At 46.3% G+C, this 72,089-nt stretch overlaps 1 protein-coding gene and 1 long non-coding RNA gene across 2 annotated transcripts; both read right to left on the minus strand.

Moving 5' to 3' along the window:
• Positions 1-6,212: 6,212 nt before the first annotated feature.
• On the minus strand, positions 6,213-7,917 carry LOC144139133 (uncharacterized). Its single transcript, XR_013316066.1, has 3 exons — positions 7,844-7,917; positions 7,284-7,370; positions 6,213-6,623 (listed from the first exon to the last, which is right to left on the minus strand). It is a non-coding gene; the product is annotated as an uncharacterized LOC144139133 (long non-coding RNA).
• A 3,617-nt stretch (positions 7,918-11,534) lies between these two features.
• On the minus strand, positions 11,535-58,364 carry LOC144138011 (fatty acid synthase-like). The gene is made up of 24 exons (XM_077670047.1): positions 58,227-58,364; positions 53,507-53,833; positions 51,935-52,135; positions 49,583-49,705; positions 48,641-48,874; positions 47,783-48,084; positions 47,000-47,386; positions 45,960-46,149; positions 45,513-45,742; positions 44,292-44,495; positions 37,041-37,298; positions 35,177-35,393; positions 34,612-34,869; positions 33,223-33,396; positions 31,469-32,693; positions 27,508-27,662; positions 26,947-27,156; positions 23,306-23,635; positions 21,934-22,053; positions 21,009-21,364; positions 18,995-19,348; positions 17,443-17,686; positions 15,599-15,835; positions 11,535-14,555 (listed from the first exon to the last, which is right to left on the minus strand). Exons 1-24 carry the CDS (start codon positions 58,357-58,359, stop codon positions 14,311-14,313), a joined length of 6,714 nt encoding a protein of 2,237 aa, XP_077526173.1. The 5' UTR covers positions 58,360-58,364; the 3' UTR covers positions 11,535-14,310.
• Between the last annotated feature and the right edge of the window lie 13,725 nt (positions 58,365-72,089).

Genomic DNA, 72,089 nt, shown 5'->3' on the forward strand with positions numbered 1-72,089 from the left:
AATTGTTTACAAATTATCTGTACAACGTATGGGGCTCACACTTGGCTCAAAAATCCCCCGTTATGTGTTCTACTACCTGAATGCATTTGATTGCCACCTTCACAAAGCTTTTCGGGGTCCCTTTAAGAGTACCGCGGAGGCTGGTGCACAACCCGCGTTCGCGAGCTCAAACTTCAGCAATAATATTTTCCGTGACGACACATACACGACCGACAAAAGCATGGGTTAGGCGTACCCCGTAGGCCGGTGCGCAACCCATGTTCGTGAGCTCAAACTTAAAGGAGCCATGAAGAGAAAATGCAAGTTGGTTTTATTCGAAAGATTTCGTGTTTTATAGTGTCCCCAGCGCTTGTCCGGATACAAACGGTGCTTTATTCACTGAGAAATTAAACAATTTAGGTTAAAATTTTGATTTTCCCCCTCAAACATGCGTTTTCGTGGTCCCAAATGACATCACAGGAACCGACCGCTTTGCAGCCTAGAGTACCTTCATTCACGCATCCGCCGTACAGGGTAGAGACACGTATACGCTGGCGCCGCCATTTTCGGTTGCTCGCTCGCCGCCGAAGCAAGTCATTGTGTCAAAACCGCGCTAAAATTATCGCCGCAACGCGGTTTACTGAAGAGTTTGAATCATAATAGAAAGTTTTAGCATAGCGTGCTCCGTCCGCTAACGCTACGGCGGCGGGTAGCGGGGCGCGACTGGGGAGAGCAAATTCGTCACGGTGGGGTGGATTAGTTCCGCGCGGCCTGCCTTCGCCATGCCCGCTCTTTCCCTCCGCTGAGGGGCAACCTCCTCGCACTCCCCGCGCGCGCATGCGCAGTCCGGTCCCGCTAACCTTAGCGTAGCGTACGGGAGCCGCTATGCTAAAACTCTCTATTGTCTGTTTCGCGTTGCTAGGTCTCGTAGGAAACGAAAAGAATAACGCGTTGAGCCCGTTGGCCCAATTGCGGCGGCACGGGACCGTTCAAAGGTTGTCTCCACCCTGTACAGCGGTGTTGGTTTGTTCCCGCGTTTCTTTACGTTCCGTAACCTAGATGGCGCCACCATACCGTGGCAAGCGTTTGGTTTGTTTTTGCCCGCATTTAAACCTGGCTTGTTTTTGTTCTGGGAGAAAATATTCGTTCCCTGAAACAGTGCTCGCTCGACAAATGGGGTCACGTAAGACACCGTGTCTTGCGTCAATCGGCCAGTGTCGTCTGAGAGTGCTGTGCAGCTAAACCAAGCATGCTGTGCGCAGTACGAACAGCAGAACGCATCAGTACTTCTATGTTTACATGTGCTTTCGTAACTTCCACTGTTTGTTTCATCATTCTTATTGCTTTGTAAAGAACGCGCCCTAAATTTAAGCGCAAATCGCTCGTTCGTCTAGTTTGTAAGCTACCTAATTTGCGTCTGCTTCTGCCAGCCTCCGCCAATCATAGAGCTTAGCTCATGTGACATCATAGGTTCTGTTGCAGGAAATGAGCTGGTGGGTCGCATGACCATTCCCGTTTTTCCTAATTATGTAGCTTATTTGAGCGAAGTTTACGTTAAAAGTGGTGTCAGTATGATTCTAACGAGACAATCTTTTGAATGAACCAAACTTGTGTTTTCTCTTCATGGCTCCTTTAAGCAAGTCTTTTTCCGTGACGACATATACGACGACGAAGGCCTTGTCACCCGTCACACGAAGTTCATGCGGCAGGTCGTCGACAGTCACGCCCGCCTTCAACTTGAAAACGACCGGCAGAAGCATGGGTTAAGCGTACCCCGGAGGCTGGTGTACAACCCACGTTCGTGAGCTCAAACTTAAGCAATATTTTTTTTTCCCGACGACACAAACTCCACCTATAGCCTGCATTTTTTCATGTTCGTTTTTATCATTGCTGGTTGCAGCTGTTGCTAAGCATGTAAACCAGCACACACTATTCCCTGGCCTCCTGGACTTCATATTTGCTTTTGAAACTTGCGTATAAAACTCAGAAATGTCACTGCCTTATCAGCAAAAGAGTTGTACATAGTAGCATAGCATGGCGTAGTTGTGTGCTTTTGAAAATGCGGGATTTGGGTTTGAACCCCGGCACTAAGTACAGACATGCGTAACAATGCGCACGCACATACTAAAGTTCGGAAATTGGTTCGGTACTGCAGGAGGCATTTCGTGTCTAACAGATAGTGCGAGAATTAAACTATGTTGCTCTCAAAAGGCTTCTCAGGGGGAATAGTGTGAGCGACTCTCGGCTCCCTTGTAGGCGAGCTGATACTACACAACCGGGCTGGTCAAGGGCTGACTTGAGGTGGCCCATGAGTCAAGCCTTGTGTGTGTCTCTCTTGTTTGTTGGTTGTCAGTTTGTGTGCTGTAGCAGTATGGGTTACCAGCTACCCGTAATCCTTACTCTTTCCAGCCACCGATGTGAAATGTTTGCATAGAGCCTGAGACCTGAAGGGCCACGTGGTGTGGAGTATTGCAGCCCTATCACTGCAGTGTGGACTACAGCAGTGCACGGGCCGCAATTTCTAGGCCCGGCCCGACCCGGCCCGAGAAAGACACGTCCCAGGCCCGGCCCGGGCCGGGCCCGAGAAATTTATAAAAAATTGAGCCCGAGCCCTACGAATTTTTTTTTTAAATCTGAGCCGAGCCCGACAAACTTCTAAAATATGAGCCCGAGCCCAGCCCGAGCCCCCCAGAGTGTTGTTAAATATCATCCCTAGTCCGACAGGATATTAACATGAACTTGAAGTTTGCCGTTAACCTAAAAAGCGAAAGCACAAAGCGAATACTACTACATTAGATTTAAATTTCCTTTAAACTTGGATCGAACTTTGTACAACTTATCCTCACTTAGAAGCTGTATTTTCGGTAGTCGTGTAACTTCATTTGCCACTTCATTTGCCAGTCTTAAAATCAAGGCACACCCGAGGATACCCTAAATGATTCCGAGTAAGTGGATTTTTTAATATTGCAATCCTTCAACAGATATTGCACCTTTAGTTCTTCCATTCCTTGCTGAAATTTGATCAGACGATGCGTCCGGTTTCACTATTTGATTTTTGTTTTTCCCTCTAGTTACGTTGGCAGCACGATTTTATCTGCGCTTCTGTTCTTGCCCGAATTCTTGCCCGAAAAAATCATGGGCTCTGCCAGAGTCCTTCAATGCTTTACTGGTCACGAAACTGCTCCGTAACTCAATGGGAGAGCTTCATATGCTGCGTTTGGCCGCCGCGCGGTGGCGCCACCCTCTCACTGAGGTCACTCCTCGGGCGGCGTTGCGCTGGCTCGAACGGCGGAGCCGCGACGAGTTGTGTTTGTTTTGTGCGGGAAAAAAAAATGTAACGTGCATATCGCGCTCTTGTGATGCGACTTAAGTAGTGCTACGACGATGTCGAACATGAGTTGCGTCCCGGGGTGTCGTTCCTTGTACAACGATACCACAGAAAATGTTTGCTTGTTCTTTTGACCGAGCGACGGGCAGCTGTGTGGCAAATGGAGGGGCGCCATTCAGGCAAGCAACGGGAGATTTCAGCTTCGATTATAAGTGTGCGACAGTGTGTGGAAATGCACTGTGTGTGAGAATGGAAAAAGAAATGTACCCTTTTGAGAGCATCGTGGACCTAGAATTGTACAAGGCTAACTTAAAGCCGGATTTGTGTCATATCAGTCAGGTTGTAGCGGTGCTTCATTGCCTGTTTGCGAACTTGTATTACCTTGCGCTCAGGCTCGCGTGTAAAAAAGCTTTGGGACGTCCTTGTGGTTTTACTTTTCATATTTCCGCGAATTATCCCTTAGGGTTCGTTTTGTTTGTTTTGTAACCGCGCGTGGCCGATTCCGGTTTCTTATCTGCCGTTTCAACCAGAGCGCCCTATTGCTCTTTTTGTCGTACGTCCCGTCGGGCAATATTGTTTGATATCTTGTCGCTAACTTGATTTTTTGTTTCTCCGACAATGTACTCGATCCCATTTCCATGGATCTGAAATTAATAACGTTCCAAGAGTAATGCATGCATAGCAAACTCCGTGCAACTCACTTTATCGACGTTCATATCTGTTCACGTCACACTGCGGACTGCTTCTTCGACGTTTGTGTTTCATTCTAGTCTTTTGTAGTGCAGGGGATCGCTAGTTCGCTGCGTTCAGAAAAGCTTTGCGTCGTTCTTGGCTACGTGGCAATATTCTGTTGCCTCCGTGTGCTGCACATCGAAGCGCGAAAAAAATAAATTTTTGTACGCTGGACCACGCTCTTTTGTTTCCCTTCGTAACATTGAAATGTTTTGTTGCGTGTGACAAAATCATTTTCATTGTTCTTTTTTCGCTTTCTGTTTTTGCAAGGATTGCAAAGCGTGGAAGCGGAAGGACACACGGTGCAACATATACAGGGTGTTTCAGTGAACACTTTCAAAAATTCCTGAAGGTAGGCTTTTCAAGAAAAATAGGAATTCTCTTAAGGAACAAGCTATCAGGTTCGCCGGACGTCAGCAGTTATGAGAAACATTCGAATTACATAGTTACTTAACTAAAACTCTGTAATGAACTTTTTAATTAGCGAAGTTTCGTGGTTATTGCCAATGGCGAGTTTGTAGCCACGGAGACGACGATAACGGACCAGTTTTTAAAGCAAAAAAAAATGCACTTTGTAGAGCCCTGCAGCCCGCAAAAATCAAGTTTTTTTCCCCATGAAACCGAAACGCAGCGCACATGGTGCGCCAGAAGTCTAGTGCAAACGCAACATCCGCTGATGACACGTTGCAGTGACTGCTCTGGTGATTCCCCACGCTAGGGAATCAGCTGATATCAACTCCATCGCCTCTTGTATTTTTTCAATGATCAACGCTCACCTTATACCACGGCTAGCGTTATCTTTTGTTTCGTTGGTAGGCGCAAGAAAGAGGCTAAGCTGGGTAACCCTTAATAGAGGTATACATTTTCGAATTTTTGTAACCTATAATTTATAAGGTACAAATGTAACCTATATCTTCGTAATCTTTATATACGTATACACGTAAGGGTTACGCAGTTATGGGTTACTTTGCAGCTTTCAGCATGTATACCTTTATATAAGTTACATCTACCGCCGTCCAAGGCCACACAAATTGGAAGGTGTGATGTTGCGCGCCAGGCGCGCTTTCGCCGGCGCCGCTGTGCGACACCCCCAAGGCGCCTTTCCCGCGTTATAAACAAACATTGCGTTAGTGGAAGATATGTGCGATCATGCTGTCCATTGCGCCGTCTAAACTTTTGCGTCGGGTGTCTTTTCTTCGTCTCTTGAATAAACTGCCGGCCACACGGCTGGGGCTAAAAGAGAAATTACTTTTATAATTCCTAAAACAGCAGTGCCAAAAAGCTTGAAAATGTTCTCTTAATATATATGCATTGCATTACCTGTTCGATAATCGTTACCCAGGTTGTCACCCAAAAATCTTCGTGAGTATTGGCAACGCTTAAGTCCTATAAACAGGCATAACTAAATTTGATGTTTGCATCAGCTTTGTGCCGTTTAAGAAACCGGTATCAAACATGCATGATAGGTCTTTTGCTAAATTGAGCTTTAGTTAAACAACATTAGGCTTTAGTGAAACAAAGCTTGAGTGGAAAGATGCACTTGATAGCATACTTCAAAAGGACGCCAAAGTTATGATAACATAGCCTTAAGCCAAAAATTCTTGTCTGACAACCTAGGCCATGATTATCAAAAGAGAATTGCAGTACATGCACACATATTTGCGCATTTAACAGGAGCACATTTCCAGAAGTTTCGCATCGGTAGTTTTGAACATTCACATTTATTATTACGAAACACCTGTGGGCTATTTATTAAAAAGCAAAGCTGCTAACCACTATCGTTCCTTAACGAGTATTGGACGAGTGCGAATTCCTGGGCGAATTTGTGTTTCCTATATTGCATTAGACTTCCATGTAAAATTCGGTTTATTCATATATCCTTATTAAACCTATTTAATAAATGTTGCGTGAACAGCTTCACAAACATGGCCAAATATAGAAATTCTTTACCTCAATATTTGGACGGATGTATGCAAAGCATTCCGAATTGTTTGGATACTGCCATTGAACAATTTCAGACGAATTCGAGTTTGAGCTACATTTATAAGATGGTTCTCAGGGGTGCACTTTCCCAGTACAGTGTTGTTGTCATGGTTCCCCACAGAAAAAACGCAGAATGTGGGAAAGTAGAAAGAACATCTATTACAAATTCACTCTTTCATACAAAGCAGTGTTTATGGCTATGTTCCCTACATTCTCCGTTTCACTCAGTCTAATATTACACTTGGAATTCACTCGCCTTTACGAATCCATCTTTACACTTCCCTCTTAGGTTCCTCTTTACAGTTCCACCTGAGTTGTGATTCCCACGCCAAGTTATCGTTTTTTATGCAGCACTAACAAGTTTCTAGGCCGATTGCAATCTGTCTTTTGGACAAACTTTAAATGGTATCTATAATTTCCTGCACGAAAAAAGGCGCTTGGAAAAATTCAGAGATAAGCTTCGCAATTTGCGTAGTACACAAGCAGGCACAAAATCAGGGCACGCTGAAGATTTCCCGCGGTCATTTTGTTCCCTGCTGCCGCAGATGGGGGTATATATGTGAGGGACCGTCACTTGGATTTCCCCACCTTGAAGAGCCATCTACAGAAAATTTCAGAAAAAGAACAAAATCCAGTGCAACCGTAAGCCCCTCACACCAAACCACAGGCATGTGAAGTACGAAAAATATATTGCACGAAAATGAAGACGGAGACCAGAGAATGAAATGAAAGGCCACACCAGAGGAGTGATTTACGGCCTTTCCTAATAATTTCACATCATTTCAGTAATCGTTACACAGAACAATTTGGCCGCATTGTTCAGAACAACGCGAAGCCACTATAGTCATACCGGCCAACCTTCCCGAATTTTAATCGTGCCGTGTTCCAGTTTATCTCGCGAAATGTTTCTGCATGCTCACCCAGAACAGGCAGAAACTTTGGGCTACGAGATAAACTGACATACATTTGCAAAAGAGAAAACAAAAACGTTTCCGCGCCTTCATGTGGAATCACTAGTACACGCAACAGAGCGAACGTCGCACTAAACCCAGGAAACGTGCTTTCATGATGCTGACGCCACCTGCGTCACATTTTTGGCTGTACTTAAACATCCTCCTCCCCCCCCCCCCCCCCCCTTGTACTGGCAGTTTCATTTTGAACAAGGATCCCACGTGGAAGCCGAAACGTTTTTCATTTAAGTAAAGTGTTCTTATCGGTGGTTTCTTCCTCGGCTATCAGTAAAAAGGAATCGCCAAATTACATTTTTTCTTCGTCCAGATGTGTTGTGGGAGAGGGTACATCTAGAACTTGCACCGATCTTCAAGTGGCATTCCCAGGAGGTCTGTACCTGTAATGACTCGAAGGGTTATTTGGGTTAAAATGTAATAGGCTTTAGAGCTGGCTAGTTGGTATACATTCATAATGAAAGAACACTTCAAACTTGACAAGACGAAAAAAAGAACACAGCACAAGCACTCACTAACAACTGGAGATTTCTTACAAAGCTATTTTAGAAAAAAGAGTTGTTCTTGTTGGCTCTGCAAAACCACGCATCTTATAGAATAGCTAGAGTTGCTGAAAAACTACAAAGCTCCATGCTGAGGAAATCGTTATGTGAATTCATAACGTTCGTGTAGTAACGAACTGATAGAAAGAGTCACTAAACATGAGGCAAAATAAGATACGAAATATAACATCATAACACTTGAAGAAAGGCCTCGCATTTTTACAAGTGAATAATACTTTTGTCTGTGCAGGCCCGGGTGCCATCTTTACAAAGAATATTTGAATGAATGTGTTTTAGTTATTGCATTTTCATACCGTTGTTTCCGCTGAAATCAGACATAATTTCAACTTGTGTCATACGCAGGGGAGTCCTGGTTGTCAGCTCAAGGAACACTGCCTGCAATAAAAAACAGTAGTGCTGATAAGTCATAGCATAGGTAGCCAGATGCAACCACACTTTTTGAACAGCCAGGATCCGATGGGGGTGCAGAACCCATTTTTACACCTGCACCTGTCTCTGTGTAATTCGTCACAATTTCTGTATCATCAAAAAACAACAATCAAGCAGCCTGCATGCTGGCTCATACATACCACCATTCTGTAAAGTCGCTTTACCGCACTACACTAGGATCACGCGAGACAATCATTTGCCCTGCAATACCACGCGAATAAATAAACGACTGATTTGTGCGAATGGGAATAATAAACCACTTAACATGGTGGAAATGGCCCGCTGTCTCAAAATGTCTAACACCAAATTTACCCACTCAAGGAAAAGAATGAAAAAAATGAGGAGTGTTGTACATACGAAAACGTTTTATTGTGCCGTAAGGCAAACTTTCACAAAAACGAGGCTTGTGCTGGACAAAAGTGAGTTTAGAAATTTCGGGCAGCATTAAGTGGACTACTTTTCTGTAGCACACACCTTGTGTTTATCCGGATATATTACTACAAGACCAATAAACTAGACCCCATTCTGAATATATGCAGCGAGAAAAATTAACATTTCCCGACGGCTGAAACAAAATGATAATACCCAGAGAATAGCGCGATAATATGACTTTAATGGGAAAAAAATCAATTATTCAAACAGAGCTACCTGACAATTACATGGGCCAATAATTCGTCAAGTGCGCCCGATGCAGCGAACAGCGTAAACAAAACGCTCAACACATGACGAAGGCGCGCAAACAGAGCAGAAAGCAGGTCACGGGCGCCGTTATCTGTGCTTTCCCGATCGTCCGCTCTAGTCTGACGCAACGAACGCAAGCCTGTGAGTTCATTCAATTGCCGTCGCGGACAACAGAAAACGTCCAGCGAAGCAACCTGTCAGGTAACGAAAATCCCTCTATATGCTGCAATTTCAAATTTAAAAGTCCCCAGCGAAAAGATACATCCAATGAAAGCACGGAAACCGTTAAGGGAATATACTCACCGAGTTCGCTTTCACTGGCGCCGGGGCATTGGTTCAACATGCGAACTTGATGCTGGTCGTAGAAGAACGGGCCGTGAAGCGCTGCCAGTCACAAATGGGCTCGCCGCAGCCTCCGCGACTCACGCCGACAAATGAGTCTTGTAACAGCAATCCTCGCTTCATCGTATCACAGCGGTTAAAAGGCTCGAGTGGCGCGAAAACGCGGCCACCGGGCCTGCCGCCATTTCTCTATATCCCGTCATGCAACGGAGAAATCAACGGCCGCCGGGAGAGAAGGCGCGACGAGCATCTCTTAGAGGTTACAGGGCGTTTTATAGGTTACAACGTAGAGGTTACATGTCAGATTTTGTTGATGTAACCTATAAATCATTATTGTAACCTATAAATCGCTTTTAACCTCACGCTTGTAACCCTTAGAACGAACTGGGATAAAGAAAACATCAAAATGAATCCATTGTAACCTTTATTTTATAGGTTACTTCCGTTTAGAAGTTACATTATGGGTTACCAGGATTAGAGTGTAGCCATTGCCCACAACACGGTCGCCCGTTTCGGGAGTCCTAGTGCGCGTTGGCGACAGTTTTGCTTTTCTTTTTTTATTGTCTCAACCGTATCTGACGCGGCTACCAGACGTGCAAGATGTGAAACGTCACCATCCGTTCCTTTTATTTCGTTAGGTTTATTTGCTGTTCGTTTATAATCGCTGTGTGTTAGAAAGCGCATCAGACAAAGGAAAGGTTTGTTTGCTGGGCGAGGAGGGCTTTCGCGGCTGTGGCTGCTTGCTGAGGCTTCCTAAGCTAGGGAAAATTGCACTTACATTTCGAATTGGCCGCCACAGTCATTGAAACACGTCACCAGCCGACGTTGCGTTCGCTCAAGACTTTTAGCGCTCCTTCAGCGCCGAGTTTCGTTTTTGAGCGGAAAACAACGGCAGGTTTCCTGACGCTACAGGGCTTTAAACTCCGACTTTTTCGTTGTTTTAAAAACTGATATGAAATCGCCTTCTCTGGGGCCACAAAATCACCATTGACAACAACCACCAAACTCCGCGAATTAAGAAGTTTATTAGTAGAGTTTAATTACCCACCTAACTAATGTGCACACCCTTGATACTATCTGGCGTCCGCCGCAGCTAGCAATCTCCTTCTGAAGAGGGTTTCTTTTTTTCTCGAAGAGCCTATTTTTAAGAGTTTTTGAAAGTGTTCGCTGAAACACCCTGGATCTCTTCGTGTTTTGATCCTTCGCGTTTCTGTAGCGTTTTTAGATGTTTTCAAGTATGTACACACTCATCGAAACGACAATACTATTGGGCTATCTCTTTTAGCGTTCTGTGCATTCCAGAGCAATCAACGGATTCATTAAGCGTAGTCTGAACGACGCGTACTTGGTTTCTTTCAGTTTTTTTATTGTATTATCGATAGGCCCGCAGCAGTCCGTGACTACACAGCTACCGTATGTGTGGTATTTACAACTTTGCTTTAAGAAAAGAAGCAATATAGATTTAAAATCCGTAAACACGATGGCGCAGCGCTTGTGCCAGAGCACACAGAAGCCGTTGCCGTTCGCGGCCGAAGTTTAAGGTAACTTACTTCGAAAAATAAAACCCCATTGAAGGCAGGTGATTAATAAAATAACCGAACTATTCGTCGCTAACTACTACGAAAAAAAAACGCAGTTAATCAGCGCGCAGACACCAAAAGCAGCGAGCGTTTGCACGCCAAGAGCTGGCCAATACGCCGCACGCGCGGCGGCTGGATGACCTTCGTGCGGAGGTGGCGCCTGTAGCGGCGCGCGCGGTCCCTATATGAACCGAGAGCCGAAGTTTCGTGACCAGTAAAGCATTGAAGGACTCTGGCTCTGCTTAGAAAATTGGTTCTTCAAACTCTGCACACACTGCGAAATCCAGGTGACGTTTGTTCTGTTTGTTTCAGTTTGAAAAGAAGAGAGAAAATACCATCGTGTTTAGCTGTGGCTGGAGTGCCCTCGTTTTCTGGCCCGCTCTCTTCCACTAAGCTAGCTAGCTGGACCCAGACGTTTCTTTTATTGATGTGAAGGTTTTCTAAGTGCAATCGTCCTTTTATCATATCTTTTAACGGCGCGGTAGTGAATTAGCACTCCTTTTTTTGTTTTCACTTTACCTGAAATATCAACAAGAAAACTTTCTGTTGCCAACAATTTAGAATTTGCAGCACAGTACAGCCGGGCCTCAGAAACTGCCCTGGCCGGATCGGACCGGCACGGCCCAAACAAATTTTGCTTCAAGCCCGAGCCCGGACCGGGCCCGAGAAAATGCGTGCTACCCGGCCCGAGCCCAGCCCGCGGGCCAAGCCGGGCTCGGGCTTTTGGGCCGGCCCGGGCCCGTGCACTGCATTAGTGTGGACATCTATCCTCATGCGCAGTAGGATGAGTAAAGTACGGGAATTTCCCTTCCACAGTGTTACTAGTCGGGTAGAGCCTGTGGCTCGCTTCGTATCTGCTGGCACTGTGAAAATACCAGTGAAAACCTGGTGGCGCTATTCCGATTTCGAGCCAGCGCACACGCTGAGAAACAAACCAATAAGACAAGCAGAATATGTTAAAACTGGGGAATGTTTATTGCGAACAATAAAAAAAGTCAAGCCTCTCCACTCTATGAAGGTGGCGATCAAACGATATGCGGCCTTCCCATTATTACGACAGAAGATGCGCGAAATTTAAAACTGAGAACGACAATCTGCCTTGACGACGGGACCACCGCCCTGTGGAGCCGGAGGAAAGGACACACAAGCGGTTGGAACGCCAACAAATAGAGGGCGGTGCGATAGTAGACATGACCGACGCTGGCCTCGCAGCGGCAAATGTTTCGGGAACCTTTATTATCTAGCTGAAACTCAACTGATCTCGAAAATCGTGCCTATTCATAACTGATCTACTGAAAATGCATATATTCTAGTAATGAGATGTATAAGCTTTTGTGTAAAATCAAACGATTCTGCATCAAATTTGGGACCAGAGCTTTTACACCCGCAGTACAAAAGTGCTCGGAACCATAAACAGCTTTGCTGTGAAAGACATTGGATGAATCGTAGCATGAATTGTAATAAACAAATGCATACTCACACAAACTAATGGCAATACAAAATGGGTGATATGTGCACGGAAGGCGAAGATCGACCCATGTGTTTGTGCTGTCATGACCGCCTTCATCGCTTCGCCAACCATGGCTCGTGTCCTTCGTCCTGTCGTCATGTCACAATATATATATTGCCTGCATGCTCCACGCTCTCCTGGACGTTCTCGTGCTCATTCAACGTGCCGGCGATTAGGCTGTTTTCTTTTTTTGTATTAAGTAGGGTGAAGCGTGCGAAGGATTTCTTCCTCTTTCAGACGAAGCACGAATTAGTCCTCCATAATGTAAGAGCGTAACAACAAAAACAAAGAAAAGCTGGAACAAAGACGATGCTATGGAACTGCCTGGTTTGTGGGAGTCTACCCGGTTACTTCAAGCCATAAATTCATCAACTTTTCATGTGGAGCTCAGGAGCTCGCGGATGACATCATTGTGGGACAACTGGAATGCACGGGCCGTCCTTGCGCAACCGCCTGTACGCTATCGGATTGCAAGTCTCACACTGATCAGCGCAAAAAAAAAAAAAAAAAGACAGCCAATTTCGCCCTGCGACGCTAATTGGCCAGTGCAGCTGAGCAGCATACATTTTTTTTTTGCTCTTTGGTTACTGCAGGTTCATGCGCACGACTACTTCTGTATTGTTGGTTGGCTCGATCTCTCTAACACGAACCACGCGAATCATTCTCTCTGTGGTTCTGAAATTTCACGTTCATATCTCCCCCAACAGGGGCACTACAGTCGCAATGAACCGGGTAAATCTTACTGTCGTGAACCTCTCAACCCCGCCCATGGACATACCTGCACGCTAGAGACATTACTGAGATGACGTCTTCATCCTCATCCAAGTCCTGGACATACGTGCGTTCACACATGCTGTCCTTTGCGTATACCGCGCGCGTGAGAGAGCGAAAACTTTATTTGTGAGAAAGTGGCTTGAGGAGAGTTGGTAGTAGCCGTAGGCTTGTGCCTTCCGGCGACTTATATTCCGCCTCTGGACCAGGAGGGCATGTAGGTGTGGGTCGGGGCTGCGACCCGAGGCCTCCCACATCTTCTCAAAGCGGATTTCGGAGACAGGGTCCTGGACGCATGCCCAAATGATGTGGGCCAGGTTGGCATGGGTGCCGCATAAGGGTCAAGCCTAGGTTGGGTAAAGGCTGGGGTCAAGGGCGCAGCCAAGGGGTAATTCAGTGTCAGAATATCCCTCCCCCGAAATTTTCGAAGTGGTGCATCCCCCCTCCTTGCGGCATTTTTTCTTCCCACGCTTTTTACACACTTCATCTAAAAATTCCCGCTTCCCCCACTTGACCTAGCATCTTCCTGATGCAATAAAGGTTATCTCCTCCTCCTCATTTAAAAATTTAAATGTAAGAACGAGAACAAGACGAGAAAACGAAAGTAAGATATAGTTTGGGCGCATACATTATTAGAATTCTTTTTACGCATGGGGTATAACACCCCCCGAGAGGGAATAAAACGATTTTGATGCCAACTGGAGTTCCTAGGCGTCGGTCAGAAGCCCCTGGTCTTGGCAGCGTTTTCGGCCAGTTGGACTGCCCAGTGTCGATACTGCTGGCTACGTCACTGGCGGGGGTGGATATGGGTCATGGTGGCCGGGTAGGGGAATATTCCCGTGTGGAGTTTACGCCAGATGTGAGATTGTTGGATTTATCCACTTGAGGATAGATCCGGCGGGAGGAGAAGTAATGGGTGGTGATATCGTCAAATCCGATCATGTGATACAGCGCAGACGGGGCTTTGCAGTAAAGGATACTGCGAGGGCGCTCTCTCGCGAGTCCCCGCGCTTGCCATGTACGATCTCAGTGTAACCATCGACTTGAAACAGTGCATCTATCCACGTTTCCGAGTCACAACACGGGTATTTCTCTACAACGGCATAGAGTGTCAAAGGTACACTATGAAGCTGTCAAAATATGATGACAGATGATACGCAACCCTGAAAAATGACGTGTTTTCACCATGCAGCGATAACGCCCATCCATCACCTTGACGCGCCGTACGCTGCAGCTGTCGAAACCCTGGTGATGAACGACGATGCACAGCTAAAAACAATTAACTGGGAGTTTGTGCTCACGTACACGAAAATACCATGTAACCATAGCCACATACCGCTTAGCCGTAAACACAAACAAGAAAACGCCCGCCAGCCTGCAGGAATCATCGCATTAAGTTCATAGCAAGCAAAGCTACGGACATATGAGAAAGGCGGTCGTGGTTGAATCACGCAAACCGATGTGAGACCACAGTGCTCTCGGCTGCGGCCTCGTCTCGAGACGACGTAGCCTGTGCGGTGGTTTCGCTGATCTCTCGAAGCCGATTGACGGTGAGCTGCCGGACCTCTTGCATGGACAGGACGCGGTCGTGGTCCCTCTCCACGACCTCTTTGACCTTGACACTCATGAGCGAGTCCATGCCCAGCTCGCCGAGGCTCATGTCCGGCTTCAGGCGTGACGGGTCTTTCACACCTGCATGGTTGAATGATCATGATTCGGTACGGTCGAAATGCGGATCGAAACCATCGACATCACGGCGCAATAATCTTACACAATGGCGAAAACCTGTCGTGGGACTGGCCCACTTGCGAGCTACTCCAATGGAAGTACACTTAACCACCAGGAAAATTTATTGTTTGTTCCAAACAATGCCTTCTCCGTCCTTACCTAGTTATCTATTTTTTTCTCGTTCCCGCTAACGGCAACAGGCTTCCTCTATTATCAGACCTTTTTTTTTGCGGGATGATGCGTACGTCCTTGGGCATTTCTTTTTACCAAGGAACACTCAAATGTAGCAGGCTTTTAGGATTGTCCGCTGACTCTTCAGGACCGGTAAAGGGCGCGGTGGCCTCACCGGATACTCTACATAACACACGACCAGCTTGCTACACTTCTTCGTCTCACCTTGAACCGAATGTTTTAGAATAACATTTCTTTTCTGATCCACGCACCTAGGTAGTAAATATATTAATGCGGAATCTTTCAATTAGGCTAGGACCAGGCGCCCAATGATGTTCATATTGACTCTCCCTGCAGGGAGTGTATTCCACGGGATAGCAACCTAAATTACTGGAACTTCATATAAACTTTATGGTTAGACTCAAAGTTATCCACAAGAAAATCGAAAAACGGTGAATGAGGTGAGCCTTTACCAAACTTCAATAAAACACGGAGAATGGTGAACCAAGATTTGTAACTTCCGATTTTCTTCATTCTTAACGTCAAGTAACTCGACCAGGATCATACCACTGTGCTGTACTTTGAGGTGACCTCTTGAGTATAACATTTCATTCAACAGCTTGATCAGAAATTATTAGGTATTGCCAGAAGAGGGGGAACTGACTGTCATAGAAGAGTGTGTCGACCACCAACTCGTTGCGACCATACAATCAACCACTGAACCAAATTGTTCTGGTAAAATCATGCCTTAGCATCGCTTATGTTTTCATTTGCGAGAAGGAACTGCTGTGGTTATAATGTTTTATGAAGCGTGCAGCGATGGAGTCGGAACTCACCGAGAATGCTCATGATGGATAGGACAAGGTCGTGCTTGTCCTTTCTTTCGGCTTTCGAGGTCAGGTCCGCCTTGACGAAGCTTGACACGACCGGGTGGCTTTGCTTCAAGAACCGGTCGATGACCTCCAAGCAGGATCTCATCTGCTGCGGCGCAGTGCCTCCGACCACGACGTCTGCGCCCATGGTGTCGTGGAGCACGCCGGCGTCACCGATGGCGCCCCACTGGATGGCGAGACCTGTAACGCGAGACGGGAACGGCATCTTGAATTGGCTACGGAGACTATTTTTTAGAAGGTGTTATTAGTTTGTTAGTTTGGTGTCTCAGCGAAGGAAAAATTCCCATTCTTTTTCACGGTTTCTTTGAGGGGTTTGCGCAAGGATACAAATTTGTTTTTGAGCCATGTCTATTCCAAGAAGACCTTGCCGGCGAAACTGTCTGACGCCTTCGCAGCCTTAGCGTGATTAAACCTAACGAGGAATCAAGTTCGGCTATGACGTTGGGCAGTCGGCAGGTATGCGAATGCGCAGGAAATCAGCGTGTCGTTGTGTACGTGCGCTGTGCCGTCGAATCTGGGCGGGGCGCCCCATTAGGACCACGACCAAAGGAGTTTCGATATTGTTTACGACCTGCTGTATTTCTTGGGTGGCACGGCCGCTACAACGTAAGCAAAATTCATTGTGAATCTACCAAAAGGTTTCCGGTTTTGCCTTAAGGGTACTGACCACCGATTTTTGGGGAGTATGTGCTCTCTATCCCAAAGGCAAGGGCATCACTTAAAACACCCTTAACTGAAATGGCTTCCTGATAGGGCCATAGAACCTTTGAAAGCGGAATTTTGTAGATCTACTATCCTTACGTAGGCTGCCAAAGAGCGGCGTCCATGAAGGTGAGCCGTGCAGCGACATGCTTTAAAGTACGTCAGATGAAAAGAGGCATTATTTAAAAACTTGTCTTCTGGTAGGACGATAACAAAACGCAGTTTTTCCAATTCCTTTAACGGTTTTTGAGTCGCGCATTGAAACCGATGGAGCTGTCTGCATAAGGTAGTGTCACGTTTAGACACCACGTGGCGCCACCGGTCAGACTTCAGAAAGTTTTGAGCAAGATTCAATATATTTTCCCAAAATTATTTATAAATTCTCTGCGGTTTCCTCACCATGTGAGACGCTGGCTGTTGTATGAACTTAAGGGAATGCCCTCCACAAAAATTGGTTGGCTGTCCCGTAAAGCCTTCCTGAAAATCACTTCCAGCAAGTACTGGATTTGTGCAATCAGATATGCGTGAAAGGACGACTTTCGGGTGTGTGTGTTTAGTTAATCTAAGCTTGTACAGGGCTTTGTACCGATAGATAGAAGCATTTCACATTAAAAGGTCTGGAGATAGATGTGTTAGTTCGCCGTCAATTTTCATAACAGACAAAGACTATGTTTCTCGGTGCAACTCGTTGCGATCGTAGCGGTTCCTTGATATGTTATGGTGCTGCTGTTTTAATCCTGTATCCTTAGATTGTCGCGTGTACACCGGTATTTAACCCCTGTAAAAAGTGACCTCCATGGTTTTATCTTGGGCGAGATGAACGCACCACGTGAGATGTTGAAAGTATACATTTCTGTTCCTTTTCAATATACAAATAGTTGCGAGTTAGCGCCGTGTCGTTTCTGTTTTCTACTTTTGTCCCTGTTGTGTGAGCGCTTCCACCTTCAAGATGAACAGCTGCCAACTAGCTTTATTGTCCGTTCTACTTTGTACCGGAACCATTCCTTTTATTTTTGCAACACCTATTGTTTAGGAATCCAAAATGCGGTATACGCCCAATAGCAAAAAGTAAAAAAAAATCTCACCCGGCAGTCCATCTGCAACTCGACGCTCGCAGATGCGTTCCATGACGGAGTTTGCGTAGCCGTAATTGGTCTGTCCTATGTTGCCTCTCCCGGAAGCCCAAGACGAGAAGACAACGAAGTGGTCTAGGTCAGTGCACAGATCCCGAGACAGTCCGTCTAGGTTTTGGGTGGTTTGAACCTTGGGCCGGCACACAGTCTCGTACTGTTCAGGCGTTTGGTTTTCGATAAGCGCATCACGAAGCACCTGGGGACAGAATAAAAAGGACACCTGCCGTGGTGGCTCAGTGGCTAAGGCGTTGTGCTGCTGAGCACGAGGACGCGGGCTCGATTCCCGGCTGCGGTGGCCGCTTTTCTGATGGAGGCGAAAAGCAAAAACGCCCTTGTGTACGAGATTTCGGCGCACGTTAAAGATCCCCAGGTGGTCAAAATCAATCCGGACCCCTCCACTACGGCGCGCCTCACCGCCTGCGTTGCGTCGGTGCGTTAAAACCATACAACCAACCAATCAATCAATCAATCAATCAATCAATCAATCAATCAATCAATCAATCAATCAATCAATCAATCAATCAATCAATCAATCAATCAATCAATCAATCAACGAATAAAAAGGACGCGCATCGGACACCAGCAGTTGAATTTTCTGTCGTACTATAGAGCTGTATGTAAAAGTAGTATATTTCTCTGAGCCTGATTGTTGTTAATAATTTGTTAATATTTTGTTGATTATTGTTCATATTAGCTCTGTTATTGTCTTTGTTATATACCTTTGTTATTGTTAATAAGGTTTATAACGAACCTATATAATCAAAATTTGCTGAAACCAATATAAGAAATTGCTATTTCCAAAAGCTGTTTGCCAGCATTCGCGTCCAGATATGCCGCCTAGAATTTACTTCGAAAATGTTACTGACGTCCGAATACAAGGTAATCACATTCAGAATGAGATCTGGAAAGCAAGCCTTTACAGTTCCCACAGCGAAATTCTGGAGGACACTTAAAAACTTTGCTTTTGAACGTGGAGCGCCATGCCGGTATCGGGTCTTCGCATTGCATGAAAAATTTCCCAGCACTGAAAACTTCTTGCTCCCGCTGACACGCCATCGGTTCGGGCAGCGCCTTACAAATCTCGACGGTTTCTGTGGGTTCCGGAATGTGGCTCTACGGGATTTTTGTTCATGGTCAATGCCGATGACTCCAGCTTTTGTACGACACGGGTCCTTTAACGCTACTCGTTGAAACCACAAGTGAGATTCGAAATGTCTGAAAGCATTGTCAAACCAAGGTACCTCTGTCCGCGGGGATTTATACACCACCCCAACACCTTCCCAAAACGATTCCGACACCCCCAAAAAAGATTCCACAACCACGAGTACCCTGCCCAGGGATACATACCCCCCACAACACCCAACACCCCCTCAGGAGGATTTCTATACGCCCCAAAATCTAAATTCTGGATAAACCCCTGCTGGTGCGCATCTACGTCGTACATCTAATAAACTAGAGAGTGGTGAAAGGGCCATTGACTCCCAACAAAAACAGTGGAACTAACCACAGCGAGGTTGAAGATGCCTCCTACTGGTCCGATGGCTGCGGCTTCGTCGATGATCACTCGAGCGCCATCCACCGTCGAGGCGTCCGTTCTACTGACGAGCACCTTCACTCCATCCTGTTGCCACCGGTGCAAGCACAGCCGCTGATATCCCGTCCGCACCCCGGATCGGGCGGTGAGAAGAAGCTTGCGGCATCCGCGGGACACCATCCACTCGGCGAGTTCCAGACCAAACCCACCGAGGCCACCAGCGATGACGTACGACTTGTGGCCGTGGAAGTACGTGCGAGCCACGGCCTCCACGAGGAGAGGCGATGATAGGGCTTCTTCGCACCGATTCTCTTCCGGCCTCACCTGAATTTTAATAGTCAATCATTGAAACTAAAGAACGTCACAACTGGTTGTTGTTTGGATAGCCTATGACAGGAAGACAGTGCTCACTCGTCCTGGGCGGTTCCTCTCTTTGTCCTGCGTTTTTCTGCGCTTTTAGTCACTATGTCTCCATACCAACTTCCCACATGTCGGTGCTCCTAAGGTTCACTCGCTGTTTACACACATGAGTGTTTCCACGAAGGTGTAATTCGTTATAAAATCTGACAGAAAAAAAGTGTGAAAAGTGGCTACTCCCTTTTTTGGAACACCAAGCCATGGTGCTGTCTGTCGCTGTTACAAAATCGGGGGCTTAGGTTAACGATAGTGTGGCGCTTCGAGCTGTTATGACTGGCTGCAACTTTACTTTCTTCCAGCTGGTTTGTGGCACCTATTCACGATGACCACATAGACGACGTACGAGTGTTTTATACTACGTTTTGTTTCAGGTAGGAATGTTTTATTTTACACAAGCCGTAACTGCCTTCTATAGTTCATATCACAAGCTAGCTGCAGCACTGTGGAGGCTACATTGTTGTCCCCCTCAGGGCGCCTACCTCACCACGAAGGAAGCGACAAAAGGCGCCGGGGCCGTGCTGTGCCACTTGCCGAGAGGGGAGAAGGGAGTGTCCTTTCAGGACCCCCTTCACGGCGGATTAGGCGCCCTCAGTGGGCGCACTATTGATAACAATGTAGCCTCCACAGTGCTGCAGCTAGCTTGTGATATGAACTATAGATATCAGTTTACGATTGCGTGCGTTTAAAAGTTTTGGTCGATCAAGATGTCATTTTAAGTGCATGGAATCAACAACTGAAAATTTTCGGGGTAACCTTGAAGGAAAATAAATGCTTCACAGAACAAGCGCATTAAGGCGAATCTTGCATCTAGAAAGCCTCTTCAGTATTAAAAATTTCTCTGCCTCCCGGCCTCTCTCTCGGTCTCTGTTTCTTCGCATGTGCCCAAAATGTCTTCTAGAGGGTCAAGCAGCAATATAGGACTGACGTTGCGCTACTGAATCTCGGTGTCCCTCAAGATGTTTCCCAAAAAGTATATGCACGTGTGCAAAGTATATACAAAGTATACACATATATTCATGCACTGAAACATAAAAGGCTACAGGACCTGCCAGAACTAATACCACGGAGGTTGAAGTTCTACCGCAACGGGGATTCGATGTATAAACCCTTTAAAATCGCTGGAAAGATTGCCCTTTTAAAAAAATAACCCTTGTTCGTATCACGCAAGCAGACTCGCAGACTAAGCATTATGCGTCCAGTGCCCTGCCATTTGATATACTACTGCTGTAGCCATCGTTTTCTATGGTATATATATATATATATATATATATATATATATATATATATATATATATATATATGAAAAGAAAACTTCGCAAAAGGCAGAAACCACGATTGTTGCCAACGTTTCAGAAATGCCGGCAGTCTACAACGCCAATGAAGGCATGGGGGAATGGTTACGATTTTTTTACTACGGTTAGTGAGGTTGACTTTTTAAAATTTACTTAAGAAAGAAAGGAAGACAAATACGCGCCCAGAGTGGTGACCGAACCCACGCCTTCCGATTTGATTTCGGATGCCTTACCGATTCGGCCGAATTGGTAAGGTGAAATTCATGGCCCCTCACCTCGAGCACCACTTTGCCCACTTGTTTTCCAGACACCATGAAACAGAAGGCCTCCTCGGCTTTTTCCCGAGTGAACCTAGTGACGTCCAGTTGGCGGACGAGACCGGATGCGATGCCCTCGCGGACGAGTTGCGCCACGCGTTGCTTGTCAGCTACGGCGGACATGTTGTGGCCGAAGAGTGAGTCGAGCTTGATGCCACTGAAGTTGGCGTTCTTGAGTAGTACCGACGTCCCGAGAGGAGACTCGCTGGATACGCCGAAGTTTCCGATCTCCAAGAAGCGGCCGTGCATCGCCAGGCAGCGAACGCTGGCTTGGAACATCTCTTCGGCCAGAGAGTTCAGCACGAGGTCTACGCCTGTCGCGCAACAGAGGAAGAGCGACAACTGTAAGTTGGTATGCGAAGTGCCAGAGGCGGCCCTCGACATCCCACAGCGGTAGCCGCAAAGCAGCGCTGGTGTTCGTTTCTTCTCCTCGTGTCTGTGTTGTTTTGGAACGTATACATGAGATGTCCTTATTCAAACTCCAAACATTGCGTGTTTTGATTGCGTGACCTGAAACGGCTGGATACCTAACAAGCGACACATAACTGGGAAGGCTCAATCGGGTTGTTTGCGAGGCGGAGAAAAAAACAAATGTCAGAACACCTTGCGCCAAAGTAAAATAACATTCTGGCTGGCTTTTTAGTTCTTGGACTAATGGTTCCAAAATACGGAGGCTTTGACAAGGACCGTAGAAACAGAACGCGCTACGCGCGTCGTTCTTGTTTGTTTGCGCTTTCACTTTGTTCGTAATGTTTGTGAAGTTTTCGAGACACTTTGTAGAAGTAGTAGATGAGAAGACAGGATTTTCGCTACAGGCGCTTGCTGTCTCAGTTGTTAACAAAAGCAAATAAATAGAAGCAACAATGATAAGACGATTGCTCACCTTTCCCGTTAGTTTCACGCAGAATGTGCTCTTCGAATGAAAGGTCCCGGGAGTTCGCGAAGTGGCGATCCTGGAGCTGCGGGAAGCATCGCTTGAGAAACTTCTGCTCCTCTCTAGAACCTTTAGGACAAAAAAAAACAAAAACAAAAGAAAAACAAGTTCAAAACCTAACAACAGACGCCGGCGCGTTGTCTCCGGGCAATATTCTCTCAAAAGTTTCAGCGTCTCTCCTGGCCATTGTAAAGCGGGTGTCGTCCTGATGGCAGTGCGGTTCCTCTGACCCACTGCTGCCTTCACCTCGCCAAGCGCGAGATCCGTACAACTCTGGGAATACTTTTCGGAACGGGGTTCCAAAACGGATGTGGTGTTTGGTAGTAAAAATATTCCCCGCACTTTATATGAAAAGTAACTCTGGCATCCTCTTATTGCAGAGAAGAAACAAAATAGATGGAGTCCATTTGCTAAACAATGTCAGCGTTTTCGGGCATTTAGTTTTTGAAGACGATACTCTTCTTGGGCTAATTAAACCCTGAAATTTTGGTCTGTCTGTCTGTCTGTCTGTTTGTCTGTCTGTCTGTCTGTCTGTCTGTCTGTCTGTCTGTCTGTCTGTCTGTCTGTCTGTCTGTCTGTCTGTCTGTGACTCGATTGAGCCACCCGGCCAGAGTGAAACGAAGTCTGCGCAATTGTCATATACTCACAGCCAAATCTAAACGTCTAAGTCCGGTTTATATGTTCATACTTTTCAACATTGTTGAACAAGAACAAGACAATACAAAAAAGATATTTACAGTGTTCCTTTATAAAAAAATCAGAGATGCTTGATCTTTGCGAAATGAAATACTACATCCACTGCAGAAAAAAAAATCGCACTGTCGCCTGCTGTCGCCCGCGTCACTTTAGCTTCTCGCGGCATTTTAAGAAATCGAGCCGGGACAGTTACGAAAGGTACCACAAGATAGGTTCTATGTTCTGCTTGGAACGCACGTGGACTAGGGCAACGCGGTTCTATAAACGTTGAAGTAGGGCGCCTCGATTCACGTGCGTCTCCTCAGCACGGCAGCAGGCACCCGACTTAGAAGCGTGAAACGCGGTAAATTTGAATTGACTTGAGCACACCTTTAGCCTCTTTACCTTGAGAAGAGCGCGACGTGAGAGGAACAACATGAGAGATGACCGGGAAAGCGAAGGGAGGCATTTACTCGGCAAATATCGACAAAGGCTATCGTCTTTTGTCGACATTTACAACGAAAGGAGCAGATACGCGGCCAATCTTTTTTTCTGTTGCAGCCATAAGTTGCGCTAAGTGAGCGCGGAGATCAGGCAAACGGCGTGTAAAACGGCCGTGGCTTTACAAGAAGTAAGCAGTGCTCACCGACTGTGGTGAAGACTGTACAGCTCATTGAGAGGGCGATGGAAATGGCGGCTTGTCCGACGTCCCCGCTGCCCGAGTGGACGAGCAGCGTTTCTCCCGGCCGCATGTTGCCTCGCACAATGAGCGCGTAATAGGCGGTCGAGTAGGCTACGGGGACCGTCGAGGCCTCCTCCAGGCTCCAGGAGTCGGGAACCTCCCACAGAAATTCAGGGTCGGCGGCCACAGCCGTCGCCATGCCCTGAGCGGCCACCATACCCATTACTCGGCGTCCCAGGGGGTCGCGGCCCGAGAACTCCACGCCGAGGAGGCCGTTAGACAGAGGAAGGTCTCCTGCACCGTTTGTTGCATTGCGCTGGTTATAACACAAGACGTACCAAAAAAGGACTATACACTTGACGTAAAAACTTCGCGCTGACAACTATTTATTAAAATTGAATGGCAATATGCATATACAAGAAAGCAAACAAATTACAATAAAAAAAAACTCGCACATCAGGGGTATGCAGGAAGAGACGTTTCCGTACACACGAATAGTGATGACAACAATGGCCAGCCATAATGACGAGTCAATGTTATAACAGCAGAGCTGTTTGAGATTTCAGTTCCGCCGTCGAGCGTTACCAGAAAACCCAGCACCGCCGAGGGCACGTGGGGTGCACGTCGAGAGGAATACGCGCTGTCGTTCACGTTTGCACGTGGCCTTGCGCCACGTGAGCAGCTCGCAGAAAATACAAAGAAAGAATACCGAGTGCACGTGAACGTGCTCCTCGTGGCCTCGGGACCTAGGTTCTGGGGACAATAAAGTTTGTTCTCTGTCTCGTGAGGAGCTCCCGGAGTCGGCCAGCTCGACCTTAGAGAACACTCTGCCTAGTGTTCGTGGCGTGATCACTTGCGTGCTGTGCTCCTCCCCAGTTCACGTGCGTTCGCGACTGAAGTGGGGAGCACAGACGCCGAGTTCGCAAAGCCGGTTGTGGCGGGTTCTAGCGCGCGCAGTCCACTCAGGGGGCGATGGAAAAGCCTGCGGACAAAATGATCCGGGCCTGCCAGTCATGGAGAACTTTCAGCAGCAAGTTCGGAAATCCACGTAAGGTGCAACAGCCTGGTCTCCGACGAAGGGAGAGGGACCGCCAGCTCAGCACTGTTTCTACATCTTTGCACCACTCGTGCAAGCTGTGCCAATTTTTTTGTAATGGGGTGTTATCATTCTGGCGTGGCTGACAAGTAAAAAATCTCAGAGTTTTGCGTTGATATAAATTTTAGCATTTTACGTCCCTTAATACTTCCGTACTGTATGTTTGGTGTTGCATATATTCGTGCCGTGACCAAACAAGTGCCGAAAACTTCTGTCTTGCACCCTTGACTGTCTTTGTTGATTTCTGTGTGTTTTTTCTTCGCTGATAAAGCTTCGAAGCCATATTTCTGGCATCGTCTGGTGAGCGTAAGCACAAAAAAAATGCTCATATGGGTACCACAAGGGCATATCCTTAAAAACGTTTCTGCGGGGTTGTGCTTCATCTTTGGTAAGGTTTGATTCCGACGTCTTGCAGCCGCCTGCTGGAAAACATCGGCACATCGATCACAAATCGTTTGGAATGCTGCATGTACGGCTATGCCATTATTAAAGGAGTACTGACACTACATTTCTCGCTTTCAGTTTTTATGCTGTAAAGAATACCTATTGGCCCAGTAATAACGAAAATCGAACGGAAAGCCGTCAGCCGCCAACATATAATTAATTATAGCACGTTTATTGCAACCAGTTTCAAATTCGGTCGTCGAGCGGGAAAATGGCCGTTCGAAGGCCATCCTGCAAGCGGGCCAGTCTTACGTCACGGTCTGACCCGTCACGTCAGGGACGTTCGCCGCATCGTCTGCTACGTGCACATGGTCCGCACTCGCCCGCGCAGTCGGCATGTCGTCTGAATCGTTAGACTCGGATGAGTCGCTGCCACCAGACAGACCGACAGACAGAACAACTTTATTTGGCCAGGCGATTAGGCCGGCGATGTCTTAGCCGTCGTCCGTTTTTTAATATCACTGCGGCTCGAACCGGCGCAGACCGTGATAGCAACAGCTTGTCGCCACTCTTCTAATCAATCTGATCGCGTAAAAGAAGTTCCACATGTGAGAAAATAGATGGTAGTGAGGTGAAAAATTGCGCTAGGGGTTGTTATCAGCGCTGAATTTAGAAGCGGCGTTCAGATATTTGCCGCGATGGTAACCCTACGCTGACCGGAAGCGGAGGTTCGGCGCTCCGACCCGGCACTGCCGGAACCGCGGTGCGGCGAGCGGCCGAAAGATGACCCCACCTGCGCGCTAGAATCAAAACAGGCCACGGCAGATGTCTTGGTCACCGATCGCTGAAACGGCAATTATCGCCAAAATAAAGCTACATATGCGAAAAAGGGGATGATAGTGTGGTGAAAAGTCGTGTAAGGGATGGTAATTCGCAGTTGTACAGATACCAGCGATCAAATATTCGCCACGATACTAAGCCCAACACCCAACACCCAAGCTGACCCGAGCAACGCCGAGCCAGCTGGCTTGGGTGACAGTTCTTGCGGCCGCCGCCGCGCACGAACTCAGTCCACGTTTAGCACTGCATGTCGTCGCGTGGAAAATAATGCATCTTGGCGTCGTCGTCGATTTGCTCGGACAGGCTTCCACAAGCAGTACTTCGCATTCCGCGAGCTTGCCATAGCACAACTTGGGCGAGCTCGGCGACGCGCACCACCGCGTCGCCGCGGAGCGAGTCGACATCGCGCACCGCGCAGTTTTCGGCACCAGTGCAAGGGAACACCATGCGCTGGCCACGAACTGAAGAGCAAAGACGTCGAACATGCAAAGTGCGCAAAGTTTACAAGCATTGCTCACACAGGTACACCCACGTCTCCTGCCCAAACGAATACCACTGACAGCAGCAGCGCAGGATATCGTTTCCGGCCCCGAAAACGCGTCTATATGACGTCACCCTGAACCGGCCAGACATGCCGGCCGATGTTGCGTCACGCCGAAAGCGATTTCGCTAGTCCAGCCGATTTGTGGAAGCTCACGGCCAGGACAATCAAAACCGATTTTAGATGTGATTCCGGCCTCGGATCGCTGCAAAAATTTCTGTGAGGCATCTGTACAAACTACTGAAGCCAATTATATCATTTTTTAGGCGTCAAAATTTGGTGTCAGTACTCCTTTAAGCGCTGCATTTTACTTTCGTTGTCCTTGATATACTGGCCTTTTTAACTATATTTTTTATGTATTTTGAGATACTTCCTAGTAGCGCGGTAGCATGGGCCTCAAGGGCGGGACTTTTTTGTGCTGTTTAATCCTAAATAGTTGGTTGAATAAAAAACCGCTTTCGTCAACTCGGCCCCGCCTCGATTTAGCTACCCACGCTTTAATACATCGTTGGTGGTTTACGGACTTCAGTATTTTTTAAATGTAGGCATTTTCTGTTCCACAGCGGACGCAAGAAAAACACTGATTTCGCTTCTATTGTAAGAAATTAGGTTATCGTGAAGTCCATCTGAAAGCTCTTGGGGAAGATAATCCTGAAGCGGCCACAGAGCAGTTTTGGCCAGGAACTCACGAGTAAACGTTTTTCCAGCATTTAAGAAAGTTTTTTTCTGGAACACTATACTCACGGGGCAAAGCATACTGAGGAGGTTTTTCTGTTGCAAGCATGACGTCGCGGAAGTTCAGAGCAGCGTAGTATACTGTGCAGAGGACCTCTTTAGCTCCACAGGAAGGTGGATTGTAGGCCAGCGGGGATTCGTACCACTGCAAGCTCGACAGGTCACCGTGTGTGCGTTGGTTGAGGAAGGCGAACTGTGTGGCCGTCTTGTGGTCGCCACCTGAAGGGAATAAGGTAAAACTACTGATGAAATCAACGTCCATAGAGGCCCGAAAAATTAACTTTCACGTGTGAGTGATTACGCCCTCGATTTAAAGATTTGCGTTAGTATTGTATATCAGAATCTATAAATATATGATTAAGGGACCAAGCTCTGCACAATGCAAGGCCTTTCACCACGTACAGGCGGCCGCAAAATAAATCCGACCAAGTGAGCGGCGCACAAACTACTGCCGCTACACCTTCCCGCCTAGCGCCTGCTGTTGAGATATCTGAACGCGCAAGTGTATCCTTCGCGAGTCAATGCGAGTCCATTCGCTGTGATCCACCATGAACGAAAATGAGTACTCACGTAATCCATCCGTGTCATGCCTGTAGGAGCCCCACTTTCCGTGACGGTAGATGTTCATCACGAGGTCTTGCTTCAGCAGCTCCATGTATAACGGGTTGCTGGGGCTGAAGGCTGCAACCGGAGTCTTTTCCTTCATACTCGCGTCGACGATGCACCTGCAACAACAAAGCAGCGAAAAAATGAAACATAAAATGTTTTTGAAATAAATAAAAAGGCATCCACCTGACCCCTGTCAAGGGGCGAACAAGGCTGTATTTGTGAGTGCTTTGCTGTGGGGAAATCGGCATAAGAGATCGTCCCCTCTACTCAATGCAAAGGAAAGCTTGAACACGCGAGAGGGACAATATGAATACATAATGGATGATTGCAAGGCTATAAATGGACAATGGTTACCGTGGTCTACAGGACAGAAGAGAACTGGGAGTGGGATTTCTAGTCAATAAAAGCATAGCTGGCAACATAGACGAATACTATAGCATTAACGAACGGGCAGCAGGTCTTGTAATTAGGCTCGATAAGAGGTACAAGCTCAAGGTGGTACAGGGCTACGCGCCCACATCCAGCTACGACGACCAAGTAGTGGAACGCTTCTATGAAGATTTGGAATCGGCAATGGCTAAAGTAAAAACACAGTATACCGTAGTTATGGGGGACTTCAATGCTAAAGTAGGCAAGAATCAGGCTGGAGACAAGGCAGTTGGGCATTTTAAGGCATTTTAAGACAAGGCATTTTAACAGTACCAGTAAGAAGGAGGTAACAGTAAGCCGGAAAGCGGAACAATTCAGGATCGCGCTGGAGAATTAATATTTACCTCTAACAGAGGTAGCAGAGTTTACGACCCAGGAAGCCAGCGACAACCTTACACGCATCATCACGGAGTGTGCAATAGAAGTCGGGGGCACTATGGCTAGACAGGATACTGGTAAACTTTCACAGGAGACGAAAGATCTAATCAGGAAACGGCAAACCATGAGAATCTCTACCGCAGCTGACAGAATAGAACTAGCCGAGCTCTCGAAGTTAATCAATAAGCGTAAGACAGCTGACATACGAAAGTATAATATGCAGTGGATCGAATACGCTGTAAAGAACGGAGGTAGCCTGAAAGCAGTGAAGAGACGTCTTGGCGTGGGGAAAAATCAGATGTATGCACTTAAGGATAAGCAAGGCAATGTCATCACAAATAGGGATAAAATAGTCACAGTGGCCGAGGAGTTCGATAGGGATCTGTACAGTAGCCGGGACATACAGGATAATGCCGAACGAGACAGCAGTTCAGAGGAGATAGACATCCCACCAGTAACGACCGAAGAAGTAAGAAAGGCTTTGAAAGAAATGAAAGGGGGCAAAGCACCTGGTGAGGATCAGATAACAGCAGACCTCTTGAAGGATGGCGGAGAAATTGTACTTGAAAAACTGGCAAACCTGTATACGCAATGCCTAATGACCGCAATGGTACCGGAATCGTGGAAGAACGCGAACATCATCCTAATCCATAAGAAAGGCGACATGAAGGACTTGAAAAATTACAGGCCGATCAGCTTACTGTCAGTCGTCTACAAGGTATTTACCAAGGCAATCGCTAACCGAATCTCTGCAACCTTAGATTTCAGTCAACCTAAAGAACAAGCAGGGTTCCGTAAAGGTTATTCAACAATGGACCATATTCACACGATCAATCAAGTGATAGAGAAGTGCGCTGAGTATACTGAACCCCTATATATAGCCTTCATAGATTATGAGAAAGCAATAGACTCGGTCGAAACCCTAACAGTCATTCAGGCATTACGGAACCAAGGGGTAGATGAGCATTATGTAAGAATACTAGAGGATATCTACAGTGGGTCTACAGCTACCATCATCCTCTATAGGGAGAGCAGTAAAATACCTATATGGAAGGGTGTCAAGACAAGGAGACACAATCTCTCCAATGTTATTCACAGCATGCTTACAAGAAGTATTCAGAACGTTGGATTGGGAACAGGTGGGAGTAAGGGTTAATAGAGAATACCTCAGTAACCTCACATTTGCTGATGACGTTGCCTTGCTAAGTAACTCGGGGGACGAATTGCAAAGCATGCTTTCCGCACTGGGCGAACAGAGTAGAACCGTGGGCCTGAAAATTAATATGCAGAAAACTAAAGTAATGATCAATAACCTCGGGACAGCACAGCAGTTTGAGATAGGTGGCGAGGCAGTGGAAGTGGTAAGCGAATATATCTACTTAGGCCAAGTTGTGACCCCAGATCCCAACCATGAGGCAGAGATAATTAGAAGGATCAGAATGGGGTGGGGTGCATATGGCAGACATTCTCAGATAATGAATAGCAGCCTACTATTGTCGCTGAAGAAGAAAGTGTATGACAGCTGCATCTTACCGGTACTCACCTACGGGGCAGAAACTTGGAGGCTCACTAAGAGGGTTCAACTTAAATTGAGAACGACTCAGCGGGCAATGGAGCGGAAAATGATAGGTGTAACATTAAGGGACAAGAAGAGAGCAGAGTGGGTCAGAGAGCAAACTGGTGTTAAAGACATATTAGCAGAAATTAAGAAGAAGAAATGGACGTGGGTAGGGCATGTAATGCGAAGGCAAGATAACCGCTGGTCATTAAGGGTAACAGAGTGGATCCCTAGAGAAGGCAAGCGTTGCAGGGGGCGGCAGAAAGTTAGATGGGCAGATGAGATCAAGAAGTTTGCGGGGATAAATTGGTCACAGTTGGCACAGGACCGAGGTAATTGGAGAATAATGGGAGAGGCATTTGCCCTGCAGTGGGCGTAGATAGGCTCGTGATGAAGATGATGATGATGATGAAATGGACAATAAATGGGTTGCTAGTAAACACTTTAACCTCATTGCACCTGGGATAACAAAATGTGGGGAAAGCTGTGAGGTAACCCCACAAATCAGGAAGGTGGCTGTCACGTGTAATTGAGAAATCAGTTTGGCTTAAATGGTTGATATGACTCAAAAACTACTCAAAGGACGCCGCGCAGCGGGCACCTTTGCGAAGTGTTCACGGCACTCCTGCGACCAACTACGCACTGTCCGCAGTGGTAGCATCGACGAACGCCTTCCGTGCGCCCCGGTCGCTGCCAGGATGATTAAAGTGACTTAGCGTGTTTTTTTTTGTGTGAACTCGACCGTGCTGTGTCACTGTTCTCATCCTGAGAGAGGACAATAGACTTTAATCCTGCTGAATATAAAGAAAGCTAAAGCTGGCTATACCAGTAAAATGGACACAGGAGAGAACAAACAAGAAAAACGTAGAAAATCGCTGCAGAAATCTCCGATTGTATCAATCAATGTATGAGTAAATTTTGTTGGGCGTAGCAATTGAGGACATCTGCAAATCGTATGACCAGCTTCATCACTGCGAGAACTTTTATATCTTCAAACAAAAAACATATGGCTCATGGCAATGTATAGCTAAAAGTAAACTAGAATTTCACTGGTATAGGGAAGTAGAAAGAGGAAAACGTCCCAGCAGAGTGGGCTGACCCTCACAAACCTTGTTTTCTTAAACCAGACAAAAACACCCTGACTGAACTCCAAAGAATAACACACTGGGAGGTAAGAACAAATATATAATAGTACGAGAATGACGAACAAGAAAGAAATACGCAACTGTCTGAAAAGTTCTTGCGTTAACGCTTAGAGCAGTGTACTGAAAAGACAATGTATGTCCCACAAATTTGTACACACAAAGTTTAGCTTCCTGAATTCCAAAACAAGATTATTTTTCGTCGAGAATTTTTGAAGCATGCAACTAAGTGAAGTTAAACGTGGTTTTTCTGTTTCTCGTATGAAAGGTGCCACCATTTTTAATCACCACGGGCGCTTCAAAGCAGGGTTGCACTTTTTCAAATGATTGAGGAAAATTCTGGTTGAGGCATCACTGGTACTCTGCATTAAGCTGTTCTTTGGAGAGGAAATCGGTACTGCAATCAGAAGCATACCTGACACGTCTTCCAACAGCCTCATGTCGCAGACAGTTGGTGAGACCCACGACGCCACTGATGTGAACATCGTCAGCGAGAAGCCAAATGTTTTTTCCGAACGGCCTGCTTTCGTACTCGAAGGCCTTCCGCTTGAGTGACTCGACCCAGTCGAACTGAGCGCTGTTCACTCTGATCACCTGTTGCTTCGTTGCGTCGACGACGTCTAAACACTTGCGGAACAACAACAGCATTGAGACACTGTTGGACTTGAGTCCGACCAGAGAGAAGCCGTGAGTTTGGAATGCCGACTCTGCTGCCTCACGGCTATAAACTCGGAGTGGCAGCTCGCCTATGGTCGACAGGACCACTTCGGGCGGAGTAAGGCTGGTACGCGCTGCAAGAAGTATAAACGCCTGTTTCTTGCACTTCGATGACAACGTTTCCGCAAGGATGTCGAGGCTAAACGAAGACTCAGTTTTTCCACAAGTGACTATCAAGTCGCACTCAGACATTTCCACTCCGGAGAAAGCGTTCGAATCCCAGCTGACTACCTTAGCACTTTCAGGAAGTTCCTTCTGCAAGAGGCTGTCAGAAGAGGGCTGCGCCACTGTGTACTCAATCTTGAGCATGGCATTCGAAAGAGACAATAAGCGAGTTATCCAAGGAGCCAGCAGCGTGTTACCTCCTTCAAAATCGAGCTCCAGGACTCGGATCTTCTTTATGCTGGTGTTCTCTACAACTACGTCTAGCAGATGCTTCAAGGGATCTTCCTCGAAGAGGGCAGTGTTAAGTAAGTCCCTGTCAAGGTCGGCTTTGTGGGCTACAATAGCTGATTTCACAGAGTCTAACACTGATGAAGTTGAACGTGGGGCCTGATTTTGGATGGACGTGAGGACCCGGAGGAGTCCGTTGTTTTTGGCAGGGCTCTCAATGTAACGTTCGAGCACCTGCTCGGATGCTTCGGAGAAGCCATTCATGACGTCCGAAATTTGGGACTTGTTCTTGCCGCATGACTCCAGCACGTAGCGGGCGACGCGGCTGCACACCTGGACGTATTCCTGCACCTTGGCTTCCCGCTTTTGTGCGGTACGTTGGTTGTCGATGTAGGGAACAAATTGGCACCTTTCGAGGACAGGAGTTTGTTGCACGGGTAGTCGTGGCGCAATGGCGCACTCGACGCCTCGCATTGTGACGCCTCCGGCGCGCAGTCTTCCGAGGCAGCTTTCGTAGCTGATATTGACACCTGGAAAAGTTGAACACAGAAAAAAGATAATAGATGGAATTGAGCGGTACGTCGTTATTCTAACGCACGCCTCAATGGGAAACATTTTTGTGCCCACCTTTGTGTGTTGAGTAGGTCACAATTAAGAAGAATGCTGAAAGTACGTTTATTTTTAAATGAAAGAAAGTGGAGAAAATCATGCTCCCCGGGGACCCGAGCCCACGACCTTCGAAATACCGGTCAGGCTCCATACCAACTACGCTGCCAGGGAGGCTGTGTTTGTGTCCTGTTATGTATTTATGTGTATGTAATCGTTTCCTACACTTGGGGGCGGCAGCCAGCGCCGCTCCGAGAAGTAGGTTTGAAGAGGACCTTCTTTTTGACACCCGGCCATTACTCTAGCACCTATGTTTCACTGCTAGCTGCATTCCATATTTACAGCGTGAAATAAAGCTTGCAGTAAAACATAGTTCATTGACACATAAAATTTCGTTTTATTACCGGGTGTTTAACTGACAGTAGGAAGTAGGAACAGAAGAGAGATACTCACCCGTGCCCCCGAGCTTCTCCAGTATCTGAGCGTGAATCTGTGGTTCTACGTGGCATGATTGAATCCTGACAAGTGATCTTAGAGCCCGACGTGTGTGGGCGAGGATACGGAATTGAATCATGCCATCCATGAAGTTCAGCCAGCTGTTTTCCCACTTGAGCGTGCCTAGTCGGTCTAAAAAAAACAAAATCACAAAAAATGAAGGGCCATTCCACTTGTTCAAGTTAATGGCAAGATAAACAGCGGGGTATCCCAGAGCGCTAAAGAACGGTACACCTATTTATTTTCACCATCTGGTAACTGTAGTTACATTATCTTTGTGATTACTATCATATACAGTTTGTTTCTTTTAAGGCTTTACAACAACCTTACAACCTTTGGTAGACCCTTGGGCAAAGTAAATCTCTATACGACGGTCATAAGTAGTCGGGTGATTTGGATATGTGCGACACTTTGAACCAAACTCTCCGAGCAGAAATCGAGCGAACCGTTCGATGTCTGTTTTAGTAATGTCTACAGCGATTATCACAAGAGCAATGTTATGGCGGCTAACCCAACCAAAGTGACTGTACATGAACTTCTCAATGTCAGACTTTTGGGGGGGCGTGGAGATATATACACAGCGAAACTCACAACTACGCTTTTTGTTTGTGTGGTACATTCATTTTCAGATTTGTCATTGTCCTCTTGCGAGACACGGGTGTATTGTTTTTTGAGAAGGTGAAGTGTTTACATGATCCATGTGCAGTTGTTGGTTTATGTGGATCAGTATTCCACTCCATTCCAAACTAGGCGCCCGTAGGTGCAAAGTGTACCCTATCACTTGTTTTATGTCGAGCAGGTGGTGCGATTCCTCTCCCCGCAGTCACAGCCGAGTGAGTAAACCGTTGGACTATCGGGTACGAACTCACGCTTGTATCCGAGGTGGTAAGACGACTGACTTTAACTCCGTTGTTCTATCAGATACAGGTTCGAATCGTGCCGGTGATTTCTTTTCTTTGTACTGTTATACAGAGTTTTGCGAAACGCCCGAACCAACGAATTGCTAAAAAGCTTCGCTGTTAAAACGTGTTTTTACATCTAGGGAAGGAAAAGGCCATCATAACTGTTTCAGGGAAACAACCTAAATCCCCATAAACTGTTCGGCTGTCAATTTTGCGCTGGGGGATATATAATTAGCTCATATTTTAACTAAAATGAAGCTGAAATAAGCGGCAGGATAGCAGCATGTATAATGCCACTGTCTAATTTGTTGGCGTGGCTTTGCATCCTTCGTTGCCAAGAAATGTAAATGAGCGAATGTCGCACTGTGCCCTGCGGAATTTGAAATTCAGCGAGCAAGTAATTTTGCAAAGGAAAAGGGTCGAGAATGCAAGCCAGCGAACTTACTCTCGACGTCAGCCCCGAGAATTGCCTGGAAGGGTCCGGAGTAATCGTAGCCACGCAGCCTAAACTCCTTGTAGATGTCCTCGGCGTTTAGCTCAAATGCGGACGTTTGGTCAATAGCGGCGCACAGCGGCTTCATGTCGTAGAGCTTGTCGCATTCCCCGAGAGGGCGTATGCGGCCGCTCGCCACCAAAATACCGGATTGGCATACTTCGAAGTCTCCCGAGGCGCCGAGGATGTTGACAAGGAAACGTACGGAACCTGCGTGTATGCAGTTTCGAGACCCGGCATCATTTTAACTGCAAATATTAGAGTCGATGTTTCTTCACGGTTTTTGATGGTTGCCAGCCACCAGAATTAAGAAAATGAGCAGCAGTGGTGTTTTGATGAGTTTGCAAAACTCCAGAAAGGGTCTAAGGTGTCAAGCAAGACTTTTGTTGGCGGTCATTAGGGGGGGGGGGAACATCTCACATGCTCTATGCGAATTGTCACGTAGAAGATTGCTAGCTGCTGCAGAATCGAGAGAGGTGTCATGAACAGCGAATAAGCGTTTCGAATAACAGCTTACCGCTCAAAGGTAGCACGGTAGCCCGGTGTATAGCCACGTTCTCGAAGACCACGGGTACCTGGTCGAAGGGCTTCCCGCAGCGTTTTGCCAGCGATTTCCAGGCTAGCAGCATATAGCCAGTATCAGGAAACAGTACGCGACCGTCTACCTTGTGGCCGGACAAGTAGGCGTATTCGTCGCTGGCTTCCAGGTCGACTTCTACGATGTCCTCGGACATCTGCGGATGCGAGGTAATTGTAACAAATTTATAGTTACTGCAGAGCAAATATTCAACACTTTGTGGGCTCACTGTGTTAGTGATTTAGTCATATGAAAGCACGCCCACAAGTCGTGAGGCATGGAGAGGCCACTATTTGCCACTTAGTTTTGTTACATACATTCCTCGACTAGAGCTCTGCAGGTAACAAAGTTTTGGTACCTAGTAATCAATCAGAAGTCGTTGAGTAGATTTTGTTGTCCTTGTCATCGCATTAATTGTCGTCCTGTCCGGCTTCCTGTGTTTTGTGCGCTGCTATTTGTGAAATCTTTGGTGTAGTTTCGCACTGTTATTTTTGAAAGCGGGAGGTTGCATTGTGTGCAATACCACGTGGTGCGATAGTTGTACTAATTTTCATCAAAGTGAATGGTACGAAAGGTTGTTTACTGGACGGCAAATTTTGACGCCGACACACACAGAAAACTGTAGCACACTCTGAAACCTATTTCTGCACTGTTCGTATTGATGAGGAGACTTTGCTTTACGCGGAACATTACGTTTCGTACATAATTTTACTGAGTTCCTGAACGGTGTATCATTCTAGTGAAACTTCCAAGAGGCATTGCTGTGGTATGTGTACTGTGCTCCGTTTGGAGCACAGTAAAATAGAGTGCCACGCGGGTGCTTGACCGAGTAGGATAAAACTGCATGGAATCGAAATGGTGTCAACAAAATACCGGCACTGGCGGACATCAAAACGAGGGGAAAGCAGCCAATGCCGCTGCTAAAGGTATACCTGAACTGCAACTGACACGGGGTTCTAGGGGTTTACGGGACACATCGTTTTGTCCTCTTCAGGCGCCAAAGCAAGGGGTGAGCATCGATGGAAGCCTTATATTCCTGAGAGAGAGGGAATAAGTGCTCATGCATTCACATTAAGGATATACCAGGGGATCTTTCGATAATGTTTATTCTGCATCAGTGCCGCCATTTACGACTATTTCAGTACGTAATTCTTATACATTACCAACGGCTGCTATCCTGTTCTATCGGTCCTAGTTCAGTGTATAGGAGTTGCCCCATTAATCCTTTGTGATTATATTATCAGCTTCATATTTTCGGACAAAATATCTGAGGGAGGTCGCAGCCCCTATTAAGTGGCTGGCCGGTGTCTCACTTCAGAACAGCCGCCTGTGGGTTAGCAAATATACATACATACATACATACATACATACATACATACATACATACATACATACATACATACATACATACATACATAAGTACATACGTTGATTGTTGGCAGGGTTTAACGCGCCGACGCAACGCAGGCGATGAGGCGCGCCGTAGTGGAGGGCTCCGGATTAATTTTGACCACCTGGGGATCTTTAATGTGCGCCGAAATGCCGAAAACACGGCGTTTTTGCTTTTCGCCTCCATTAGAACGCCGCGGCCGGGAATCCAACCGCGATTTCGTGCTCAGCAGCGCAACGCCTTAGCCACTGAGCCACCGCGGCGGGTCATATGTGCATACGTACACACACATACATACATACATACATACATACATACATACATACATACATACATACATACATACATACATACATACATACATACATACATACATACATACATACATACATACAAACAAAGGTCGAATTTCACCTTTGCAGTGGTGGAGAAGTCATCCCATTTGACGACTGGCCAGCTCTGGGTGTGATCCCAGCTGACGAGGTGTGCTATGCTGGGCGTCCCACGCGGCACAGGCCATGGCACCGGCGGGTAGAGGGGACTCAGATCGAGCTGAACGCCCAGAGTGTGTAGTGTGCCCAGAGTGTTCAGAAAGATGGCAGGGTTGTCGCCGTGGCGCTTCATGGCACCCAGGCATGTTGCACTGGGACCCAGGGCACGGCGCAAGATGGCCTGCAAACAACGCGCAGATACCGAGGAAGGGCGACAGTGTCCTGTGGTAACGACTCACATGATTTGGTCTAGCGAGTTTATTAGATTATTTCTAGACGACTTCCAGAACACCGTCAAATAAGCATGGAATGCTTCCCTAGGTCCTCTGTAAACCCGCATTTTAATGACGTATGTAGGATTATGCGCGGGGAAGCGCGTGCTTCGGAGGGTACAAAATTCTCAGAAATCCTAGTCTGTTTCGCAACGCCACACTACTGGCTCCAGCAAAAAAGGGCCCAAAACAAATGAAACAACTTTCTGAAACCTCCACAGCGTCTCTAAACACGCGATAGATGTATACCTAAATACGCAAGGCTAGTTACTCCTATGATAAGCTTCCACGAACGTGATTCAGACCGAAAGGACCGGATAAAAACAAATCCTTCACTGTAAACGCAAACTAGCCGGAAATGGAGTTTTAACCAAGTAATGTGCCCTGAAAAGTACTTATAGCAAAAAATGTACTCCCTAGGCATGGTCTAAAAAAGTGGACGAACCTCCATGGTAGTACCGTTGCCCATCCCTGTAGCAAAAGGGAGGATTTTAAACGACTTAACACCATTTGTGAGATGGCGTTCGGTTCCTTGTAGACTACCAAGTCCAGAATAAACTCCCCATCTGGCATAATCATCTCAAGCGGGCGGTCGCCATGTTAGTCTTCTGTTGTTTCCGTGTATCAGCACTTACACCGTGACCTAATGCTAATTAGAACGAGTAAGCAGGACGCGACGGTTGCATGCAGCTACAAACCCGATACCGTACGTATACTCCTATAGATGCTTCAGCCAGCGCGATCACAGGCAGACAGCGCGGCCGTGTTGTTTCAATCTGTTTATTTTGGCGATACGTGTTGTCAAACTCTGTTGATAACAAAGAGACAGTTCTCGCCGTTGCAAACAATTGCAATGCTCATCTGCTTCGCTTGCTTGCGCATATATAGACGATTGAAATTCTCGTGCCAGCGCGCCAACGCACCCGACTGCAGCGACTCAACTTGCCCTGGCGGCACGACTTGCTGCCCGGATGTAAACAACCTCCGTGCTATCAACGCAGCGCGGCCGGTGACTCGGTGCGGCCGGAGCTTCAAGCCTCGCCTTGGGCCATCGTTTTTTCTTATTTGAGAAGGACTAGTAGTGCCATTTGGTGGAAAGGTTTTTATGTGCACCTGTCACACGAGGGACGGCCGCTATCAGCATTTGGATACGGCGACAGCTGCGGACAGCTCGCTGGTAAGTGGTCTGTCATCAGTCGATGCGTTTGTCAAACGTTTGGATAGGGTTAACTGCGAAGTACCCGTGCCGCACACAGCACGTACACGCACGGGCGAAGAAAAAAGCGCACACTCGTTTTATTGTACTTGTTTGTGGCTTTTGGGGTATGTATTCGCATTCTTTTGTAGGCCGGTTTGTAACAGGGCATTCGAGATGAAATCGTTTGTCGCGCGCGGCGTCGTTTCAAAGCAACGTGACGGTTACTCAGGTAGCCGAATCGCCTGCGACAGCGGTGCATCGTCGGGCCCGGTCGGTGAATATTGTGGGACTCTGTCTCTTATATGCATCGAACTGTTCGTGTTCTTTTTAGTTAACTGCTATACTTTGTAATATCTATTTGTTAACGCTCCTGATGGCTTGCCTGCCCAAATGTAAGTCTTTGTGTTGTTTTCGTTCAAGGCTCTGACTCATTCTTAGCTCTCTGGTCGGCGAAAGCCGCAGATCAGACGGCCACCCCCTTCGAAAACTGCGTCCTGTAGATTCGGTGGGGTTGTTTGCTCGCTTGAGTCGACTCTTCACATCTAACAGCGCACCCTATTAAGGAAACGGTGACATGCGTAAAAGATGCTAAATGCCTATCGAACGATTAAATGCACATAGTGTGGACCACGACGGCGACGTGGTTCGAAACCTAAATGTTTTTATTCCCTTTCGGATGATAATGAGGGGTCTGTATACAATCGGGACCCGTCAGTCGCCAGCTAAGGCCACGTAATAAAAACACAAATTCATGCCCTTATGGAAGAGAACCGAGTTTGCCGTGCATGACACAAGTCTGCCGGGCATAAAAAAGGATATCATTTTTTAGAAGAACAATGCACACACTCTTCTTTTGTTTGTAATAACTTTGTCATAATCAATAGTAAGACCATACACAAAAATTACTCGATTCATCACACTCGATTTTGACACGGAGCTTGCAGCTCCAAAAAGTGCACTGTGGTTTTGCGTGACGGAAACTTCTACAATCACGGTAAATTAACTAAGGCAGGTGTGTGTGGCTTGCAGCGTTGGTAAGTTTGCGAGAATAGCGTTTCCATTTCAGCTGTTTTTTTTTGTTGCCATGCAATCACAAGTAATTTGGTGCCATGAACGAGGTTTACGTTAGCTAACAAGGCTGTAGTAACGGTTGCGGCTACAAATGACCTTATGCACCAATCATGCTTGTCAGCTCGGTGGCAAAGAATATTAAGGTGTCAGAATACGGATGACTGAGTCGCCTAGTTTATTACTACTGTAAAAAAAGAAAGTGTTTTCTGACCCAGTGAAGGACTTTCCTGTACGACTAGCTGTGTTATGACAGATGACCATACTTGATGAGACAAGCCGTAACAAATTAGCTTTGGATGTAACACCAGGAGGGAAATAGGTGGAGGTATCTGCAAATATAACTGAAACAGTGGGTGCCTGTCCGGCATGAATTCATTATTTGCTGACACGATTTTCTTCTGCAGATCCTGATACATGATCGAGTTGAATTACTTCATAGATCTTAAGGCAGGATAGGGTGTGCTGTACAAGGCAAGGCTGCATTCGGAAACCAAGTTGGCCCCTCCAGCAGAAGTGAGTATTGCCACGGCTTGCAACAGCCGTCCAGCTCGCAAAAGCTGCACTTTTTCTATGTAAGTGAGCCACCATGGTAGGGGAGACGCAGTGTAAGGGTTTGCATCTTTAACTGTGTGCCCACTCACTTGAATAGATGCAAGCTGGCATCTTAAAGCAACAAACAGAAGTTAACAAAATCATGCAATACCAAAGTGTTTTTCAGTCAAAAACAAAAACTAATCTATCAACCTACAGACACTTGCGTTTTATCTTCACTGTCATTTAAAGTTGTGCTCGAGTACATTGTGCGGAAGTAATATCTTTTTTATTGCTGCAAAAGCCACGACGGTTAATGTACTGGCACTTGGTTTTATGAAGCCTTTGCATTCCTAATTTAGGCACTGGAATTCGCACGGAACCTGGCCTTACAATTTTATTACTGTACCGAATTATTAAGTTCATTTAACCATAGTGTCTGTTTTGAATTTTACGTGTGGGGCATTTTTTTTTCTTTTTTGCTTTTTCAGGCAGATGTTCCTCTGACTCCCTGCCTGCATCCCGTGAACGGGGAAGTTAGCCTCCACATCGATGGCCAGCGTGTCTTGACTGCATCATCTTTACTGGGAGGACTGTGTAGTCTGTTTGCATCGTTCCGGGTTTTCAGCATTCAATATCCCAAGAAGGCACACAGAGCTCTAACGTTTGTGGAACATGCCTTTTTGGACCTTGCCAGCACCAAACCACGTGTGAAGGATTTAGAACTAATTAACTTTTATCGCATCCACGTCGCTCACTAATATTTGTTTTCAATCCTGTAATCATTGGATAGTAGTCAAAAAGAATTCCGTATTATATTTCTGACTTTTTCTTTTTTCTTTTTTTACTGAAAAGGAGGTATTTGATGGGCCGTTCTGTATGCTGATAATACAGCTATCTTTCAGTGAAGCAATAGTATTAACGAATTAATTTAACTTGAAACAATTATCTAAATAATATTGGCAACTGGTGCGAAATGAATCAACTAAAAATTATCCGAAAAACACGAATTTCATGGCTTTTTGTTCTCACTCTAGAGAAGCTGTCGCGATACCACCCATTCTGTTCTATATCATTGCAATTAACCCGTCAGATTCGGTCACTTTTCTTGGCGCATTTGTGTCTTTATCAAAACGCACTGGTATTTTCTGCAGCATATTTTTCGTTCTTTATATTACTCATTTATCCATAGCCATCTCACTGCAGTCTGTCTCCTACATCATTTATCTCTTGTGCCTTTACCACCTACAAAATGCTTGTTACCTTTCAATATCAAATTGTTGCACAGTTCTCGCTCATTTCACCACAAATTGAAAAATTGTTTTGTTGTTGTAAACCACTGCAACCAATTTTTCTTCACTTTGTGTACTTAGTACTGATGCGTACTGGTAAGTTCTGATAAATACTGACGCGTTCTCGATCCTCTAGTATTATATAATGATTTCACTTACCATGCGGTTGTGTTTGTGCCTATCTATTTTTCAAGTATTTGCAGTTCTTGTATTATTATTGTTTCTACAATTTGTTCAACTAGCACACAGCTCTCGCTCATTTCACCACCTACTGATTTTTTTTTGTTGTTGTAAACCACTGCAACCATTTTTTTCACTGTGTACTGAGCGCTGATGCGTACTGATAAGTTCTGATAAGTACTGACGCGTTCTCGATTCGCTATTATTCTATAATGATTTCACTTACCATGCGGTTGTGTTTGTGCCTATCTTTGTTTTTCGCGTATTTCCAGTTCTTGTAGTAATATTGTTTCTACGGTTTGTTCAACTAGCATCGTAATGCTGTCTTCAATTCCTAACTGGCGTGTTATTTAGCAATGTACCATTTGTAATTTCCAATATGAGGTCGCCATAAGTATTTATTTCGGAACCTCCTTGTGTACACCATGTACCATGTAAACTTGTCTGCGAAAGTTCGTTTGAAATAAACCTGAAATCGAGAAAAACCGTGTGAAATCAGTACTCCCGCAGGGAACTAGAAATTCTCCCTTGTGGCCTTGAAAACCTCCTTTCGGAAGGCCTACAAAACTCCGCAAGCTTTCGTCAAACTCCATTCAAAAGAAGTAAATGCTTCCCTGGAACCTCCTAAAAACGCCCCTAAACTAACATAAGTACTTCCAAAGGGAGCCATAATAGGCTCCTATTCAACCGCCTAAAATTTCCATAAACATCACTTAAAAACGCCCTTCAGGAAGTAAAGAATACTCCATTTTGACCTCCTTAAATTCTCCCGGACATTTCTTAACACTCCCTAAATACCTCCTTTCAATAACCTAAAAACGCCCTGTTTTGAGGAGGTAAACAAAACCTCCCTGTTCCATGTAGTAAAAAAACTCCTACAAGGAGGACCACTAGAGGACAGGCGAAAAAGAACCTCTAGGGAGTATATGGGAGGAAAAAAAGTTTAGAGTGTTCTGTAATCCCGAAGACTTTGTTCTCGTCTACTGAAGGACGCAGAAACAATAGTGGAGCAATAGAAGCCTTGTTTAAAGGGACTCTGAAGACAAAATACATCGCTCAGTTTGAAAGAATTAGCCTTTGGTAACTCACTCAGCCTTTGCGCTGCTGAGCACAAGGTCGCGGGTTCGATTCCCGGCCGCGGCGGCCGCTTTTCTGATGGAGGCGAAAAGCAAAAACGCCCGTGTGTACGAGATTTCGGCGCACGATAAAGATCCCCAGGTGGTCAAAATTAATCCGGAGCCCTCCACTACGGCGCGCCTCATCGCCTGCGTTGCGTCGGCGCGTTAAACCCTACAATCAATCAATAACTCACTCAGCCTTGTTCTGCTCACAATAGACGTTTGTAACCTTAAAGCGCAAGAGATACTGAAAAATGTTCAAATTTTGCGCTACAGTGACGTAATGTGGGAAGGAGCGAGGTAAGATGGACTAGCACTCAAACATCTTTATATGTGTTAGCTACAGGTTAGCATTCAGGTGATTCGGTTAAACGAAACTGGAAGCTGGAGGCCCCACTACAACCGGGCAGTTTTCTTTTGGTAGCTTAGGTCGGCTGTGCCAATGTCACGAAGAAGATTCTGTGACCGAAATCGCCGGAAACTTGTATCGGGAGTGGCGACTGCTTCATATGTTTGGTTTTATTACTCAATTCTTTCTTTGAGGTTTGGGATAGGATTGGTAGCATTGTTATCAGGGAAATTAAAGCAGGATTTGTAATGAACGAACTTTGCATGTTGTATTCAAGGCCCTTTAAATACGTCATGTGAAGTGATTGATTGATTGATTGATTGATTGATTGATTGATTGATTGATTGATTGATTGATTGATTGATTGATTTATTGATTGATTGATTGAACTTTTACTAGGTGAGCTTTAGACCCTCTTGTTGGGGCACTCGCCTAATGGAGGGGTAGTCTTGGCCGGAATACCCTGACTTTGCCTGGGCGCTCAGTCTAAAGAGTTGTTTCATACTCGGTTACCTGCGCAGTTTGCTGAGAAGTATATGCAAGATTTTTTGTAAGGTCAAGCTCTACAGTCGTTCCTCCATTTTTGATTGCCAGAAGCGGTAACACGCAAAATATCGGTAATTAGTGCAGTGCCTCCGCGTCATTGCATACTTCGCGTTTATGTTTAACTGACGAATAAGAAACCAAAGTGCGCACTAGGACGTGTAACCAACAAAAGCAGTTTGATAGATCCTTCCTTCCGGAAGTGCACACACACGAAGAAATTCGCACGAAACACATGCAAGCATCTGCATGCAAGTGTAACAGCTGTATGTGTGTAACTGTTACACTTACAGACTTCGTGATCGACGACGTGATCCCCATTTGTGGTTCTTTTACGCTTGCGCAACCATTCTGCTCGAAATGCCGCAAACACACTATTCTGCTGTCTATTAGGTTTCGTTATGCTGGACGTCTATATTTTATTTTAATCAAATATGACACATATCTGTCTGAACGAAAAGGTGTTTCGTTCTTGAGAACACGAACACGCCCTGCCATTCGGTTATTTTGCAGGTGACCATTGCGACTTGCAGTTCGTGTAGCCCTTAATGACAGCTCCGTGCTCGTCATGGTTAATGAGAGCTGCAATGGGCGTTACGTACTGGGGGAATTGCCCTCACCTGTAGAAGACAGTGTGGCGCAACTTCGACCAAGATGGCGTTCTTGGGCACGTGCTGGAGAGCTTCGCAAAAGCGCACGGGAGAAATGAGGTTGTTGGCGAAGTACTCGGGCGAACAGGTCTGGGCGATGGGTTCATGCCAGCGGCTCTCTGGCACCGACGTGCTGATCCAGCGTTTAGTGCGGGGCTTCGACTCTGGCGTCACCTGTGCGGGCATATATGTAAGGAGAATGGATTAGGTCCCTTGAAAACATAAAAAGGTCTTCAGTTCTTCATGCGGCAGATTTTGTGATATCTTTAGAATTGCAGGAAGTATGTTTCCATTACTGCTTGTGCCGCGTAAACACTTAAAACAACCACCTAATACATTTCTGGCATGAAACTGAGTAATAGATCACGAGAGTGTTTCCGAATAAACAATCGAAGTTGCGCCCCCTTTCTTTTGATCTGTTATACTTGAGCTTATAGCAGTAGTAGAGAATCCTTTGTGAAAGCGGAGGACCACTGGTCACGATGAAAGAAAGGTAGAGGGAAGGAGGGTAAGCGAAATTAAATAAAATGCTGGCAGTGTCTAAACGTTCAGTTCAGTTCTAAATTAACGGACAATCACTTTGTATCTGCAGTTTAGGGGCCAGTTTATGGTATCAGTAGACTCAGTAGTTCGGTACAGGCTTGGTTGTTGAGCGCAGCTACATCCGGTGGAAGACCCACTCAATAAACCCGTGGTAGACCATGATTAAATGAGTAAAAACTGCAATTTCGTATACAAGTTGGGCTAATTACCACGCCCTTAAATGTCAAACGCCCAACTGCGCAGGCGGGGCGGCTGCTCCGAAGGATTCGCGGGCCTCTCCGGCTTTAGCTTTGGCCTTGGTCGTTTTGAGTCTCCTAAGCCTACGCCTAAAAATGGGGGGCAGGGGACGCTCTCGAGACGACCGCCTAACGCACCGTTATAAAATTTTCTCCACGCCAGAAAAAAAATATTGCCGGAATGTCGGCTATTGAAGGCTACAATATTTCGTTTGAATATTTCAGAGCTATGTTTTGTTGGAGAGTACAATACGTCAAAGAGGGGTAATACGTCCCGTACATGATTTTTCTCTCAAGTCCAGTAACTGTCCTTGCGCCATGTCTCTCCCCTTGTGTAGCGGGTTTTCACTGGTTTGTTTCCTGAGCAGTATGAACGAACAGGCCCAGACTTCCACTTTACTTAATGATTTACCTTCTGAAGAGCGTGCCGGAGGGCTTGTCCAATGGGGAGCATGTGCGGACTGTGAAAGGCCACGTTCAGGCTGTCCACCTCGCGAACGAACACGTTGTCGGCCTTGAGCTCACTCACAAAGTTCCCGACATCCTCAGCGATGCCGGACACGGTTACCGAGTCCTCGGCGTTGTGGCATGCCAGAAAGACGTTTTGAGGGCAGCGCTTCTCCGCTTCCCCCCAAGTCAGTCCTACATGAAAGCATTGGTAAATTACCTGCATTTCTCCAGAGAACATTGGACTATCAAAACTGTCTGCATCAGAGTCGTATACTTAAAAATATTAGAATATGAACGTGCTCTTGAAGATTTCTTGGTTACATTGTATTTTGTGGTCATTGATTTACCAACCGACATTAAAATATTGCAACCAGTTTGAAAAATTCCGCAGGAGTTACTCCGTACTTACCGACGGCCGCCATGGCTCCCTTGGGCACGCCTCCCAGCTGGATACAGCGGGCTCGCCAGTAGGCATAGAGAACAGCCTGCTCGGCCGAGAGACCTCCGTCCGCGTAGCCACAGCCTACCTCGCCCACGGAGTGTCCAAGCACCCCGTCAGGTTCAACACCCATGGCGAGGAACATGTCAACCAGCGCCACCTATCCAGAAAAGATGGAATCACAAAGTCTCTCAGAAGCAAGTTCCAGCTCTCATTTCTCATTGAAGTTAGGGCTTTATGCACCCACGCAACACACTGGCAACGGAGGGCGAGGAAATGTTTTGACCAGACGTGGATATTTAACAGAAGTCGGAATCGACACCCGGTAAATGCCATTTTCCGCTGGGCAGAGTGCCCTCAAAAGTCGAGCTGGCCGACGCCGGGCGCTCCACACGTGGCGCACGCTCACGTTCGCTCGGTATTTTTTTCTTGGTATTTTTTCTGGTAATGCTGGGCGGCTGAACCAAAAGCTCAACCCTCTGCTGGTAAAAATATTAAACATTTTAGTACCCATGGCGAAAAAGCCACCAGCTTCAACCGCAGGGAACGTGATACAAGCATGAGGTAGGTCTTCTCCAGGCAAAGTTCGCGTTTAGTGTTTCCTACGGCCAACAAGCCAATTTTTTCCCCTCAGAAAAGAAAGTCTAAGCTACATCAATGTGCATGCACATATGCATGCATTTGAATGCGATAGCCATGTACCAAGGTTGTGATTTCGGGGCTGAAGTTTTTTAGGAAGCCTGCAGCGCTCAAAAGAAATTCTGAAAAAAAAAATGATAAACCACGCTATAGTTTACCACGAAAGACAGCAGGGACTCTTGGCAGCTGTGCAAATAATACGGAACTCCACTTACAAGGCAAAAGGTGTCTAGCAACTTCGTTCAAAAATGTGTACTCATGGAATTATTTTGGAAGCTTCCTGAAGAAATACCAGTTTTATTTCGAGGCTTCCTGTCTCGTTATCGTCGGCTGTACGTTGTGCATCTCCAGAAAAATTGCGCCTGGCGTACCTGGATTGCTGCCACCGAGGAGAACGCTGCAATAATGTTGGCGTTTGTAGCGTTGTCGCTGGTCACCACGTCGATGAGGTCGATGCCGAACTGCTTGAGGACCTCGTGTGACTTGTGGATGGAGCGGGCGAACACGTCGAACTGCATCATCTGCTTTGCCATACCATTCCACTGGCAGCCCATGCCCGTGAAGACGAACCACAGGGGCCGCTTGGCAGCCGGTGCCTGCTCGGCGAACTTCACGACATCTTTCCCAGAACCATCCACGGGCAGCAGAGCGAAGCCTCGGAAGGGAAACTGGTTAACACTGGGTTGCCCGACTCGGTTGAGGAGAGCGTACGCGGAGTCTGGATAAGGTCCTTCAGCTTCCAAGCGGTCCAGGTTTCTCTGCATTGGTGGGGAGTAGGCACAAAAATGCAGGCCATGATGTAATCACTGGTAGCAATAAGTCATACAGAAAGCACTGTAAGCATTACGATGGTGTTTCTCATTTCGAACTTGGATTTAGTATGCGAAGTCGTTTAACTTGACGAGAACATGAAAAAAATATATAGACTTTTTATACGACCTCCGTTTCACTCGATTTTTTTGGTTCACCAACATTGGTCAGTGTCCAGTCAACGCTGTAGCAGCGAGCTGGGTGAGTAAATAGCAGACGCAAGGGAAGGGGTTAGGCAGGTGTGAGAAGCGCGTTTATCCAGGTTGGTTGATCAACTTTAGACACTCAATTTATCAAACGAGAGAAAGCAAACGACTTTGTTACTCAGCCGAAAGTGAACTCACCGTCAGTGTATCCTTGTGTCTTCCAGCCATAAGAACAAGCCTTGGCAGTTCGCACTTCTCCCTCTGGAGGCTGTCTACGTGCGGTGCTGGGTTTGACTCCAGTATGGTGTGCACATTGGCACCGCCGAAGCCGAACGAGTTGATGCCGACGAGGCTGCCTTCGAAAGGCTGCGGCTTGTCAACAACCTCAATTTTGCCATCCACCAAGGACGGGATGTTCGGGTTGGCTTTGCTGAAATGCAGATTAGCTGCGATGGTTCCAGTCTCCATTGCGAGAATCACCTTGGCTATGGCGCAGACACCTGCGAAGAGACGATGCGAAGGGATGGGGCAAGTTATGATTGAAATTTTGCTTGTGTGGTACAAAAGCTGCTCAACAACAGGTAAAAACTCTTCTAAGCAGCTTGTTGCGAACTTATGTGCTTGTGAGCAACGCTATCGTCAAGTCACATCTTACTGAAGAGCCATGTGCGCAAATGATCTAAGTAGTGAAAATGAAATGACGTGAATTGCGGGTCCCCGCTCTCGAGGTCAATGTACAGCCACGATCAAAAGTTTACGGACCAGAAAAATGGCAATTTTAGGTTATTTCTTTTCTGGTAGCAGCCCGACAACCCACCGTGTGCATGCGAGATGTCGTATAGTGACTGAAGTAATGGAAAATACGGCACATAGTAAACATGGCTGCCGCGCGGCAGGGAAATAACCCCAAATTTCTGCTTTCGTGGTCCGTAATCTTTTGCTCTTGGGTGTACGTACCTACGCCGAGAAGATATGCCGTTCTGGAACTGAGGCATTGAATGCGCCACGACTCACCAACCGCAGTTCTGGACACCAGGATTAGCAGCATACACTCACCAGAAGCACCTTCTGGGTGCCCCATGTTGCTCTTCACCGCTCCAACCATGAGCGGCCTCTTGCGCTTCGGGTCGCACATGACGTTAGCGATGGCGCCCACTTCTTGAGGATCGCCGACTTTTGTTCCAGTACCGTGAGCCTCAACGTAGCAAACTTGGTGTGGATCGACGTGAGCCTCTGCGTAGACTTCGCGCATCAGCTGTTCATGCATCTCGCATGAGGGGAATGAAATTCCTGAAAGGACGGGAAGTGCAGGACTATTTTCAGTTCGGTCGTGAAATGGAAAAGTTTTAGCAGTTCTGTCTGGCCAGGAGATTGCGAAAAAAATACCTTTCGCTAGTAAGGACGTCTTATGACTGGCTGGCTGCCTGTCCGCATGCCCAGGCAAATTGTATCACGCAAAGACGCCGAGATTTGACAGTTACAGCAAAGCCGAACCCGTTGTTCCTCATATGAAAAGGCGGAGAAAAAGGCTTCGATGCAGAAAGAAATGCACAGGACGACGCGTCGTCTTGTGTATTTCTTTTTTCGTCAACGTCTTTTTTCCGCGCCTTCAGACATTAGGAATCAAATCGAACTCACCCAACTTTCCATCCTGCTGAACCCATTATGGTTACAGCACTTGTAATACGGATGGGAACGCCTGGTTATACCCATAAGTTTCCATTAGCGGTGTAATTCATCACTGCCTAGTGCGGAGTAGCGTCAACATTGCCTGGTATCACAGAGAAATAATCTTTTACCTTTCTATAAACTTCTATTTTGCGAGACTGGTCGTGAGAGCAAGAACCTTGTATTCACGGAAGCAACTAATTGATTCACGGCTACAATGACCAATGCTGACTACAAGAAAGTCTGAAGGGGCTTCAACAGATAATGCAGAGAAATTCATGCCTGGTATGGAATTGTTAAAGGGGGTGACATATTTTCAATCGCACACACCGTCTGCCTTGTAGCCGTCGGAGTTGGCTTTGACGTGAACCACCTTGGCGTAGACGCGACGTGCCTCAGACGCCCATTGTAGAAAACAGACCCCCACGGTTTCACTCCGGACGTAGCCTTTGGCTGCATTTGGAAGAAAATCCTGAATTGAGCGCGAAGTTCTTTTCTTATTTAACTCCAGCAACACCTTCTAATGCATAGAGCTACTCTAACATCCTTGTAAATTCTGTGGCCTGGGATGTGTGAGGAAGAATGGCTGGTTGTCGTAATAGGCGTGAAGGTCTAATAGGATGGGTCTTACCTGTGCGGATATATATATATATATATATATATATATATATATATATATATATATATATATATATATATATATATATATATATATATATATATATATATATATATATGTGTGTGTGTGTGTGTGTGTGTGTGTGTGTGTTTGTGTGTGTGTTTTTCTTTCAGTACAAACCACTTGGTAATCAGCGGCGTGTCGTGTATTTTCTTTTTTTGTGTTTTTAGTCTAAATTAAATCTCTTAATAGGATCCCTTAGCATGAGCTATTGTATTCCAAAAGATTTTCGTTCGTGCTGTTTCCAAGGGTTTTCATTTTATCACATTACTTTTATCTCATGGAGCCCGCCCGGTGGCAGTACTGTCCTATCACATCAAATAAACCTACGTCTTCGAAGCCGATGTACACCCGGCGTCAAAAGTTTCCGGGACGCGATTTCGAAAATTGAAAATAATTACTCTGCTGTCTGATCAGTCAACGCTTAATTTGCTCTTCTAAGCGAAGCGTCGCACTTCGAAGCATCATCACCATAGGCATAGTATGACCTTAGCTACCAGGTAGCAGAGAAAGTGCTTGGATTTTTAGATGCAACGCATCTCATGCTCGCCCCTCTGTCCTTGCTGCGTCTGTCCGGCGTTGTCCTCACAGCTGCGCCTCTCCTCCTCTCCTCTCTCCGATAGCGAACACTCTCTCCCAAACAGCTGCGGGTTGGCGCAGCGCGCTCTCACTCCGTTGCTAGGCGCCGGTGGGCGGCGCTGCGCTCGGCGCTGCGCGGGCTGCGCATGTGCAGTACTCTCTCTCTCTCCGCGCTCTCCTCTCCTTCGGGCGCTGTGAATATAAACCGGCATACCGCGCTCCGATGGTCTCAGTCGACGGTCGTCCGCATTACGCTGAACTCTCGCGCAGTACTCGACGATTGCTGGATGCAATCGTCGAGCCCCTAACTGTGCACTTTACGGACCACAAGGCACTCATTCTCGTCTGCAATAAAGACCGTACCTGAGCATACGTGTACTGCATGTGCATTGCATGGTGACAATGGAAAATTACGCCCACCTCCCCTTCGCGTGAGAATCCCTGCTATAAGCGTAATCAATACGATGGAAAACGCCAATGGACCCACCCATGAGATGCGTTACATCACACCGGGGTTCCCGCGAGGGGAGGTGGGCGTAATTTTTGATGCTTTTTGACGCCGGGAGTACATTCCTGATAGAATGTCTAGTCCTATTTTTGGGACATATGGGTGCATGCGCAGCGTTGTGTTCTGTTGAATTTTTTACTGGCACCATTTTTCCCATTTTCGCTCTCCACTAGGTAGGGGGTAAACCTGTAGACGAGTCGAACGGCCCTTCCACCTTTTTTCCCGTAACACTGGTCTGCGCAAGCTCATGCACTTCGTCTGGTCATGTCCTCTTGACCTCCTCTCTGTTTCCAGATCACATGAGTCCTCGCTAGTTGGCTGGCTCTCCTGCTTGCATGATTGTTTCTCTTTTCAATGTTTACGGAATCATGCACTTGATAAGATAAGTAATGATGACAAGATGCGGGTTGATCACTTTTTAAGAGGTCCGTGAACGTGAAGTTTGCCTGTTTTATTTCACATACTCGGCCATAATGGAACAACTATTGTACGACAACGACACTTTAACTCCCACGACAAATACTTGGACGCAGGCTTTCACCGAAGAGGTGAACGAAAACAATGCGATAACGCAGAGACTAAATACTCTTCGGTGAGCCATAAGGGAAATCGCACTCAAATTGTTGGCAAGCGAATTTCCCCTTCACACCCTTCACGTCGCTAATCCCCAGCAGCAAATAATCTCGGTGGTCTTTTCCCTCTCACTGGTTTGATTTCGCGTTTTTAGCAAGATATCATGGTCAGCTTTATACCCGGGGGTTTGCAATTGTAGCGAAAGTGTCTATGAAGGTGGCTGAATAATTTTTGGTGGGCTAGCCTACACACGTCCTTATTCAAAATTGCAGGCGACAGTTGACAGCCCTTTGGAGTGCAATACTTGCTACCGCTATGACATAAGAGAGCTAGCGGTGCTCACCTTCAGAGTCAAAGGATTTGCACTTTCCGTCGTCTGAGAGCAGCCCCAGGCGCCAGAAGTTTAGCGACGTGGTCGGTCTGAGGAGGAGATTGGATGCTCCCGCGATGGCCGCCTCGCACTGTCCAGAACGAAGCGCCAGCACGGCCTGGTTCAACGCCGTCATCGTCGACGAGCAGGCAGTGTCAACGGTGACACTTGGACCTACCGTTCCCAATAGAAAGGCGGGGTTTATACAAGCCTCCATCTCGACTCTACATTTGAGGAACAAATAGAGCGGAGAGAGTGTGAAGTTGGGCTTATTGATGATGCATTCTTGTAGGCTAAGCGCGAGGCAGAAACAGGACTGGACACGAGACAGGACGAGGGGACGAGTGCTATAGCGCTCGTCCTCGTCTGATTTCACTAGGACCAGGACTCGCAGTTCACCAGGACCATGGCCCTCTACTGTTCTCGTGAATGGTCCAACAAACTAATCCAAATACTTTATAGAAAATTGCCCTCAATACCTCTTCGTCCTTTAGGCTAAGCGCGAGGCAGACACAGTACGAAACACGAGATGGGACGAGCGCTATAGCGCCCGTCCTCGTCCAATTTTTTTTGTCCTGACATCCTTCGTCCTTCTAACTGACCCAAACCTTATAGTTAAACGTTTGACGTTCTTGAAACACATATTTAATGATTTCATCCTCATATTTGTATTCACGAACACGATTGTATCACGTTAAAGGCGTTTGCAAGAGCATTTCGCGTGTCACGCATATCTATTTCCTATTGAAGCAAATATTTGCCTTAATTGTTACATTATGTATGATGTCTGGAGTGGTGAAAAAGGTGGCACCTAAAATAAAGTGGGGTTGAATAACGATTCAGGTGAAAAAACCACGGCTGACCTCGGTGGGGGAGCCATTAAGACGCTAAAAGAAAACGCAGTCTCGTTTCTGGGATAACAAAATCCAAATGCCAACCAACCACCACCACCACCACCACTACCAACACCACCATAATCATAACGATCAGCATCACTATTACCATCATTATCGTCGGTTATCTACAGCCCTCAACTTCAAAACACTTCCGAAGCTGAAACCCACTAAGAATTCCTCACCAGGTTGCGTGTGAGCAGACAGAAGTTCCCCCTCCACACAAAACTTAAACACCTAAGAATATAAAAATTATAGAAAATTCCATACAACTTCATACCCAAGCCTACGCTTGCTTCCCGAACACTACAGACGAACATGACAAGAAATGCGAAGGGTTAGCACATCTCTTTTACGCATCCTGGGGGTGCGTCATTATATGGCCCCCCGAGAACCCCGACGAACCAAACACACTAGAAACATTGGAGGCAGCCCTGACCAACTCCGCCCTCGAGACTCAGCGAGAGCTGTTCAGAAGAGCGAAGATACGGACAGCTGAAACTGGGGACCTGGAAAGAGAGCTCCACTCACTTCTCTTGGCCAACCTTCCCCTTCCCCCCAAACACATCAATAAAGTTTGATCACTGGCTGACTGACTTCTGAAGCCTCTCTGAACCTTGATCCAGTGAATCACAATCACGACTGCACGTACCGTGGATGTCGAGGGAGTAAGAGATGCGGTTGGAGAACATAGACCGGCTGCCCCCGAACAGCGCGTAACCATCGATCTTGTCCGTGTCTACGCTCAGAGCCTCCTGTGTGTCCGCCTGGTCACAGCCGATAAAAACTGCAACTTTGCGACCACGTAGAGTTGCCGGGTCATAGCCGGCGTCAACGATGGCCTCGTACGAGGTCTCCAGTAGCAGTCGTAGCTGAGGGTCCATTACCTGCGCCTGCTTAGGGTGCACGCCGAAGAACTGCGCGTCGAACTTCGTCAGATCTCGTATGGTGCCCATGCGACCGGGCAAGCCCAAGTGACCTGCGACAAAGAAACACAGTGCTTAAAGCGACAGAGACAGCTTACTGTTCATTATTTGGGAGTACTTGACGAGTGCAGCCGAGCACATTTCTAATAAACGTCAGATTTCTTTCTCGTGATAGCGATCGGCACTGACGACCTGTCAAAGGTAGTTATGTTCTCATAACTGTTTTATGTTTTATTACCATAATAATAGAGGTAATAAAGGTAAAGGGTAATAGAGCTGATACCGAGGGACGGGCTCTGAAGAAGATGGCAGCTATTAGCTTGATGGAGGGACGAATAAGGAAATTTGGAGGCAAGGAATGAAGGCGCATGGCGCAAAGCCGAAACTTGTGGAGGCCAATGGGAAAGGCCTCGGTCCTGATGTGGACCAAGATAGGCTGCTGATGATGATTACTACCTGAAGCGATCATCGTATAATATTTCTGGGTGCTTGAGGTCACTGTGTCCCACCGGAGATATCGTAAGTATTTAAACCATTGGGCAATCTTCAAATATATGCACTTGGGTTGAAAATGTAGTTTATTTTTGGCGTTGTAAGCCGCACGTGCATGCCTATGAATTAGTATCTGATCGGTAGTAACTTTAGGTGAAGTAGAAAGCAACCTGCGCATCGTGACTTCTTGATTGAGCGTTAAGTGTCGAAGTTTTTTTTGACTACAAGATTGCACTTTTATAGGCTGCAGCAGGATTTACCACAATATCTTTGAAGTAAACCGCATCCGCTATTCTGTATGGGCAGCTACGTTCATCAGTAGTATAATTTTTAAGACGGTCGACTTTGTTGGGCTGCCTAAGCACGAAAGTTTTGTCTGTCTGTCTGTCTGTCTGTCTGTCTGTCACTCAATTCAACAGCCAGGACAAACACAGTAGGTGCACGATGCTTGAAGAAGTATGCCTAGGCAAGACCTTCTCAAACTACTAAAAACGGCTGCCATTGCTCATACACTTCGACACCACAGTCGTGGCCGAGTGGTCTCGGGCGTCCGTCGCGGCTTTGGGAGGTGGTTGGTTCGAATCCCGCCGCCGGACACCCACCGGTAAAATGGGTACAAGCGTCGTCCCGGCCCCGTCACCGGGGCTCTCTCAGAAATGAGCGCTTGGGGGAAGTTCCGTGGTACCCGCTACCCTGAAACGCAGTTTCAGCAAATTTTCGAAAACCCAGCGGTGAAAATTCCTAATCCTATTCAGTGGAAGGGATGCTGAAATGCTGCACTACCCCCCACTTGCAGCCACCACCTCAACCTTATTTAGCGTGAAAGAAATCTTAGGATGATGTTGATTGATTGATTGAAGCTACACATGGGCTATGAGACGCGCCGCAGTGGAGACCTTCAGATTAACTTTGGCCACCAGGGCATCTTTAACTTTCCCTGATATCTTGACACACAGGCGTTTTTGCTTCTCGTCACCATCCCAAAAGCAGCCACTGCGGCCGGGAATCCAAACCGCGTCTTTGTGCTCAGCAGCACAACGCCATAGACACTAAGCCACGGCAGATGGTAGCAACCTCAGACTTGCTTGAGGTAAAATGTTAGTGTACAACTCACAGTAGCAGCGTTGATTTAATTAGAAATACACGTCGAATTGGTTTTTGCCACAGCAAATGAAACAAAAGAACAATTGATTGAAAACACAGCCCTGGCTTCATGTCTCCTTTTTATGACCACCGCGTTAGTTTAGCCCAAATGGCGTTGGACGTGTCACTTTAGGTATTAAAAACATGTCGCTTTATTTATTTTATTTACACTATACTGCGGTCTTGAAAAAGACCAAGCAGGAGAGGCACAAAAATTAAGTGGAAAACACACGTAAGCGTGATAGATGAATGATAAAAACAAGCGTACACAAAATACAAGAAGATAAGTACATTATACAGAGATGTATAGATGAGCTTAAACACAAGTTAACACGACCTTCAGAACAACGGAGATGAGTATATCTCCCTTTATACAATCACAATTGCGATAAACAGTAAAGCAAGTCGAATACAGACTACAGTACAGACAATATGGCACGCTCAAAATGGCAAATGGACTGAGATGTGAAGACCACTTCAGGCAGTGAATTCCATTCCGATACTGTACGTGGAAAAAACGAATTCTTGAACATGTTTGTGCGGGCTCGATACGGAAGTAAATTGTGCGTGTGCCGATGTCTCGTGGGGCACGATTCAAATGGCTGAATGTATACCGATGCATTTACCTTTGTGGAACCAGTATAAAGAGCAAACAACAGTTTCAGCCTATAAATTTTTCGTCTATCTTCCAGGGTTGAAATGTTGTTCGCCAGCATTAGAGAAGTTGGTGAGTCAGTGGTACTATATTTGTTGAAATTGAACCGTATAGCGCGTCTTTGCACCATTTCAAGCCGGTATTTATCTTTTTTAATGAAAGGGTCCCATACAACCGAAGCGTATTGCAGTTTAGGAAGTATTATCATTTTGAAGGCCAGTAATTTGACATGCGTTGGTGACGCTTTGAGTTTATGCCGTAAAAAGCCTAACTTGCGTGTGGCAGATGCGCAGATGTTTTCTATGTGCTTTGACCACGACGGAGTATTGGTGAACGTTATCCCGAGGTATTTGTACTGGCTTTTTTCTACCACTGGTGCACCCTTTATTGAATAAGAAAACTGAAAGGGTTGTTTTTTGTTCGTTACACGAAGTAGAACTGTTTTGTCGGCGTTCAAGCTCATACCCCAGGTAGCGCACCACTGACCAATTCCCGTCAAACTGCTGTTTAACAAAACTTGGTCATCGGTGCCCGTGATTTCCTTGAAAATAAGACAGTCGTCTGCAAACAATTTAATAGAAACTCTCGGGTCAATAGCAGATGTTATGTCATTGATGTAAATTAAAAAAAGAACCGGTCCCAAAACACTGCCTTGTGGAACGCCAGATGTTACACCAAGTCTTTCAGATGCGCACCCGTCGACTTCCACAAACTGTGTTCTGTTTGTTAAATATGATTTGATCCAGTTAATTATAAACGCAGGAAGACCCAAAGAAGAAAGCTTAATGAGTAGTTTATTATGGGGTACGCGATCGAAGGCTTCACTGAAGTCAAGAAAGACTAAATCTATTTGGCTAGATGAATCTAAAGCTTGTGCGATTTCATGAGTGGTTGTAACAAGTTGAGTAGTGGTAGAAAGGTTTTTGCGGAACCCATGTTGGAACTCCGAAAGGACGCTGTTTGTTTCCAGAAATTTGTTAATAAAAGAGGCGATTACGTGTTTCACAATTTTGCAGCAGGTTGATGTTAGTGAGATGGGTCGATAATTTTCCATTTTCAAGCTATTTCCTTTTTTAAAAACAGCCTTGATCGATGGTGTCCGCCTGTATAAAACCTGTCATAACACGTTTGGGTCACTCTGATGTCCCTGGAAGCCTCTACAAACATTTCAGCGAGGCCCAATAATCACGTCAGCTTCTAACGAATATTTGATAAAACACGTCAGTTAAATTAATCTGCTCTGCGACAAACAATTTCACTGCGGATTTGCCTTTCCGCGTCATGGCCTACTCACCAAAACGTGACACTTATCCTAAACAGCACTCCGCTAATTTGCTCGAAGGTTTAGTTGCACAGACTTTATAAACTGGTTTCGCCACCATCTGCCTGCTTTTATATTCTCATCGGTTTGAATTGGCACTGAAAACAGCCTTTCTCACAATATCACGATGATCCTCACCTGTCAGCATGTTGGAACATTTTACGCGTGCACTTTTTTACCTTTTTTACGGCATTCCATATAAAGTTATTATTCTACCGTAACAGTGTACATGAGGGCGAATCGTTGCTTTGTCACGAGGCAATATTTTTTTTTCATAATGGTAATACATTTTTGCTCTGCGCTGTACATTATTTATTTTCCCTTGTTGCCTCTATTTGGAAAAATATTAGCTTCAGTGAAGTGTTGTAAGTCAGTAAGTAGCTAAGTAAGTAAGGACGTCAGTTACTAACAAAGTAAGTAACTATCTAGATAAGTAACATATAACTAATTTACCAACACCCTTACAAGCTAACGAACAAATTACCAAACGAGCCAACTAATATTTAAGGAAAAGGGTGTACTGAAGGGCTTGCTGTCTTTTAAACGGGATAATATTTCAGGAACTACTTCAAATAACACCCTGGCCAAAAAAATCAAATAAATCCTAACTATGCACACTAAACAAGTAAACAGGTAACTAACTGGTCAACTAACTAACCAAAACACTGTATAAATACTTGATCCCTGCAAAAAAAAATGATTTCCGAAAGTTCAAGGCAGCGGAGCTTCAGGTGTCTTACGTGCATTGGTATTTTTTTGTTTATAACTGTGTTGTTCCTAGAATGCTCGCTCTTATATTGCTTCTCGGCTAGGACAAAAAAAAATTGTGTCCTACCGCGGGGCCAGCGTGCCTCGTCATCCGTGACCATGTCGACGCCTGCGTAAAGCTTCTCCTTGAATTCATTGAGATGATCAGCTTGCGGAAAGTAGGCCGAGAAGCCACTGATCACAATGGTGTCCTTCGACATGATTCTTGCTGCAAAGACGAAAAGTTTATAATAGCGGCAAGGACAAGAACATCAAAGTTGTTTTACCATTTCAGACATTTGAAGCAGTCGGTGTTCGCGCAGGAGTTCGATTGCCGGTCAGATTACTCAGAACTGCTTGTCAATTAATGTTTCATAATATTGTAAACGCTGTATTGTGCCATGCCTCCATTTCGGAGATTTTATCCTTGAGTGTTTTTTTTTACCTAGCAGCCCTGCATGAATAGACATTCGGAGACTCACTTTAATAAAATACAACAGCCAAAGTGCCCCAGGGTATTGTAAAAGAGTACTACAAACAATTGACCCTACACCACCTACACGTGAAGAATAGAGAACAGTAGGTTGAACATCGAAGCTGTCTTGCCCTAGGTTCTGATTAAAATTGCGTGCGTCTACCTGGTCGCGTCACCAAAGAATTGCACGTGCTGCCCTTGAGATAGTGAAACATACTCTGTAGGCCTCAATCTAACGTAGCTATATTTAAAAAAATATACTGCGATTCGCCGCTAATACGACTGTATCATTACCAGAGTTTAATTTAGTTGTCATATAAAGCGAGTTCACAGCGAAGTTATAAATGTTACTAAATTACCCTTTTATGCCAATATATGACCGTCTACAGAGAGTGTACGGGTACAGAAAACAGCTGTAACTCTTTTTCATCAAGAATCTCTCGAAACAAATTGCATAAGTCATTATTTAGCAATAGTTCGAACAAATTAATGTGTATGTGTCTATTCGATTAATATAGCAAGTCACCATACATAACTTTATGTGAGGCTTTTTTTTCGAGGTGAGCCTAATTCGACTAACGCGAATTTGAGAACAAAGGGAAGCTTGTTACCGGACCTAAATGCCACGCCGTCAAAACTATTACTTGATGTATTTTACATGTCAGCTAGGGAAAGTTTATGGCTATAAGTAATCAAAAATTATGCAGTGAATTTGAGTAATATTGGCGTGATAAGTTTGTATTTGGCTCATATTGAATTAAAACACTCAATTTGATGCTGCATTTTTATGCAAACCTTATTAAAATTGATTTTTAAGCGTTGTGCGTTTGAAGTTTGGTGCTAAAGGCATTAAAGGGACAGACAACCGATTTTTGTCGCGTATATGTTCTCTAGCTCATATGAAAGCCAGCCTTTTATATAGCCCGGTAACAACAAGCAATTTTTAAACAAACTGGCGGAAATAATTTTAATTTGGCAGCAAACTTCCTGAAATCGGAAGGGTGGCGGTTCGTAGTGTCGAAACTTCACACTACAATATGTGTCCCTGTCACGTGACCTGCAAACCTAACAGCTACTGTAACTGCTGAAACGTTTATTTACGTATTGAAAACCTTTTAACACAAGTATTTGTACAAGCTTAAATAGTATATGTATTTCTAAACATTACTTTGAAAATTCTAAAGACACGCCGCCCGCCGCCGCTGGGTTGGTCTCAGTGTGGCTAACTGAGCCACCATGTCCAGAATCAACGGCAGCGTTCAATAAACTGACCCAGCGAAGGAGCTTTGACGATTCTGTCTGAGTCAGGGGCTTTTGTTCTGCCAAAATATTTGATTTCAGTCTCCAAATACGCCAACGGCAGCTTAAAAAAAAAAGAAAGTCGCGCCCGGGGAGAATCGAACTTCCCGCCTCCACAACGTGAAGCCAGATTCTACCTATCGTCTACCCCAACAGATGGCGCAATCGTGCAAAATAGACCCTTGCATTAAAAACAAAAACACATACAGGAACAAGAAAGCCTGCGATTCAAACTTTTTTAGCTGGGAACAAGTTTTTAAATATCGTTTTTATTTCGCATACAGACAAAAGTATATTGCCGAGCTACTCTATATCATGGTTGCCAGCATTAGTTTTGGGAGGGACACATACGGCTCGTAGATCAGAAAATTCGATTTAAAAAGTTCTAGAGCGTTATCAGCAAAACCGTTTCTCGTCAAGGTGCTTTAAGTGATGCCCTTTCATTTGGGATAGGGAATATATACTCGACAAAAATCGGTTGTCTGTCCCTTAGAACAGTATAACTAACTATACATGGAGAGCAGGTGAGTCCTCTTGGCACCATTAGCCGCTCTTTTCGAATTCTTCCCATTTACATAGAATAATTATCTTGGGCATGCCTTAAGACACTTACGAAGTAAGCAAGCTCTTCATTGGTTTGTCATGAATTTCCAAAACGCTTCACAAGATGGCTGCTCATATCTTATTCTTCACCTTGATGAAGTGGTTCGTACTCTGAATGTGGGGGGTGGGAGGAGTTTGCTAGGGCTCGTAAGCGGCGGCTATTTAGTCAAGTGCTGAAATGGTAAACACGGGAGTAAAAAAGTAAATATAACCAGAGTTATTTCGTAGGAATGGGGGAGGTGAAATGAAATAATTGTTTCACATCTCTGTTTCATTTCGTTCACTTCTTCCATTCACTTCGTCGCTGACATTTGGGGCAGATGGTCGGCCGATCTCTCAATTGCCGTCTGAATTCATAATAAGCCAATTACGAAACGAAAAAAAAAAACCTTCCGAATACACCCACGAAAAGTCTGAACACTGAAGCCAAAAGCAAACTCCCATTGGGCAATTGCATTTGGATCATTTTGATCCACGAAACCGCAGGATGCGGCTCATTTTCGCTACCAACTACAATCTGCGTACGCGTTTTCAGGGCGTTATCTCAACCATTTTCAAGCAACCACTTTTTAAGGGTAAGTTACCGAGTTTTCCTTCTCTCTGAAGTTTTATCTGGCTCAGGTTTGGTTTCTGGACGTGGCTCAATAAAAAAAAAAGAACGCCTCATGTGGAAAGGTTCTACATTTCCCAGATGTGGAAGCGCCCTAAATTTCTTAAACACTTGCGCTTATGTTAATTGCAAATGAGAGAGATAAATATGAATCCAGACGCACCCGCGCATTCGTGCGCCAAGCCTTCGCAAACACCTTTGCACACAATATTTAACCGCACCAAATATTGGAACATACCTTTTGTGTGAGACCCCACAATCAATACAAAATGTCAAACCCTCTAAGCAATTCGCAAGAAATGTTGCAGCGAAAATTGAAATGTAGTACGAACCAGAGCTCACGTCGCAGGTAGGCGCTGTAAAATGTGGGCCAGCTACGCTTCAATGATCGCATCGGAGCGAACAAGCAACGATGTGCGACAAGCGCAGTATATTTATGAGAAGGGTACAGGGGTCGTTGTGGAGCTGATTGACGGGTGACGTGATGGAGGAGGAGGAAAAGAAGCAGAAAAGAGATTGTCATAACCGCGGTAAGGCTTCGTGCCTTCGTCAGTCAAAAGTGCTACGGGAGTTCAAAAACAGCTATAACAAATAACCGGCGGTAATTTGACCTGCAGAGGATTATGTCCTCTGCGTCAATGTTACGTACCGCCACACGTGGCACGTATGTAGCATTGATGCAGACCACAATTCTGCGGAAACCTGCGGATCTGTTAATTACAGGAATTCGTGGCGTATAGGTTCGTTACATCCAGGTTTAACTGTATTTGAGCAGGGTGTCTGATCGGTGTTGGAAGGTCCCGTGCTCCGGCCACGTAAGCAACCAAGCTGGTGAGCCTAATACAGGCTTTTTGCAACTAAATATTCCCCCTACAATTCCACGATGAAGTTCAGTCTCTGTTGACTTCAAACCTGAAGTTATTTTCTCTAGAACATGTTATGAACCATTATTACGTTACGTTAGGTTGACGCGAGTAGCTCTGCGACAAATGCTTTGTACTATCGTGATAAATTGAAATACGAACAATGGTGCGCGTGATGTTTAGTATATGGCCTGCATTCTAAGCGAGGCGCCACTCCTGCGCAACAAGAATCCGTTACCACAAGGCTTTCCTCCCCTTATGCCTACTGTAAATACATGGTCGCCAGGGAGAGCAGCATGTACTGAAAACCACGCGCACCGTTGTTCGTATTCCAAATTATCACGATAGTACTCTGTACTCTACAGGCAGCAATAAATCATATTCTTAAGCAATCACCATAGCCGTAGTGTCCTGGACTCCTGCAGTGTCCTCCCGGTGTTTGCTCATGATCATCTTCATGAGGGGAAAAGCGCTACAGTAACAAGGACAAGTGAGTACACGGGACAAAGCGCTACTAGTAACTGAAGATTTTATTACTGGAAAAACATACATATACACAAGGGAAAACGCCACATTAATCACTTCAAATTTCACAATCTACCATCTGAAAAGATCTAGGCGCACCGACAACCAAACATTTTATACATATTCACACCGCACGCGTGCTGACAAGAAAGGCGCCACAGACTTTATCAACCCTGATCTAAAAAGGCATACTCAGTGTCAGACAGCAAGACCGATGGTTGGCCGGCACATTAATTCCCTTCTTTCTTTATACGGAAAGCTTCTATTATTTCTCTTGTTAGTCGTTTTTTGTGTTTATATACACAAAACACAAACACAAAACACAAAAGAAAAAACCCAAAACACAAAAGATAAACACAAAAAACGACTAACAAGAGAAATAATAGAAGCTTTCCGTATAAAGAAAGAAGGGAATGAATGTGCCAGCCAACCATCGGTATTGCTGTCTGACACTGAGTATGCCTTTTTAGATTAGGGTTGATAAAGTCTGTGGTGCCTTTCTTGTCAGCACACGTACGGTGTGAATATGTATAAAATGTTTGGTTGTCGGTGCGCCTAGATCTTTTCAGATGGTAGATTGTGAAATTTGAAGTGATGACTGGCGTTTATTCCTTGTATATATGTATGTTTTTCCAATAATAAAATCTTCAGTTGCTAGTAGCGCTTGGTCCCGTGTACTCACTTGTCCTTGTTACTGTAGCACTTTTCCCACCATGAACATGTACCAACACGCCCAGCTCGCAGTTCTTCATGATCATCTTGTTCGAGATTAGAAGTGCATGTTTATCTGTGGCCCGTATTACCTTTTGTGTCGCAAAATCCTTTAACAGGCTGAAACATGACCGGCAAAGTAGAAACGAAGGGAGCTGCTTACTCCCGGAAGGACTACTGAATCTTCACAGCAATTATCTTTAGTGGACTCGATTCTGCGGTCGGCAGGAGCTCACAAGGATCACTTTGGATCTACTAAGGGAGGACTTTCAAACATTTAGGCGCCATTGGCCCGAAAGCCTTTCTGCAAATGCGTTGCCAATATTGAAAGGGTGATCATGGTCGCTCACGTACACCTGCTCAAATTGCACGTTTGCAAAGTGCCACTTCTTTAATATTTAACAACACTCTTACCACGTCTACAAATCTTACAGCACTCTCGAACACTTTGAAGATGTTTCAGATGCAGAGCAGCTTATGGTCGCGCCTATTCCCTCCGCCGCTGTGCGTCCCCGTTGTGCGTCCCGTTGTGCGGCGTCCACATCCCCAGTGCGCATGCGCATTCTCCTCCCCCTACTCTCCTCTCCTTGTCTCATCTCCTCTCCTCTCCGAAGCTCCGAAGCTCTCCGGAATTGCGCAACGAATGGCAACACCTGCGGCTCCGCGCGCGATAATGCGAAACAGCTTAGGGTTAGAGGCGCGACGGTAGCCGCTGTATACTCCGTTGGGGACGCCACTGTAGCTGCGTGGTATAAATGATGCTCACCCGCGCTCCGCTCCCCTCATTCTCCTCTCGCAACGCCGCGATCGAACTGAAAACTAATGGGAACTTGAGTCGACCCCATGGCTGCTTCGCATACTACTGAGGGTTATCCTACGGGAAGATGGTGAAAATTTTTTAGTACAAGCTTTCTCTAGGAAACTTTAGGAGCCGCAGATTTAAACATCGCATTAAGGAGGCTGTGTTTCCTTGAAAGCTCCCTGGAATGGTGTTCTTTAGAACTACAAGGTTGTTTTGTGGAGGGACAGTAGTGCACCCAGGCATCATGACCATCAACAGCCTATATAAGTCTACTGCAGGATAAAGACCTCTCCTAGTGACCTCCAACCACTCCTGTCCTGCGCTTCTCGAGTCCACAGTTTACCCCCGAATTTCCTTATTTCATTCCTCCAAAGGACTAATTGCCTTCCCCATCTTCTAGACCTATTTCTCGGTGTCCACTCTGTTGCCCTCATTGTCCACCGGTAGCCAGTTCGTCTCACTACATGGCCAGTCCGATCCATGCCTTCTTCTTTATTTGAACTATTATATCCCCTACTCGAGTTTGCTTCATGGTACCGGAAGCTCGTTTCCTGCCTCTCACAGTTACACCGTTCATTATTCGTTCCGTAGCCCGTTGAACCAATCTAAGTTTGCTTTCGGGTTCTTTGTAAGGCTCCAAGTTTCCGCTTCTTGTCTCACCAGCGGCAGTACGCTTTGGTTGTGTATTATTCTTTTGAGTGGTAGAGGTAGAACACTTTTTATGATCGGGGAGTGCCTGCCGAGTGCACCCCAGCCCATAGCTATTCTGCGCCAGATTTCTCTCTCGTGGTTGGCGTAAGCGCTGACGATCTGTCCGACGTATAGTTGTATTCCTCTCCTAGTTATATTCTTCTCCCGTTTCGTTACATATGCTAAATTGGGCGTTTCCGGTATGCTTATTTATCCTTACGTCATATTTTGATATATATTTTTAGCCCCACTACAATGCTTTCCGATTGCAGTTCCTCAAGCGTTTTTTGCATGTGTTCTGCAGACTCGCCTATCAAGAGTATGTCGTCTGCAGACGTCAAATGGCTAGTTCTTTTCGTTTATCTGTAAACCTGTGTTTTCCTCGTCAAGATTCCTGAATAGGCCCTCCAGACATGCTGTGAACAGTTTTGCCGAAATCGTATCTTCTTGTCGTACGCCTTTTCGTATCGGAAATTGGTCGCTTTGCTTGGGGAGGATTGTACTGTTTACACATTCGTTATATATGCCGTATAAAAGACTTACGTAATTCTCCCATATTTCCTGGCCTTTTAATACTTTCAGCCCTGCTGGGGTGCGTACTTCGTCAAACGCTTTTTGATACTTCTAAAGGGTACGTACATGGGTTTAATGTACTTTGTGGATTTTCACACGAAAGTGTTTTATGCCCGGATGCACCAAGATCTGACTGGCGTAATATCCGTCACGGAAATGACGTCACCAGAAAAAAATTTCCCCGCATTTCCCCGAGGGGAAGAATGTGAAAGTGCGAATGCAGGAGTTGAATTTGCGCGGTTCAGTAATGTTCGCGAAAGAGAGATCACACACACACACACAACTACAAAGAAAGAAAGATGCATTTATTCACAGACACCTATTTGTGTTGTCGTTGTACTTGATTGCTAGAGCGGATCTCAGCTTTGAAATTTCGTGTCAGTACTCCTTTAAGCGGGTGCAATTGCCCTTCTCACGCTCGATTCCTGGCCAATCCCCCACGTGGGTATGTGCCATGCACAGACACCTATTTGTGTTGTCGTTGTACTTGATTGCTAGAGCGGATCTCAGCTTTGAAATTTCGTGTCAGTACTCCTTTAAGCGGGTGCATTAGCCCTTCTCACGCCCGATTCTTGGCCAATCGCCCTAAGTGGGTATGTGCTAAAGAAATTAGGAACTCTTCTTGGCCAATCGCCCTAAGTGGGTATGTGGTGCGGACGGACGGACGGCGGTGGACGCGTGATTCAGATTACTTGGCCAATCGCCCTAAGTGGGTATGTGCTAAAGAAATTAGGAACTCTTCTTGGCCAATCGCCCTAAGTGGGTATGTGGTGCGGACGGACGGACGGCGGTGGACGCGTGATTCAGGGTCGCTTAAGAAGTGCATTCGCACTTAAAAGTTCCATTGGCGCGGCTGTGCCCGGATTCGCGCCATGAACTGTCTCGCCGCAACGGGAGGTACACAGCGCTCTGCCCGCTGCGCTACGTATTCAAACGCAAGTTTGTCTACGAACGTGCCTTATATCTTTTCCACTGCTTTCTTCATTCAGATGCCATCTTGGAGATGCAGCCGTTTAGGAGAAGTGAAGCGAAGTAGTTCATCATGACACTAATGAGCACCGACAGTTGGCGCCTCGATTCCAGCGTCTTCGTGAACGCGGGACGCGAGCGAATTGAGGCACGCTCCGTCACCTACTGCTTTCGGTTGCGGTTCCGTTTCGTACTCACGGCTTTCAAGGGGATGTCTTCCAGTCAGATTTACGCAATGTTCCAGCACGTGCAATCCAGTGTGTAACGTTGATGCGTCTAACGGTGCCACACCGACGTAATAAATAGCGATGTGCAAGTTCATATGGCTGCGCAATAACTGCTCCTGTGAAGGCACATTTCACTTTCATGTTTTACCGATTCCTACGAAAGAGGCATCAACCACATTTTTTCTATTACTTGATTGATGACATGAATGTGACCCCATCGTTGAGTTCCTTTTCGAAACCCAGCCCTCTATCTGGGTTTCTGGGAATCTTAGGGTTCTTAAGCATTCTGAAAATAGTGTAGCAACTTTTCCAGTACAATATTACCTCCCTCTCTTTCTTGCCTGCATAGGCAAGAAAACCTGCATATTTTCCTTTTTTCTGGCTCTTTAGAGCCCTTTCAGAAGCCAAGTCTGTACGCTCAGTAGTTTGGTCTGGTCTAACGTCACTGGCGTATAGCTTGGTGTAGAATCGTTCTGCTATTTTCACTATATCGGCCATGTTGACCGCAATGCTACCCTGCTCGTCTCAGGGTGCGTAGATTCTGTCTTTTCCGAGAGCTAGCTTACTCTTAGTCGCTTATAAGCGTTCTTCCATTTCCAGCGTTTTCTCTATGCCTTCCATCTAGTACGCACAAATGTCCTTCGTTTTCCGTCTGTTAATCAATCGCGACAGCTCTGCTAATTCAGTTTGATCCGCCGTACACGAAACGTTTTGTGTTTTTACGTTTAGCAATCAGTACTTTCCTTTTTTGAGTTAGTTTTCCAGTTTGTTTTCTACATGTTTCTTTTCCCACAGCTGCTGCTGACTCTGTGATTGCTTTTGTAAAGTTGTCATATAGCCAGTCTACACTATCATGGTTCTCCTCGTTTAGAACAGCGATTTTTTTTTTGTGCGAAAGATTGCCCTATGGCGTAAGAAAATGTTGTCATATGTACAACATTGCCCCCGTAACGCGCAAAAATTCATCAAGAGACGGGTGCTGGGGCCTCCATATTCAGCGCTTGACATCTGGGGGTCTGCCAGGATGGAGCCCTGTGGCTCAGAGGTGTTGCTTGAGGGCGTCTCTAAAGCCTAGGCAATTCCACAGCAAATGTTCAACGTCAGCTTCTGACGCAGGAAGTGCACAGAATGGGCAAGTGTGCGCAAACGGCGCGTGATAGCGGGCAGGCCAAGCGTGTAGAACTGCTGGTGATAACGCCACCCCAGCCTGAAGCCTCCGCAGCATGACCTCCTCCCAACGAGCGAGCCCACTAGAGGGGGGGGGGGGTCTATTCCATCCGGTAGAAGTAAAGCACGCGTGGCGCGACGGAGGGTTTCATTTTCCTCCAGCAGTTCTTCTACGTAGATACTGGAAGAAATGATAGTGGCCGTGGAAGGTCCATGTGACAGGCGCGATCCGCCGCTGTATGGGCAGGAGGCATGTCCCGGCGAATCCACGAAACGCGGACAGGGCATGGATGAGTGTGCATAATCTCGTGAATTCGTGCGGCCAGGCTTGTACGACGCAAATTCCGAATTTGTTTCGAAGGGTCATTTTAAATTTCCACGTTGTGGATCTGAGGGACTCCGTGCTGGATTTCTTACTTTTCACGAGTTTCGTCCTTTCTCTGGTGACATCGAGCGTTACTCTGCACCGAACCACCCTGTGATAGCTGCTTCTGTCGTGCCTAGCACATCAACTTCCTGGAAAATACCCGGGTAGTCACTCAAAATGAAGTCAATTTCATTTTCGTTGCATTGTTTGAATTTCTTTATCTCCATTTCCTACTACTGCGCTTGCAAAAAAACTGCGTTCATTACACTCAGGTCATTTCCCTCTGCAAACCCCAACTGTGTACCTCGTCGACTGCTGTGACGGCCTATTCCAAAGTTTCCCGCTGACCTTTCTCTCATTTGCTTCTCGCGTACTTTTGCGCTTAAATTTCCCATCATATTCGTGAAATGAGTTGTACCCTTCTGCATTGCTAATTCAACGTCGTCGGGGAGATTGTATAAGGCTTCATCATCGTAGCTAGCTGTTAGCGCATAGGCATGGACTTCTTTTAAACCTGTAGGGCTTGTTTAGCTCCATCACAACGAGAGCGAATCTCTCGTTAATGCTGAACAGTTCCTACATGTTTCCTGCTATTTTCCTGTGGATTAAAAACCCACCCCGTGGTTTCTCTTCTCATGATGTCCTCTCATTAGCACACAAAATTCAGGCTTGTCCGACCCATGAAGCCTACTCCTCCTCTCCTTACTTCGCTTAACCTATATAATATTCGACTTAATGTCCGAGAGCTCCTCCAGTAGTACAGCTAAGGTTCCCCCACTAGACCGGTTTCGTGCGTTGAACGTTGCCAGCTTCAAGTTTCTGAGGAGGCCTGTCCAGAACCGGAGATTCTTAGCACCCTCTGCTGTATCGCTGGCCTGACCTCCACCGCGGTCGGGTGCTTTAGAGCAGCTGCGTACTGAGGCCCAGGAGGTGAGTTCGTCAGCCATGGGAAGTAAGGCCAAATGCGAAGGGTAAAATTCGAATGCATAAGGCGTTGATTTTCCTCATGCAGTAAGCGAGCTGTTCTTTCGCAACAAATGTGAAGGTATACTTTGTAACGCTGTGCAGTTGATTGCGATCCACATGGACAAATTCTTATCATATCTCTTTGAAATGTGCTCAACGAATTGCATACAGAGCGGTTGGCTAGTTCACATACAGCAAGTTGAACAGCTGCGTGAGTATGCCTACCTGTCAAGTAGGTTTTATAAATTATGACACCCCGCTAAGAGCCTTCTGCCTCGTCGTTGTTACTACAGTAGAGTCTCGCTAATTCCGCCCCAATTAATTCAGAAATTCGGATAATTCGTCATTCCCAAACCCTCACTTCAAAAATGTGACTACCCCTATGGCAACAAACATTCGCTAATTCGACGCAAAACTGCTCGCGCACGGCTTGATTCGGACTTGAGGCAAGTCGAGGACGACTGAACTGAAACGAGTTTTCGGAGCACGCATCGTTATCGTATCAACGACCTTCACGCTAGTTTAGAACGACAGCGACTAGCGACCGGTTTTGCCGTCACAGAGGGCCATCCGTCGCCATCGCTTGCCGACCTCGAGGGGCCGTGACTTGCCATACGTCGACAGCAACGATGCGCTGTCGGAGTTGACGCAACGGTGCCTTGTCGCCGGGCAGTTGACCAATGACGAGATCATCAGCTCTGCCCTCGGTGTGGCGGATGAGGCGCCCGAGGAAGAAGAACCGTGCGATGTGCTACTCCCGGTGCGTCGTACCGCTAAAGAAGCCGCGGTCGCACTCGTGATTCTAGAGGAGTTCTGCTACGATGTTCCAGACAATACGCTTGCGCCAGAAGCATCGCGTAAAAGTAAATGTATGAAATAAAAAAATTGAAAATGCGCGTTTCTGTTTTAAAACAAGCTTTACTACTTTCTTCCAGCGGTTTCGCGGAGGATGCGAAAATTAACCTTTTGGCCGGAGACACACCCCCACCGACACACCCCTCGACGTGCATCGCGTGATTCACCGGGCCCTCTGTCGACGCTGCGCACAAGGCCCCGTTTTAAGTCGTCTCTGCTCACGTAGCGGCGGCGGCCGCGACGGGAGCGGCCGCTCAGCTGTTCTGTAGCTGAACAAATCCTCAACCTCCCACGCATGCGCCACTAGGTCGTCTCGGGCTATGTGACTCATCTAGCGCCGCATCAGCCGAGAATGAAAGCGAGGCCGGGCCTTCTCCTGTGAGCGTTGCACGGGACCGAAAAACCTTTGAGCCATGGTCGGCAATACAGCTACATCAAAGGTTACCAAGCGAAACCAAGACTCAACCAGACTAAGCTAAGGTTTTGCTTTGCACATCCAAGGTTAGCTGAGCCAAGCCGCAACTATTTTCATTTGATCATTCGACATTCGCATAATTGGGACATTTTTTTCACTTCCTTGAGATCTTAATTAAGGTGGTTTTACTGCAAATAACATACAGCCATAGGCGTGCTTGATGGTAGTTGCAATAGGCAACTTCGGCATGACGCCATCGCGCGGCAGCTGGCACCTGTACGTTCGAAATGTTCGCTGTTTACTTTGGGCAGATCGAACGTTTTTCTCTCTCAAAACACCTCGACAGGCGTGTGTTTGTCGTCACTGTCGTTTATGCGGCGAGCGGCTAGAATGCGCGGGAAAATCCAGTTGAAGTTCGACTCTTCCAACCGAAAAAAAAATACCCGGTCACTATTCCCTTCTACGAGAAATGACAGGTTGAAAGTGGGTGAAATGGGACAATAACAGCCATTCTGGAAGCGTGTCGGCGCAATAAATTTACAGAAGGTACGGAATTATTTTTTGTCAAAACCTCGCATCGAGAACGCATGTGTCTATGTTTTGTGCGTATATATTCACGTGCTCTCCAACTGCGTTGTTGGTGCTAAGGAGGGGGCGGGCGCCCCAACAACAGCGCTTGCTGAACTAAAAGTTTACGCACACACCCTCTATCTCTGGGACGTTTGTCGTTACCGCTGTTGGCTATCAACAACGAAAATAAAGAAACATTGCCGGAATTCGGAGCAACAGACGAGCAGAGGATGCTTATTTTTGTCCTGTGTTTGTCTAGCTTATATTTGAGCACAATGCCCAATAAACTGGCCCACAAATGAACCAAAACACCAGCCAAACACTGGGCGTATTTACCATGCAATGCGAAGGCTGGCCATGCAGGCCATGCAATGCGAAGGCTGGATAACCATTAAAACAGGATGGGTTCTTCGAGAATGCAAGCGCGGCAGGGGGCGGGAGAAAGTTAGGTGGGCATATGAGATCAGGAAGTTTGCGGGGATAAATTGGTCGCACTTAGCAAAGGACCGGGATAGTAGGAGATCTTTGGGAGAAACATTTGCCCTGCAGTGGGCGTAGAGAGGCTGATGGTGATGGTGATGATGATGATTGTTGTATGCCGAATGGCCAGTACCTGTTGACGACGTCAGATCTAAAGGCGTCATGATACGACCGTCACATGCATACCCGCACTACCCCCTTCTCTGACGGTTATCAATATTAACCCGAGCGAATTATTGAACATAGAGGCGCAAGAAGTTGAGAGCTGTCTCGCTCGTCTGCCAATTATCTCTGCGCGTTCTCTGGCTGAGCCCAGGTGGGCTCCCAATAGAGCGTACGTGGCTTCATAAAATGCCTGATATATCCCCACCATCCCACGACTAATAAAGTTTCTGTCTATCGCCTTGCTATTCAATGTGCTCTTATGATCATGTTTGATGAGCAGGAGCACTAAATGTCAAATGGGCGAAGGTCGTGTAGTAGGCGGTGTTTAAAGGGACAGACAGCCGATTTTTGGCGAGTATGTTCTCGTTATCCCAAAGGAAAGGGCGTAACTTAAAACCCCGTAACCCAAAACGGTTTTACTGAAAGTGCACTGACACTTTTGAAATGTGTATTTTCAAATCTACCAGCCCTACGTGCCCCGCTAAAGGAACGCTGGCAACAATTACAGTGATCCGAGCGGCCACGCACTTAACAGCACGTAAGACTGAAAGAGGCACTTAAAAACTTGCCCCTGGAGGAAACAACGATGCTGTGCAACCTTTCCTATTCCCTGATGCGG

This window comes from Haemaphysalis longicornis, unplaced genomic scaffold (assembly GCF_048455015.1).
Source record: "Haemaphysalis longicornis isolate Haplotype H1 unplaced genomic scaffold, Haemaphysalis longicornis Haplotype H1 scaffold_5, whole genome shotgun sequence".
In the NCBI taxonomy this organism is placed as follows: Eukaryota; Metazoa; Arthropoda; class Arachnida; order Ixodida; family Ixodidae; genus Haemaphysalis; species Haemaphysalis longicornis.

Coding starts and splice junctions, on each gene's coding strand:
- LOC144138011 (XM_077670047.1), bottom strand. CDS start 58,359: ATGTCGAAGGACACCATTGTGATCAGTGGCTTCTCGGCCTACTTTCCG. Junction 48,875..49,582: donor CGACGGCTACAAGGCAGACG/GTGTGTGCGATT, acceptor CCGTCCTTTCAG/GAATTTCATTCCCCTCATGC. Junction 27,663..31,468: donor GCTGTTGGAAGACGTGTCAG/GTATGCTTCTGA, acceptor TTGTTGTTGCAG/GTGCATCGTCGACGCGAGTA.